Raw genomic sequence first — 72,089 nt, 5'->3', positions numbered from 1 at the left:
TAAGTCCAAAAAATTTTTTTTCAACTTTTTTCAATTTTACCCCCGTGGGATATATATTCTTCCCACACACATTTGGAACTCTCCTGGGGTACCCTCACACATATTATTCCCTCATTTAGTGGATATTTTCACAAAAAAGTGAAATTTTCAAAAATCCAGAAAATTGGCTGAAAACGACTAAATAACAAGGACTCATTGGGCGAATCAGTCTGGAACTGAAATCGGAATGCTCACTGACATTTCCCCTATCTGAAAGTCTGATAAACGCCAGAAAAATGAGTAAGTCCAAAAAAAAATTTTTTTCAACTTTTTTCAATTTTACCCCCGTGGGATATATATTCTACCCACACACATTTGGAACTCTCCTGGGGTACCCTCACACATATTATTCCCTCATTTAGTGGATATTTTGACCAAAAAGTGAAATTTTCAAAAATCCAAAAAATTGGCTGAAAACGACTAAATATCAAGGACTCATTGGGTGAATCACTCTGGTACTGAAATCGGAATGCTCACTGACATTTCCCCTATCAGAAAGTCTGATAAACGCCAGAAAAATGACTAAGTCCAAAAAAAAATTTTTTTCAACTTTTTTCAATTTTACCCCCGTGGGATATGTATTCTACCCACACACATTTGGAACTCTCCTGGGGTACCCTCACACATATTATTCCCTCATTTAGTGGATATTTTCACAAAAAAAGTGAAATTTTCAAAAATACAGAAAATTGGCTGAAAACGACTAAATAACAAGGACTCATTTGGAGAATCACTCTGGAACTGAAATCGGAACGCTCACTGACATTTCCCCTATCTGAAAGTCTGATAAACGCCAGAAAAATGACTAAGTCCAAAAAAAAATTTTTTTCAACTTTTTTCAATTTTACCCCCGTGGGATATGTATTCTACCCACATACATTTGGAACTCTCCTGGTGTACCCTCACACATATTATTCCCTCATTTAGTGGATATTTTCACAAAAAAGTGACATTTTCAAAAATCCAGAAAATTGGCTGAAAACGACTAAATAACATGGACTCATTGGGCGAATCGCTCTGGAACTGAAATTGGAACGCTCACTGACATTTGCCCTATCAGAAAGTCTGATAAACGCCAGAAAAATGACTAAGTCCAAAAAAATTTTTTTTCAACTTTTTTCAATTTTACCCCCGTGGGATATATATTCTACCCACACACATTTGGAACTCTCCTGGGGTACCCTCACACATATTATTCCCTCATTTAGTGTATATTTTCACAAAAAAAGTGAAATTTTCAAAAATCCAGATAATTGGCTGAAAACTACTAAATATCAAGGACTCATTGGGCGAATCGCTCTGGAACTGAAATCGGAACGCTCACTGACATTTCCCCTATCTGAAAGTCTGATAAACGCTGGAAAAACGACTAAGTCCAAAAAAATTTTTTTCAACTTTTTTCAATTTTACCCCCGTGGGATATATATTCTTCCCACACACATTTGGAACTCTCCTGGGGTACCCTCACACATATTATTCCCTCATTTAGTGTATATTTTCACAAAAAAAGTGAAATTTTCAAAAATCCAGATAATTGGCTGAAAACTACTAAATATCAAGGACTCATTGGGCGAATCGCTCTGGAACTGAAATCGGAACGCTCACTGACATTTCCCCTATCTGAAAGTCTGATAAACGCCAGAAAAATCACTAAGTCCAAAAAAAAATTTATTTTTTTATTTTTTTCAATTTTACCCCCGTGGGATATATATTCTACCCACACACATTTGGAACTCTCCTGGTGTACCCTCACACATATTATTCCCTCATTTAGTGGATATTTTCACACAAAAGTGACATTTTCAAAAATCCAGAAAATTGGCTGAAAACGACTAAATAACATGGACTCATTGGGCGAATCGCTCTGGAACTGAAATCGGAACGCTAACTGACATTTCCCCTATCTGAAAGTCTGATAAACGCCAGAAAAATGACTAAGTCCAAAAAAAAATTTTTTTAAACTTTTTTCAATTTTACCCCCATGGGATATATATTCTACCCACACACATTTGGAACTCTCCTGGGGTACCCTCACACATATTATTCCCTCATTTAGTGGATATTTTCACAAAAAAGTGAAATTTTCAAAAATCCAAAAAATTGGCTGAAAACAACTAAATATCAAGGACTCATTGGGTGAATCGCTCTGGAACTGAAATCGGAACGCTCACTGACATTTCCCCTATCTGAAAGTCTGATAAACGCTGGAAAAACGACTAAGTCCAAAAAAAATTTTTTTCAACTTTTTTCAATTTTACCCCCGTGGGATATATATTCTTCCCACACACATTTGGAACTCTCCTGGGGTACCCTCACACATATTATTCCCTCATTTAGTGGATATTTTCACAAAAAAGTGAAATTTTCAAAAATCCAGAAAATTGGCTGAAAACGACTAAATAACAAGGACTCATTGGGCGAATCGCTCTGGAACTGAAATCGGAATGCTCACTGACATTTCCACTATCTGAAAGTCTGATAAACGCCAGAAAAATGACTAAGTCCAAAAAAAAATTTTTTTCAACTTTTTTCAATTTTACCCCCGTGGGATATATATTCTACCCACACACATTTGGAACTCTCCTGGGGTACCCTCACACATATTATTCCCTCATTTAGTGGATATTTTCACAAAAAAGTGACATTTTCAAAAATCCAGAAAATTGGCTGAAAACGACTAAATAACATGGACTCATTGGGCGAATCGCTCTGGAACTGAAATTGGAACGCTCACTGACATTTGCCCTATCAGAAAGTCTGATAAACGCCAGAAAAATGACTAAGTCCAAAAAAATTTTTTTTCAACTTTTTTCAATTTTACCCCCGTGGGATATATATTCTACCCACACACATTTGGAACTCTCCTGGGGTACCCTCACACATATTATTCCCTCATTTAGTGTATATTTTCACAAAAAAAGTGAAATTTTCAAAAATCCAGATAATTGGCTGAAAACTACTAAATATCAAGGACTCATTGGGCGAATCGCTCTGGAACTGAAATCGGAACGCTCACTGACATTTCCCCTATCTGAAAGTCTGATAAACGCTGGAAAAACGACTAAGTCCAAAAAAATTTTTTTCAACTTTTTTCAATTTTACCCCCGTGGGATATATATTCTTCCCACACACATTTGGAACTCTCCTGGGGTACCCTCACACATATTATTCCCTCATTTAGTGTATATTTTCACAAAAAAAGTGAAATTTTCAAAAATCCAGATAATTGGCTGAAAACTACTAAATATCAAGGACTCATTGGGCGAATCGCTCTGGAACTGAAATCGGAACGCTCACTGACATTTCCCCTATCTGAAAGTCTGATAAACGCCAGAAAAATCACTAAGTCCAAAAAAAAATTTATTTTTTTATTTTTTTCAATTTTACCCCCGTGGGATATATATTCTACCCACACACATTTGGAACTCTCCTGGTGTACCCTCACACATATTATTCCCTCATTTAGTGGATATTTTCACACAAAAGTGACATTTTCAAAAATCCAGAAAATTGGCTGAAAACGACTAAATAACATGGACTCATTGGGCGAATCGCTCTGGAACTGAAATCGGAACGCTAACTGACATTTCCCCTATCTGAAAGTCTGATAAACGCCAGAAAAATGACTAAGTCCAAAAAAAAATTTTTTTAAACTTTTTTCAATTTTACCCCCATGGGATATATATTCTACCCACACACATTTGGAACTCTCCTGGGGTACCCTCACACATATTATTCCCTCATTTAGTGGATATTTTCACAAAAAAGTGAAATTTTCAAAAATCCAAAAAATTGGCTGAAAACAACTAAATATCAAGGACTCATTGGGTGAATCGCTCTGGAACTGAAATCGGAACGCTCACTGACATTTCCCCTATCTGAAAGTCTGATAAACGCTGGAAAAACGACTAAGTCCAAAAAAAATTTTTTTCAACTTTTTTCAATTTTACCCCCGTGGGATATATATTCTTCCCACACACATTTGGAACTCTCCTGGGGTACCCTCACACATATTATTCCCTCATTTAGTGGATATTTTCACAAAAAAGTGAAATTTTCAAAAATCCAGAAAATTGGCTGAAAACGACTAAATAACAAGGACTCATTGGGCGAATCGCTCTGGAACTGAAATCGGAATGCTCACTGACATTTCCACTATCTGAAAGTCTGATAAACGCCAGAAAAATGACTAAGTCCAAAAAAAAATTTTTTTCAACTTTTTTCAATTTTACCCCCGTGGGATATATATTCTACCCACACACATTTGGAACTCTCCTGGGGTACCCTCACACATATTATTCCCTCATTTAGTGGATATTTTCAAAAAAAAGTGAAATTTTCAAAAATCCAAAAAATTGGCTGAAAACGACTAAATATCAAGGACTCATTGGGTGAATCAGTCTGGAACTGAAATCGGAATGCTCACTGACATTTCCCCTATCTGAAAGTCTGATAAACGCCAGAAAAATGACTAAGTCCAAAAAAAAATTGTTTTCAACTTTTTTCAATTTTACCCCCGTGGGATATATATTCTACCCACACACATTTGGAACTCTCCTGGGGTACCCTCACACATATTATTCAATCATTTAGTGGATATTTTCACAAAAAAGTGAAATTATCAAAAATCCATAAAATTGGCTGAAAAAGACTAAATATCAAGGACTCATTGGGCGAAACGCTCTGGAACTGAAATTGGAATGCTCACTGACATTTCCCCTATCTGAAAGTCTGATAAACGGCGCAAAAATGACTAAGTCCAAAAAAAAATTTTTTCAACTTTTTTCAATTTTACCCCCTTGGGATATATATTCTACCCACACACATTTGGAACTCTCCTGGGGTACCCTCACACATATTATTCCCTCATTTAGTGGATATTTTCACAAAAAAAGTGAAATTTTCAAAAATCCAGAAAATTGGCTGAAAACGACTAAATATCAAGAACTCATTGGGCGAATCGCTCTGGAACTGAAATCGGAACGCTCACTGACATTTCCCCAATCTGAAAGTCTGATAAACGCCGGAAAAATGACTAAGTCCAAAAAAAAAATTTTTCAACTTTTTTCAATTTTACCCCCGTGGGATATATATTCTACCCACACACATTTGGAACTCTCCTGGGGTACCCTCACACATATTATTCAATCATTTAGTGGATATTTTCACAAAAAAGTGAAATTATCAAAAATCCATAAAATTGGCTGAAAAAGACTAAATATCAAGGACTCATTGGGCGAAACGCTCTGGAACTGAAATCGGAATGCTCACTGACATTTCCCCTATCTGAAAGTCTGATAAACGCCGGAAAAATGACTAAGTCCAAAAAAAAATTTTTCAACTTTTTTCAATTTTACCCCCGTGGGATATATGTTCTGCCCACACACATTTGGAAGTCTCCTGGGGTACCCTCACACATATTATTCCCTCATTTAGTGGATATTTTCACAAAAAAGTGAAATTTTCAAAAATCCAGAAAATTGGATGAAAAAGACTAAATATCAAGGACTCATTGGGCGAAACGCTCTGGAACTGAAATCGGAACGCTCACTGACATTTCCCCTATCTGAAAGTCTGATAAACGGCGCAAAAATGACAGTCCAAAAAAAATTTTTTTCAACTTTTTTCAATTTTACCCCCGTGGGATATAAATTCTGCACACACACACATTTGGAACTCTCCTGGGGTACCCTCACACATATTATTCCCTCATTTAGTGGATATTATCACAAAAAAGTGAAATTTTCAAAAATCCAGAAAATTGGATGAAAAAGACTAAATATCAAGGACTCATTGGGCGAAACGCTCTGGAACTGAAATCGGAACGCTAACTGACATTTCCCCTATCTGAAAGTCTGATAAACGGCGCAAAAATGACAGTCCAAAAAAAAATTTTTTCAACTTTTTTCAATTTTACCCCCGTGGGATATATATTCTGCACACACACATTTGGAACTCTCCTGGGGTACCCTCACACATATTATTCCCTCATTTAGTGGATATTTTCACAAAAAAGTGAAATTTTCAAAAATCCAGAAAATTGGCTGAAAACGACTAAATATCAAGGACTCATTGGGCGAAACGCTCTGGAACTGAAATCGGAATGCTCACTGACATTTCCCCTATCTGAAAGTCTGATAAACGGCGCAAAAATGACTAAGTCCAAAAAAAATTTTTTTCAACTTTTTTCAATTTTACCCCCGTGGGATATATATTCTACCCACACACATTTGGAACTCTCCTGGGGTACCCTCACACATATTATTCCCTCATTTAGTGGATATTTTCACAAAAAAGTGAAATTTTCAAAAATCCAGAAAATTGGCTGAAAACGACTAAATATCAAGAACTCATTGGGCGAATCGCTCTGGAACTGAAATCGGAATGCTCACTGACATTTCCCCAATCTGAAAGTCTGATAAACGCCGGAAAAATGACTAAGTCCAAAAAAAAAATTTTTCAACTTTTTTCAATTTTACCCCCGTGGGATATATATTCTACCCACACACATTTGGAACTCTCCTGGGGTACCCTCACACATATTATTCCCTCATTTAATGGATATTTTCACAAAAAAGTGAAATTATCAAAAATCCATAAAATTGGCTGAAAAAGACTAAATATCAAGGACTCATTGGGCGAAACGCTCTGGAACTGAAATCGGAACGCTCACTGACATTTCCCCTATCTGAAAGTCTGATAAACGCCGGAAAAATGACTAAGTCCAAAAAACATTTTTTCAACTTTTTTCAATTTTACCCCCGTGGGATATATATTCTGCCCACACACATTTGGAACTCTCCTGGGGAACCCTCACACATATTATTCCCTCATTAAGTGGATATTTTCACAAAAAAGTGAAATTTTCAAAAATCCAGAAAATTGGCTGAAAAAGACTAAATATCAAGGACTCATTGGGCGAAACGCTCTGGAACTGAAATCGGAATGCTCACTGACATTTCCCCTATCTGAAAGTCTGATAAACGCCGGAAAAATGACTAAGTCCAAAAAAAAATTTTTCAACTTTTTTCAATTTTACCCCCGTGGGATATATGTTCTGCCCACACACATTTGGAAGTCTCCTGGGGTACCCTCACACATATTATTCCCTCATTTAGTGGATATTTTCACAAAAAAGTGAAATTTTCAAAAATCCAGAAAATTGGATGAAAAAGACTAAATATCAAGGACTCATTGGGCGAAACGCTCTGGAACTGAAATCGGAACGCTCACTGACATTTCCCCTATCTGAAAGTCTGATAAACGGCGCAAAAATGACAGTCCAAAAAAAATTTTTTTCAACTTTTTTCAATTTTACCCCCGTGGGATATAAATTCTGCACACACACACATTTGGAACTCTCCTGGGGTACCCTCACACATATTATTCCCTCATTTAGTGGATATTATCACAAAAAAGTGAAATTTTCAAAAATCCAGAAAATTGGATGAAAAAGACTAAATATCAAGGACTCATTGGGCGAAACGCTCTGGAACTGAAATCGGAACGCTAACTGACATTTCCCCTATCTGAAAGTCTGATAAACGGCGCAAAAATGACAGTCCAAAAAAAAATTTTTTCAACTTTTTTCAATTTTACCCCCGTGGGATATATATTCTGCACACACACATTTGGAACTCTCCTGGGGTACCCTCACACATATTATTCCCTCATTTAGTGGATATTTTCACAAAAAAGTGAAATTTTCAAAAATCCAGAAAATTGGCTGAAAACGACTAAATATCAAGGACTCATTGGGCGAAACGCTCTGGAACTGAAATCGGAATGCTCACTGACATTTCCCCTATCTGAAAGTCTGATAAACGGCGCAAAAATGACTAAGTCCAAAAAAAATTTTTTTCAACTTTTTTCAATTTTACCCCCGTGGGATATATATTCTACCCACACACATTTGGAACTCTCCTGGGGTACCCTCACACATATTATTCCCTCATTTAGTGGATATTTTCACAAAAAAGTGAAATTTTCAAAAATCCAGAAAATTGGCTGAAAACGACTAAATATCAAGAACTCATTGGGCGAATCGCTCTGGAACTGAAATCGGAATGCTCACTGACATTTCCCCAATCTGAAAGTCTGATAAACGCCGGAAAAATGACTAAGTCCAAAAAAAAAATTTTTCAACTTTTTTCAATTTTACCCCCGTGGGATATATATTCTACCCACACACATTTGGAACTCTCCTGGGGTACCCTCACACATATTATTCCCTCATTTAATGGATATTTTCACAAAAAAGTGAAATTATCAAAAATCCATAAAATTGGCTGAAAAAGACTAAATATCAAGGACTCATTGGGCGAAACGCTCTGGAACTGAAATCGGAACGCTCACTGACATTTCCCCTATCTGAAAGTCTGATAAACGCCGGAAAAATGACTAAGTCCAAAAAACATTTTTTCAACTTTTTTCAATTTTACCCCCGTGGGATATATATTCTGCCCACACACATTTGGAACTCTCCTGGGGAACCCTCACACATATTATTCCCTCATTAAGTGGATATTTTCACAAAAAAGTGAAATTTTCAAAAATCCAGAAAATTGGCTGAAAAAGACTAAATATCAAGGACTCATTGGGCGAAACGCTCTGGAACTGAAATCGGAATGCTCACTGACATTTCCCCTATCTGAAAGTCTGATAAACGCCAGAAAAATGACTAAGTCCAAAAAAAAATTGTTTTCAACTTTTTTCAATTTTACCCCCGTGGGATATATATTCTACCCACACACATTTGGAACTCTCCTGGGGTACCCTCACACATATTATTCCCTCATTTAGTGGATATTTTGACAAAAAAGTGAAATTTTCAAAAATCCAAAAAATTGGCTGAAAACTACTAAATATCAAGAACTGATTGGGCGAATCGCTCTGGAACTGAAATCGGAACGCTCACTGACATTTCCCCAATCTGAAAGTCTGATAAACGCCGGAAAAATGACTAAGTCCAAAAAAAAAATTTTTCAACTTTTTTCAATTTTACCCCCGTGGGATATATATTCTACCCACACACATTTGGAACTCTCCTGGGGTACCCTCACACATATTATTCAATCATTTAGTGGATATTTTCACAAAAAAGTGAAATTATCAAAAATCCATAAAATTGGCTGAAAAAGACTAAATATCAAGGACTCATTGGGCGAAACGCTCTGGAACTGAAATCGGAATGCTCACTGACATTTCCCCTATCTGAAAGTCTGATAAACGGCGCAAAAATGACTAAGTCCAAAAAAAAAATTTTTCAACTTTTTTCAATTTTACCCCCGTGGGATATATGTTCTGCCCACACACATTTGGAAGTCTCCTGGGGTACCCTCACACATATTATTCCCTCATTTAGTGGATATTTTCACAAAAAAGTGAAATTTTCAAAAATCCAGAAAATTGGATGAAAAAGACTAAATATCAAGGACTCATTGGGCAAAACGCTCTGGAACTGAAATCGGAACGCTCACTGACATTTCCCCTATCTGAAAGTCTGATAAACGGCGCAAAAATGACAGTCCAAAAAAAAATTTTTTCAACTTTTTTCAATTTTACCCCCGTGGGATATAAATTCTGCACACACACATTTGGAACTCTCCTGGGGTACCCTCACACATATTATTCCCTCATTTAGTGGATATTTTCACAAAAAAGTGAAATTTTCAAAAATCCAGAAAATTGGATGAAAAAGACTAAATATCAAGGACTCATTGGGCGAAACGCTCTGGAACTGAAATCGGAACGCTAACTGACATTTCCCCTATCTGAAAGTCTGATAAACGGCGCAAAAATGACAGTCCAAAAAAAAATTTTTTCAACTTTTTTCAATTTTACCCCCGTGGGATATATATTCTGCACACACACATTTGGAACTCTCCTGGGGTACCCTCACACATATTATTCCCTCATTTAGTGGATAATTTCACAAAAAAGTGAAATTTTCAAAAATCCAGAAAATTGGATGAAAAAGACTAAATATCAAGGACTCATTGGGCGAAACGCTCTGGAACTGAAATCGGAATGCTCACTGACATTTCCCCTATCTGAAAGTCTGATGAACGGCGCAAAAATGACTAAGTCCAAAAAAAAATTTTTTCAACTTTTTTCAATTTTACCCCCGTGGGATATATATTCTACCCACACACATTTGGAACTCTCCTGGGGTACCCTCACACATATTATTCCCTCATTTAGTGGATATTTTCACAAAAAAGTGAAATTTTCAAAAATCCAGAAAATTGGCTGAAAACGACTAAATATCAAGAACTCATTGGGCGAATCGCTCTGGAACTGAAATCGGAACGCTCACTGACATTTCCCCAATCTGAAAGTCTGATAAACGCCGGAAAAATGACTAAGTCCAAAAAAAAAATTTTTCAACTTTTTTTAATTTTACCCCCGTGGGATATATATTCTACCCACACACATTTGGAACTCTCCTGGGGTACCCTCACACATATTATTCCCTCATTTAGTGGATATTTTCACAAAAAAGTGAAATTTTCAAAAATCCAGAAAATTGGCTGAAAACGACTAAATATCAAGAACTCATTGGGCGAATCACTCTGGAACTGAAATCGGAACGCTCACTGACATTTCCCCAATCTGAAAGTCTGATAAACGCCGGAAAAATGACTAAGTCCAAAAAAAAAATTTTTCAACTTTTTTCAATTTTACCCCCGTGGGATATATTTTCTACCCACACACATTTGGAACTCTCCTGGGGTACCCTCACACATATTATTCCCTCATTTAGTGGATATTTTCACAAAAAAGTGAAATTTTCAAAAATCCAGAAAATTGGATGAAAAAGACTAAATATCAAGGACTCATTGGGCGAAACGCTCTGGAACTGAAATCGGAATGCTCACTGACATTTCCCCTATCTGAAAGTCTGATAAACGGCGCAAAAATGACTAAGTCCAAAAAAAAATTTTTTCAACTTTTTTCAATTTTACCCCCGTGGGATATATATTCTACCCACACACATTTGGAACTCTCCTGGGGTACCCTCACACATATTATTCCCTCATTTAGTGGATATTTTCACAAAAAATTGAAATTTTCAAAAATCCAGAAAATTGGCTGAAAACGACTAAATATCAAGAACTCATTGGGCGAATCGCTCTGGAACTGAAATCGGAACGCTCACTGACATTTCCCCAATCTGAAAGTCTGATAAACGCCGGAAAAATGACTAAGTCCAAAAAAAAAATTTTTCAACTTTTTTCAATTTTACCCCCGTGGGATATATATTCTACCCACACACATTTGGAACTCTCCTGGGGTACCCTCACACATATTATTCCCTCATTTAATGGATATTTTCACAAAAAAGTGAAATTATCAAAAATCCATAAAATTGGCTGAAAAAGACTAAATATCAAGGACTCATTGGGCGAAACGCTCTGGAACTGAAATCGGAACGCTAACTGACATTTCCCCTATCTGAAAGTCTGATAAACGGCGCAAAAATGACAGTCCAAAAAAAAATTTTTTCAACTTTTTTCAATTTTACCCCCGTGGGATATATATTCTGCACACACACATTTGGAACTCTCCTGGGGTACCCTCACACATATTATTCCCTCATTTAGTGGATATTTTCACAAAAAAGTGAAATTTTCAAAAATCCAGAAAATTGGATGAAAAAGACTAAATATCAAGGACTCATTGGGCGAAACGCTCTGGAACTGAAATCGGAATGCTCACTGACATTTCCCCTATCTGAAAGTCTGATAAACGGCGCAAAAATGACTAAGTCCAAAAAAAATTTTTTTCAACTTTTTTCAATTTTACCCCCGTGGGATATATATTCTACCCACACACATTTGGAACTCTCCTGGGGTACCCTCACACATATTATTCCCTCATTTAGTGGATATTTTCACAAAAAAGTGAAATTTTCAAAAATCCAGAAAATTGGCTGAAAACGACTAAATATCAAGAACTCATTGGGCGAATCGCTCTGGAACTGAAATCGGAATGCTCACTGACATTTCCCCAATCTGAAAGTCTGATAAACGCCGGAAAAATGACTAAGTCCAAAAAAAAAATTTTTCAACTTTTTTCAATTTTACCCCCGTGGGATATATATTCTACCCACACACATTTGGAACTCTCCTGGGGTACCCTCACACATATTATTCCCTCATTTAATGGATATTTTCACAAAAAAGTGAAATTATCAAAAATCCATAAAATTGGCTGAAAAAGACTAAATATCAAGGACTCATTGGGCGAAACGCTCTGGAACTGAAATCGGAACGCTCACTGACATTTCCCCTATCTGAAAGTCTGATAAACGCCGGAAAAATGACTAAGTCCAAAAAACATTTTTTCAACTTTTTTCAATTTTACCCCCGTGGGATATATATTCTGCCCACACACATTTGGAACTCTCCTGGGGAACCCTCACACATATTATTCCCTCATTAAGTGGATATTTTCACAAAAAAGTGAAATTTTCAAAAATCCAGAAAATTGGCTGAAAAAGACTAAATATCAAGGACTCATTGGGCGAAACGCTCTGGAACTGAAATCGGAATGCTCACTGACATTTCCCCTATCTGAAAGTCTGATAAACGCCAGAAAAATGACTAAGTCCAAAAAAAAATTGTTTTCAACTTTTTTCAATTTTACCCCCGTGGGATATATATTCTACCCACACACATTTGGAACTCTCCTGGGGTACCCTCACACATATTATTCCCTCATTTAGTGGATATTTTGACAAAAAAGTGAAATTTTCAAAAATCCAAAAAATTGGCTGAAAACTACTAAATATCAAGAACTGATTGGGCGAATCGCTCTGGAACTGAAATCGGAACGCTCACTGACATTTCCCCAATCTGAAAGTCTGATAAACGCCGGAAAAATGACTAAGTCCAAAAAAAAAATTTTTTCAACTTTTTTCAATTTTACCCCCGTGGGATATGTATTCTACCCACATACATTTGGAACTCTCCTGGTGTACCCTCACACATATTATTCCCTCATTTAGTGGATATTTTCACAAAAAAGTGACATTTTCAAAAATCCAGAAAATTGGCTGAAAACGACTAAATAACATGGACTCATTGGGCGAATCGCTCTGGAACTGAAATTGGAACGCTCACTGACATTTGCCCTATCAGAAAGTCTGATAAACGCCAGAAAAATGACTAAGTCCAAAAAAATTTTTTTTCAACTTTTTTCAATTTTACCCCCGTGGGATATATATTCTACCCACACACATTTGGAACTCTCCTGGGGTACCCTCACACATATTATTCCCTCATTTAGTGTATATTTTCACAAAAAAAGTGAAATTTTCAAAAATCCAGATAATTGGCTGAAAACTACTAAATATCAAGGACTCATTGGGCGAATCGCTCTGGAACTGAAATCGGAACGCTCACTGACATTTCCCCTATCTGAAAGTCTGATAAACGCTGGAAAAACGACTAAGTCCAAAAAAATTTTTTTCAACTTTTTTCAATTTTACCCCCGTGGGATATATATTCTTCCCACACACATTTGGAACTCTCCTGGGGTACCCTCACACATATTATTCCCTCATTTAGTGGATATTTTCACAAAAAAGTGAAATTTTCAAAAATCCAGAAAATTGGCTGAAAACGACTAAATAACAACGACTCATTGGGCGAATCGCTCTGGAACTGAAATCGGAATGCTCACTGACATTTCCACTATCTGAAAGTCTGATAAACGCCAGAAAAATGACTAAGTCCAAAAAAAATTTTTTTAAACTTTTTTCAATTTTACCCCCGTGGGATATATATTCTACCCACACACATTTGGAACTCTCCTGGGGTACCCTCACACATATTATTCCCTCATTTAGTGTATATTTTCACAAAAAAAGTGAAATTTTCAAAAATCCAGATAATTGGCTGAAAACTACTAAATATCAAGGACTCATTGGGCGAATCGCTCTGGAACTGAAATCGGAACGCTCACTGACATTTCCCCTATCTGAAAGTCTGATAAACGCCAGAAAAATCACTAAGTCCAAAAAAAAATTTATTTTTTTATTTTTTTCAATTTTACCCCCGTGGGATATATATTCTACCCACACACATTTGGAACTCTCCTGGTGTACCCTCACACATATTATTCCCTCATTTAGTGGATATTTTCACACAAAAGTGACATTTTCAAAAATCCAGAAAATTGGCTGAAAACGACTAAATAACATGGACTCATTGGGCGAATCGCTCTGGAACTGAAATCGGAACGCTAACTGACATTTCCCCTATCTGAAAGTCTGATAAACGCCAGAAAAATGACTAAGTCCAAAAAAAAATTTTTTTAAACTTTTTTCAATTTTACCCCCATGGGATATATATTCTACCCACACACATTTGGAACTCTCCTGGGGTACCCTCACACATATTATTCCCTCATTTAGTGGATATTTTCACAAAAAAGTGAAATTTTCAAAAATCCAAAAAATTGGCTGAAAACAACTAAATATCAAGGACTCATTGGGTGAATCGCTCTGGAACTGAAATCGGAACGCTCACTGACATTTCCCCTATCTGAAAGTCTGATAAACGCTGGAAAAACGACTAAGTCCAAAAAAAATTTTTTTCAACTTTTTTCAATTTTACCCCCGTGGGATATATATTCTTCCCACACACATTTGGAACTCTCCTGGGGTACCCTCACACATATTATTCCCTCATTTAGTGGATATTTTCACAAAAAAGTGAAATTTTCAAAAATCCAGAAAATTGGCTGAAAACGACTAAATAACAAGGACTCATTGGGCGAATCGCTCTGGAACTGAAATCGGAATGCTCACTGACATTTCCACTATCTGAAAGTCTGATAAACGCCAGAAAAATGACTAAGTCCAAAAAAAAATTTTTTTCAACTTTTTTCAATTTTACCCCCGTGGGATATATATTCTACCCACACACATTTGGAACTCTCCTGGGGTACCCTCACACATATTATTCCCTCATTTAGTGGATATTTTCAAAAAAAAGTGAAATTTTCAAAAATCCAAAAAATTGGCTGAAAACGACTAAATATCAAGGACTCATTGGGTGAATCAGTCTGGAACTGAAATCGGAATGCTCACTGACATTTCCCCTATCTGAAAGTCTGATAAACGCCAGAAAAATGACTAAGTCCAAAAAAAAATTGTTTTCAACTTTTTTCAATTTTACCCCCGTGGGATATATATTCTACCCACACACATTTGGAACTCTCCTGGGGTACCCTCACACATATTATTCAATCATTTAGTGGATATTTTCACAAAAAAGTGAAATTATCAAAAATCCATAAAATTGGCTGAAAAAGACTAAATATCAAGGACTCATTGGGCGAAACGCTCTGGAACTGAAATCGGAATGCTCACTGACATTTCCCCTATCTGAAAGTCTGATAAACGGCGCAAAAATGACTAAGTCCAAAAAAAAATTTTTTCAACTTTTTTCAATTTTACCCCCTTGGGATATATATTCTACCCACACACATTTGGAACTCTCCTGGGGTACCCTCACACATATTATTCCCTCATTTAGTGGATATTTTCACAAAAAAAGTGAAATTTTCAAAAATCCAGAAAATTGGCTGAAAACGACTAAATATCAAGAACTCATTGGGCGAATCGCTCTGGAACTGAAATCGGAACGCTCACTGACATTTCCCCAATCTGAAAGTCTGATAAACGCCGGAAAAATGACTAAGTCCAAAAAACATTTTTTCAACTTTTTTCAATTTTACCCCCGTGGGATATATATTCTGCCCACACACATTTGGAACTCTCCTGGGGAACCCTCACACATATTATTCCCTCATTAAGTGGATATTTTCACAAAAAAGTGAAATTTTCAAAAATCCAGAAAATTGGCTGAAAAAGACTAAATATCAAGGACTCATTGGGCGAAACGCTCTGGAACTGAAATCGGAATGCTCACTGACATTTCCCCTATCTGAAAGTCTGATAAACGCCGGAAAAATGACTAAGTCCAAAAAAAAATTTTTCAACTTTTTTCAATTTTACCCCCGTGGGATATATGTTCTGCCCACACACATTTGGAAGTCTCCTGGGGTACCCTCACACATATTATTCCCTCATTTAGTGGATATTTTCACAAAAAAGTGAAATTTTCAAAAATCCAGAAAATTGGATGAAAAAGACTAAATATCAAGGACTCATTGGGCGAAACGCTCTGGAACTGAAATCGGAACGCTCACTGACATTTCCCCTATCTGAAAGTCTGATAAACGGCGCAAAAATGACAGTCCAAAAAAAAATTTTTTCAACTTTTTTCAATTTTACCCCCGTGGGATATAAATTCTGCACACACACATTTGGAACTCTCCTGGGGTACCCTCACACATATTATTCCCTCATTTAGTGGATATTTTCACAAAAAAGTGAAATTTTCAAAAATCCAGAAAATTGGATGAAAAAGACTAAATATCAAGGACTCATTGGGCGAAACGCTCTGGAACTGAAATCGGAACGCTAACTGACATTTCCCCTATCTGAAAGTCTGATAAACGGCGCAAAAATGACAGTCCAAAAAAAAATTTTTTCAACTTTTTTCAATTTTACCCCCGTGGGATATATATTCTGCACACACACATTTGGAACTCTCCTGGGGTACCCTCACACATATTATTCCCTCATTTAGTGGATATTTTCACAAAAAAGTGAAATTTTCAAAAATCCAGAAAATTGGATGAAAAAGACTAAATATCAAGGACTCATTGGGCGAAACGCTCTGGAACTGAAATCGGAATGCTCACTGACATTTCCCCTATCTGAAAGTCTGATAAACGGCGCAAAAATGACTAAGTCCAAAAAAAATTTTTTTCAACTTTTTTCAATTTTACCCCCGTGGGATATATATTCTACCCACACACATTTGGAACTCTCCTGGGGTACCCTCACACATATTATTCCCTCATTTAGTGGATATTTTCACAAAAAAGTGAAATTTTCAAAAATCCAGAAAATTGGCTGAAAACGACTAAATATCAAGAACTCATTGGGCGAATCGCTCTGGAACTGAAATCGGAATGCTCACTGACATTTCCCCAATCTGAAAGTCTGATAAACGCCGGAAAAATGACTAAGTCCAAAAAAAAAATTTTTCAACTTTTTTCAATTTTACCCCCGTGGGATATATATTCTACCCACACACATTTGGAACTCTCCTGGGGTACCCTCACACATATTATTCCCTCATTTAATGGATATTTTCACAAAAAAGTGAAATTATCAAAAATCCATAAAATTGGCTGAAAAAGACTAAATATCAAGGACTCATTGGGCGAAACGCTCTGGAACTGAAATCGGAACGCTCACTGACATTTCCCCTATCTGAAAGTCTGATAAACGCCGGAAAAATGACTAAGTCCAAAAAACATTTTTTCAACTTTTTTCAATTTTACCCCCGTGGGATATATATTCTGCCCACACACATTTGGAACTCTCCTGGGGAACCCTCACACATATTATTCCCTCATTAAGTGGATATTTTCACAAAAAAGTGAAATTTTCAAAAATCCAGAAAATTGGCTGAAAAAGACTAAATATCAAGGACTCATTGGGCGAAACGCTCTGGAACTGAAATCGGAATGCTCACTGACATTTCCCCTATCTGAAAGTCTGATAAACGCCAGAAAAATGACTAAGTCCAAAAAAAAATTGTTTTCAACTTTTTTCAATTTTACCCCCGTGGGATATATATTCTACCCACACACATTTGGAACTCTCCTGGGGTACCCTCACACATATTATTCCCTCATTTAGTGGATATTTTGACAAAAAAGTGAAATTTTCAAAAATCCAAAAAATTGGCTGAAAACTACTAAATATCAAGAACTGATTGGGCGAATCGCTCTGGAACTGAAATCGGAACGCTCACTGACATTTCCCCAATCTGAAAGTCTGATAAACGCCGGAAAAATGACTAAGTCCAAAAAAAAAATTTTTTCAACTTTTTTCAATTTTACCCCCGTGGGATATGTATTCTACCCACATACATTTGGAACTCTCCTGGTGTACCCTCACACATATTATTCCCTCATTTAGTGGATATTTTCACAAAAAAGTGACATTTTCAAAAATCCAGAAAATTGGCTGAAAACGACTAAATAACATGGACTCATTGGGCGAATCGCTCTGGAACTGAAATTGGAACGCTCACTGACATTTGCCCTATCAGAAAGTCTGATAAACGCCAGAAAAATGACTAAGTCCAAAAAAATTTTTTTTCAACTTTTTTCAATTTTACCCCCGTGGGATATATATTCTACCCACACACATTTGGAACTCTCCTGGGGTACCCTCACACATATTATTCCCTCATTTAGTGTATATTTTCACAAAAAAAGTGAAATTTTCAAAAATCCAGATAATTGGCTGAAAACTACTAAATATCAAGGACTCATTGGGCGAATCGCTCTGGAACTGAAATCGGAACGCTCACTGACATTTCCCCTATCTGAAAGTCTGATAAACGCTGGAAAAACGACTAAGTCCAAAAAAATTTTTTTCAACTTTTTTCAATTTTACCCCCGTGGGATATATATTCTTCCCACACACATTTGGAACTCTCCTGGGGTACCCTCACACATATTATTCCCTCATTTAGTGGATATTTTCACAAAAAAGTGAAATTTTCAAAAATCCAGAAAATTGGCTGAAAACGACTAAATAACAACGACTCATTGGGCGAATCGCTCTGGAACTGAAATCGGAATGCTCACTGACATTTCCACTATCTGAAAGTCTGATAAACGCCAGAAAAATGACTAAGTCCAAAAAAAATTTTTTTAAACTTTTTTCAATTTTACCCCCGTGGGATATATATTCTACCCACACACATTTGGAACTCTCCTGGGGTACCCTCACACATATTATTCCCTCATTTAGTGTATATTTTCACAAAAAAAGTGAAATTTTCAAAAATCCAGATAATTGGCTGAAAACTACTAAATATCAAGGACTCATTGGGCGAATCGCTCTGGAACTGAAATCGGAACGCTCACTGACATTTCCCCTATCTGAAAGTCTGATAAACGCCAGAAAAATCACTAAGTCCAAAAAAAAATTTATTTTTTTATTTTTTTCAATTTTACCCCCGTGGGATATATATTCTACCCACACACATTTGGAACTCTCCTGGTGTACCCTCACACATATTATTCCCTCATTTAGTGGATATTTTCACACAAAAGTGACATTTTCAAAAATCCAGAAAATTGGCTGAAAACGACTAAATAACATGGACTCATTGGGCGAATCGCTCTGGAACTGAAATCGGAACGCTAACTGACATTTCCCCTATCTGAAAGTCTGATAAACGCCAGAAAAATGACTAAGTCCAAAAAAAAATTTTTTTAAACTTTTTTCAATTTTACCCCCATGGGATATATATTCTACCCACACACATTTGGAACTCTCCTGGGGTACCCTCACACATATTATTCCCTCATTTAGTGGATATTTTCACAAAAAAGTGAAATTTTCAAAAATCCAAAAAATTGGCTGAAAACAACTAAATATCAAGGACTCATTGGGTGAATCGCTCTGGAACTGAAATCGGAACGCTCACTGACATTTCCCCTATCTGAAAGTCTGATAAACGCTGGAAAAACGACTAAGTCCAAAAAAAATTTTTTTCAACTTTTTTCAATTTTACCCCCGTGGGATATATATTCTTCCCACACACATTTGGAACTCTCCTGGGGTACCCTCACACATATTATTCCCTCATTTAGTGGATATTTTCACAAAAAAGTGAAATTTTCAAAAATCCAGAAAATTGGCTGAAAACGACTAAATAACAAGGACTCATTGGGCGAATCGCTCTGGAACTGAAATCGGAATGCTCACTGACATTTCCACTATCTGAAAGTCTGATAAACGCCAGAAAAATGACTAAGTCCAAAAAAAAATTTTTTTCAACTTTTTTCAATTTTACCCCCGTGGGATATATATTCTACCCACACACATTTGGAACTCTCCTGGGGTACCCTCACACATATTATTCCCTCATTTAGTGGATATTTTCAAAAAAAAGTGAAATTTTCAAAAATCCAAAAAATTGGCTGAAAACGACTAAATATCAAGGACTCATTGGGTGAATCAGTCTGGAACTGAAATCGGAATGCTCACTGACATTTCCCCTATCTGAAAGTCTGATAAACGCCAGAAAAATGACTAAGTCCAAAAAAAAATTGTTTTCAACTTTTTTCAATTTTACCCCCGTGGGATATATATTCTACCCACACACATTTGGAACTCTCCTGGGGTACCCTCACACATATTATTCAATCATTTAGTGGATATTTTCACAAAAAAGTGAAATTATCAAAAATCCATAAAATTGGCTGAAAAAGACTAAATATCAAGGACTCATTGGGCGAAACGCTCTGGAACTGAAATCGGAATGCTCACTGACATTTCCCCTATCTGAAAGTCTGATAAACGGCGCAAAAATGACTAAGTCCAAAAAAAAATTTTTTCAACTTTTTTCAATTTTACCCCCTTGGGATATATATTCTACCCACACACATTTGGAACTCTCCTGGGGTACCCTCACACATATTATTCCCTCATTTAGTGGATATTTTCACAAAAAAAGTGAAATTTTCAAAAATCCAGAAAATTGGCTGAAAACGACTAAATATCAAGAACTCATTGGGCGAATCGCTCTGGAACTGAAATCGGAACGCTCACTGACATTTCCCCAATCTGAAAGTCTGATAAACGCCGGAAAAATGACTAAGTCCAAAAAAAAAATTTTTCAACTTTTTTCAATTTTACCCCCGTGGGATATATATTCTACCCACACACATTTGGAACTCTCCTGGGGTACCCTCACACATATTATTCAATCATTTAGTGGATATTTTCACAAAAAAGTGAAATTATCAAAAATCCATAAAATTGGCTGAAAAAGACTAAATATCAAGGACTCATTGGGCGAAACGCTCTGGAACTGAAATCGGAATGCTCACTGACATTTCCCCTATCTGAAAGTCTGATAAACGCCGGAAAAATGACTAAGTCCAAAAAAAAATTTTTCAACTTTTTTCAATTTTACCCCCGTGGGATATATGTTCTGCCCACACACATTTGGAAGTCTCCTGGGGTACCCTCACACATATTATTCCCTCATTTAGTGGATATTTTCACAAAAAAGTGAAATTTTCAAAAATCCAGAAAATTGGATGAAAAAGACTAAATATCAAGGACTCATTGGGCGAAACGCTCTGGAACTGAAATCGGAACGCTCACTGACATTTCCCCTATCTGAAAGTCTGATAAACGGCGCAAAAATGACAGTCCAAAAAAAATTTTTTTCAACTTTTTTCAATTTTACCCCCGTGGGATATAAATTCTGCACACACACACATTTGGAACTCTCCTGGGGTACCCTCACACATATTATTCCCTCATTTAGTGGATATTATCACAAAAAAGTGAAATTTTCAAAAATCCAGAAAATTGGATGAAAAAGACTAAATATCAAGGACTCATTGGGCGAAACGCTCTGGAACTGAAATCGGAACGCTAACTGACATTTCCCCTATCTGAAAGTCTGATAAACGGCGCAAAAATGACAGTCCAAAAAAAAATTTTTTCAACTTTTTTCAATTTTACCCCCGTGGGATATATATTCTGCACACACACATTTGGAACTCTCCTGGGGTACCCTCACACATATTATTCCCTCATTTAGTGGATATTTTCACAAAAAAGTGAAATTTTCAAAAATCCAGAAAATTGGCTGAAAACGACTAAATATCAAGAACTCATTGGGCGAATCGCTCTGGAACTGAAATCGGAACGCTCACTGACATTTCCCCAATCTGAAAGTCTGATAAACGCCGGAAAAATGACTAAGTCCAAAAAAAAAATTTTTCAACTTTTTTTAATTTTACCCCCGTGGGATATATATTCTACCCACACACATTTGGAACTCTCCTGGGGTACCCTCACACATATTATTCCCTCATTTAGTGGATATTTTCACAAAAAAGTGAAATTTTCAAAAATCCAGAAAATTGGCTGAAAACGACTAAATATCAAGAACTCATTGGGCGAATCACTCTGGAACTGAAATCGGAACGCTCACTGACATTTCCCCAATCTGAAAGTCTGATAAACGCCGGAAAAATGACTAAGTCCAAAAAAAAAATTTTTCAACTTTTTTCAATTTTACCCCCGTGGGATATATTTTCTACCCACACACATTTGGAACTCTCCTGGGGTACCCTCACACATATTATTCCCTCATTTAGTGGATATTTTCACAAAAAAGTGAAATTTTCAAAAATCCAGAAAATTGGATGAAAAAGACTAAATATCAAGGACTCATTGGGCGAAACGCTCTGGAACTGAAATCGGAATGCTCACTGACATTTCCCCTATCTGAAAGTCTGATAAACGGCGCAAAAATGACTAAGTCCAAAAAAAAATTTTTTCAACTTTTTTCAATTTTACCCCCGTGGGATATATATTCTACCCACACACATTTGGAACTCTCCTGGGGTACCCTCACACATATTATTCCCTCATTTAGTGGATATTTTCACAAAAAATTGAAATTTTCAAAAATCCAGAAAATTGGCTGAAAACGACTAAATATCAAGAACTCATTGGGCGAATCGCTCTGGAACTGAAATCGGAACGCTCACTGACATTTCCCCAATCTGAAAGTCTGATAAACGCCGGAAAAATGACTAAGTCCAAAAAAAAAATTTTTCAACTTTTTTCAATTTTACCCCCGTGGGATATATATTCTACCCACACACATTTGGAACTCTCCTGGGGTACCCTCACACATATTATTCCCTCATTTAATGGATATTTTCACAAAAAAGTGAAATTATCAAAAATCCATAAAATTGGCTGAAAAAGACTAAATATCAAGGACTCATTGGGCGAAACGCTCTGGAACTGAAATCGGAACGCTCACTGACATTTCCCCTATCTGAAAGTCTGATAAACGCCGGAAAAATGACTAAGTCCAAAAAACATTTTTTCAACTTTTTTCAATTTTACCCCCGTGGGATATATATTCTGCCCACACACATTTGGAACTCTCCTGGGGAACCCTCACACATATTATTCCCTCATTAAGTGGATATTTTCACAAAAAAGTGAAATTTTCAAAAATCCAGAAAATTGGCTGAAAAAGACTAAATATCAAGGACTCATTGGGCGAAACACTCTGGAACTGAAATCGGAACGCTCACTGACATTTCCCCAATCTGAAAGTCTGATAAACGCCGGAAAAATGACTAAGTCCAAAAAAAAAATTTTTCAACTTTTTTCAATTTTACCCCCGTTGGATATATATTCTACCCACACACATTTGGAACTCTCCTGGGGTACCCTCACACATATTATTCCCTCATTTAGTGGATATTTTCACAAAAAAGTGAAATTTTCAAAAATCCAGAAAATTGGATGAAAAAGACTAAATATCAAGGACTCATTGGGCGAAACGCTCTGGAACTGAAATCGGAATGCTCACTGACATTTCCCCTATCTGAAAGTCTGATAAACGGCGCAAAAATGACTAAGTCCAAAAAAAATTTTTTTCAATTTTACCCCCGTGGGATATATATTCTACCCACACACATTTGGAACTCTCCTGGGGTACCCTCACACATATTATTCCCTCATTTAATGGATATTTTCACAAAAAAGTGAAATTATCAAAAATCCATAAAATTGGCTGAAAAAGACTAAATATCAAGGACTCATTGGGCGAAACGCTCTGGAACTGAAATCGGAACGCTCACTGACATTTCCCCTATCTGAAAGTCTGATAAACGCCGGAAAAATGACTAAGTCCAAAAAACATTTTTTCAACTTTTTTCAATTTTACCCCCGTGGGATATATATTCTGCCCACACACATTTGGAACTCTCCTGGGGAACCCTCACACATATTATTCCCTCATTAAGTGGATATTTTCACAAAAAAGTGAAATTTTCAAAAATCCAGAAAATTGGCTGAAAAAGACTAAATATCAAGGACTCATTGGGCGAAACGCTCTGGAACTGAAATCGGAATGCTCACTGACATTTCCCCTATCTGAAAGTCTGATAAACGCCGGAAAAATGACTAAGTCCAAAAAAAAATTTTTCAACTTTTTTCAATTTTACCCCCGTGGGATATATGTTCTGCCCACACACATTTGGAAGTCTCCTGGGGTACCCTCACACATATTATTCCCTCATTTAGTGGATATTTTCACAAAAAAGTGAAATTTTCAAAAATCCAGAAAATTGGATGAAAAAGACTAAATATCAAGGACTCATTGGGCGAAACGCTCTGGAACTGAAATCGGAACGCTCACTGACATTTCCCCTATCTGAAAGTCTGATAAACGGCGCAAAAATGACAGTCCAAAAAAAAATTTTTTCAACTTTTTTCAATTTTACCCCCGTGGGATATAAATTCTGCACACACACATTTGGAACTCTCCTGGGGTACCCTCACACATATTATTCCCTCATTTAGTGGATATTTTCACAAAAAAGTGAAATTTTCAAAAATCCAGAAAATTGGATGAAAAAGACTAAATATCAAGGACTCATTGGGCGAAACGCTCTGGAACTGAAATCGGAACGCTAACTGACATTTCCCCTATCTGAAAGTCTGATAAACGGCGCAAAAATGACAGTCCAAAAAAAAATTTTTTCAACTTTTTTCAATTTTACCCCCGTGGGATATATATTCTGCACACACACATTTGGAACTCTCCTGGGGTACCCTCACACATATTATTCCCTCATTTAGTGGATATTTTCACAAAAAAGTGAAATTTTCAAAAATCCAGAAAATTGGATGAAAAAGACTAAATATCAAGGACTCATTGGGCGAAACGCTCTGGAACTGAAATCGGAATGCTCACTGACATTTCCCCTATCTGAAAGTCTGATAAACGGCGCAAAAATGACTAAGTCCAAAAAAAATTTTTTTCAACTTTTTTCAATTTTACCCCCGTGGGATATATATTCTACCCACACACATTTGGAACTCTCCTGGGGTACCCTCACACATATTATTCCCTCATTTAGTGGATATTTTCACAAAAAAGTGAAATTTTCAAAAATCCAGAAAATTGGCTGAAAACGACTAAATATCAAGAACTCATTGGGCGAATCGCTCTGGAACTGAAATCGGAATGCTCACTGACATTTCCCCAATCTGAAAGTCTGATAAACGCCGGAAAAATGACTAAGTCCAAAAAAAAAATTTTTCAACTTTTTTCAATTTTACCCCCGTGGGATATATATTCTACCCACACACATTTGGAACTCTCCTGGGGTACCCTCACACATATTATTCCCTCATTTAATGGATATTTTCACAAAAAAGTGAAATTATCAAAAATCCATAAAATTGGCTGAAAAAGACTAAATATCAAGGACTCATTGGGCGAAACGCTCTGGAACTGAAATCGGAACGCTCACTGACATTTCCCCTATCTGAAAGTCTGATAAACGCCGGAAAAATGACTAAGTCCAAAAAACATTTTTTCAACTTTTTTCAATTTTACCCCCGTGGGATATATATTCTGCCCACACACATTTGGAACTCTCCTGGGGAACCCTCACACATATTATTCCCTCATTAAGTGGATATTTTCACAAAAAAGTGAAATTTTCAAAAATCCAGAAAATTGGCTGAAAAAGACTAAATATCAAGGACTCATTGGGCGAAACGCTCTGGAACTGAAATCGGAATGCTCACTGACATTTCCCCTATCTGAAAGTCTGATAAACGCCAGAAAAATGACTAAGTCCAAAAAAAAATTGTTTTCAACTTTTTTCAATTTTACCCCCGTGGGATATATATTCTACCCACACACATTTGGAACTCTCCTGGGGTACCCTCACACATATTATTCCCTCATTTAGTGGATATTTTGACAAAAAAGTGAAATTTTCAAAAATCCAAAAAATTGGCTGAAAACTACTAAATATCAAGAACTGATTGGGCGAATCGCTCTGGAACTGAAATCGGAACGCTCACTGACATTTCCCCAATCTGAAAGTCTGATAAACGCCGGAAAAATGACTAAGTCCAAAAAAAAAATTTTTCAACTTTTTTCAATTTTACCCCCGTGGGATATATATTCTACCCACACACATTTGGAACTCTCCTGGGGTACCCTCACACATATTATTCAATCATTTAGTGGATATTTTCACAAAAAAGTGAAATTATCAAAAATCCATAAAATTGGCTGAAAAAGACTAAATATCAAGGACTCATTGGGCGAAACGCTCTGGAACTGAAATCGGAATGCTCACTGACATTTCCCCTATCTGAAAGTCTGATAAACGGCGCAAAAATGACTAAGTCCAAAAAAAAAATTTTTCAACTTTTTTCAATTTTACCCCCGTGGGATATATGTTCTGCCCACACACATTTGGAAGTCTCCTGGGGTACCCTCACACATATTATTCCCTCATTTAGTGGATATTTTCACAAAAAAGTGAAATTTTCAAAAATCCAGAAAATTGGATGAAAAAGACTAAATATCAAGGACTCATTGGGCAAAACGCTCTGGAACTGAAATCGGAACGCTCACTGACATTTCCCCTATCTGAAAGTCTGATAAACGGCGCAAAAATGACAGTCCAAAAAAAAATTTTTTCAACTTTTTTCAATTTTACCCCCGTGGGATATAAATTCTGCACACACACATTTGGAACTCTCCTGGGGTACCCTCACACATATTATTCCCTCATTTAGTGGATATTTTCACAAAAAAGTGAAATTTTCAAAAATCCAGAAAATTGGATGAAAAAGACTAAATATCAAGGACTCATTGGGCGAAACGCTCTGGAACTGAAATCGGAACGCTAACTGACATTTCCCCTATCTGAAAGTCTGATAAACGGCGCAAAAATGACAGTCCAAAAAAAAATTTTTTCAACTTTTTTCAATTTTACCCCCGTGGGATATATATTCTGCACACACACATTTGGAACTCTCCTGGGGTACCCTCACACATATTATTCCCTCATTTGGTGGATAATTTCACAAAAAAGTGAAATTTTCAAAAATCCAGAAAATTGGATGAAAAAGACTAAATATCAAGGACTCATTGGGCGAAACGCTCTGGAACTGAAATCGGAATGCTCACTGACATTTCCCCTATCTGAAAGTCTGATAAACGGCGCAAAAATGACTAAGTCCAAAAAAAAATTTTTTCAACTTTTTTCAATTTTACCCCCGTGGGATATATATTCTACCCACACACATTTGGAACTCTCCTGGGGTACCCTCACACATATTATTCCCTCATTTAGTGGATATTTTCACAAAAAAGTGAAATTTTCAAAAATCCAGAAAATTGGCTGAAAACGACTAAATATCAAGAACTCATTGGGCGAATCGCTCTGGAACTGAAATCGGAACGCTCACTGACATTTCCCCAATCTGAAAGTCTGATAAACGCCGGAAAAATGACTAAGTCCAAAAAAAAAATTTTTCAACTTTTTTTAATTTTACCCCCGTGGGATATATATTCTACCCACACACATTTGGAACTCTCCTGGGGTACCCTCACACATATTATTCCCTCATTTAGTGGATATTTTCACAAAAAAGTGAAATTTTCAAAAATCCAGAAAATTGGCTGAAAACGACTAAATATCAAGAACTCATTGGGCGAATCACTCTGGAACTGAAATCGGAACGCTCACTGACATTTCCCCAATCTGAAAGTCTGATAAACGCCGGAAAAATGACTAAGTCCAAAAAAAAAATTTTTCAACTTTTTTCAATTTTACCCCCGTGGGATATATTTTCTACCCACACACATTTGGAACTCTCCTGGGGTACCCTCACACATATTATTCCCTCATTTAGTGGATATTTTCACAAAAAAGTGAAATTTTCAAAAATCCAGAAAATTGGATGAAAAAGACTAAATATCAAGGACTCATTGGGCGAAACGCTCTGGAACTGAAATCGGAATGCTCACTGACATTTCCCCTATCTGAAAGTCTGATAAACGGCGCAAAAATGACTAAGTCCAAAAAAAAATTTTTTCAACTTTTTTCAATTTTACCCCCGTGGGATATATATTCTACCCACACACATTTGGAACTCTCCTGGGGTACCCTCACACATATTATTCCCTCATTTAGTGGATATTTTCACAAAAAATTGAAATTTTCAAAAATCCAGAAAATTGGCTGAAAACGACTAAATATCAAGAACTCATTGGGCGAATCGCTCTGGAACTGAAATCGGAATGCTCACTGACATTTCCCCAATCTGAAAGTCTGATAAACGCCAGAAAAATGACTAAGTCCAAAAAAAAAATTTTTCAACTTTTTTCAATTTTACCCCCGTGGGATATATATTCTACCCACACACATTTGGAACTCTCCTGGGGTACCCTCACACATATTATTCCCTCATTTAATGGATATTTTCACAAAAAAGTGAAATTATCAAAAATCCATAAAATTGGCTGAAAAAGACTAAATATCAAGGACTCATTGGGCGAAACGCTCTGGAACTGAAATCGGAATGCTCACTGACATTTCCCCTATCTGAAAGTCTGATAAACGCCAGAAAAATGACTAAGTCCAAAAAAAAATTGTTTTCAACTTTTTTCAATTTTACCCCCGTGGGATATATATTCTACCCACACACATTTGGAACTCTCCTGGGGTACCCTCACACATATTATTCCCTCATTTAGTGGATATTTTGACAAAAAAGTGAAATTTTCAAAAATCCAAAAAATTGGCTGAAAACTACTAAATATCAAGAACTGATTGGGCGAATCGCTCTGGAACTGAAATCGGAACGCTCACTGACATTTCCCCAATCTGAAAGTCTGATAAACGCCGGAAAAATGACTAAGTCCAAAAAAAAAATTTTTCAACTTTTTTCAATTTTACCCCCGTGGGATATATGTTCTGCCCACACACATTTGGAAGTCTCCTGGGGTACCCTCACACATATTATTCCCTCATTTAGTGGATATTTTCTCAAAAAAGTGAAATTTTCAAAAATCCAGAAAATTGGATGAAAAAGACTAAATATCAAGGACTCATTGGGCAAAACGCTCTGGAACTGAAATCGGAACGCTAACTGACATTTCCCCTATCTGAAAGTCTGATAAACGGCGCAAAAATGACAGTCCAAAAAAAAATTTTTTCAACTTTTTTCAATTTTACCCCCGTGGGATATATATTCTGCACACACACATTTGGAACTCTCCTGGGGTACCCTCACACATATTATTCCCTCATTTAGTGGATAATTTCACAAAAAAGTGAAATTTTCAAAAATCCAGAAAATTGGATGAAAAAGACTAAATATCAAGGACTCATTGGGCGAAACGCTCTGGAACTGAAATCGGAATGCTCACTGACATTTCCCCTATCTGAAAGTCTGATAAACGGCGCAAAAATGACTAAGTCCAAAAAAAAATTTTTTCAACTTTTTTCAATTTTACCCCCGTGGGATATATATTCTACCCACACACATTTGGAACTCTCCTGGGGTACCCTCACACATATTATTCCCTCATTTAGTGGATATTTTCACAAAAAAGTGAAATTTTCAAAAATCCAGAAAATTGGCTGAAAACGACTAAATATCAAGAACTCATTGGGCGAATCGCTCTGGAACTGAAATCGGAACGCTCACTGACATTTCCCCAATCTGAAAGTCTGATAAACGCCGGAAAAATGACTAAGTCCAAAAAAAAAATTTTTCAACTTTTTTTAATTTTACCCCCGTGGGATATATATTCTACCCACACACATTTGGAACTCTCCTGGGGTACCCTCACACATATTATTCCCTCATTTAGTGGATATTTTCACAAAAAAGTGAAATTTTCAAAAATCCAGAAAATTGGCTGAAAACGACTAAATATCAAGAACTCATTGGGCGAATCGCTCTGGAACTGAAATCGGAACGCTCACTGACATTTCCCCAATCTGAAAGTCTGATAAACGGCGCAAAAATGACTAAGTCCAAAAAAAAATTTTTTCAACTTTTTTCAATTTTACCCCCGTGGGATATATATTCTACCCACACACATTTGGAACTCTCCTGGGGTACCCTCACACATATTATTCCCTCATTTAGTGGATATTTTCACAAAAAATTGAAATTTTCAAAAATCCAGAAAATTGGCTGAAAACGACTAAATATCAAGAACTCATTGGGCGAATCGCTCTGGAACTGAAATCGGAACGCTCACTGACATTTCCCCAATCTGAAAGTCTGATAAACGCCGGAAAAATGACTAAGTCCAAAAAAAAAATTTTTCAACTTTTTTCAATTTTACCCCCGTGGGATATATATTCTACCCACACACATTTGGAACTCTCCTGGGGTACCCTCACACATATTATTCCCTCATTTAATGGATATTTTCACAAAAAAGTGAAATTATCAAAAATCCATAAAATTGGCTGAAAAAGACTAAATATCAAGGACTCATTGGGCGAAACGCTCTGGAACTGAAATCGGAACGCTCACTGACATTTCCCCTATCTGAAAGTCTGATAAACGCCGGAAAAATGACTAAGTCCAAAAAACATTTTTTCAACTTTTTTCAATTTTACCCCCGTGGGATATATATTCTGCCCACACACATTTGGAACTCTCCTGGGGAACCCTCACACATATTATTCCCTCATTAAGTGGATATTTTCACAAAAAAGTGAAATTTTCAAAAATCCAGAAAATTGGCTGAAAAAGACTAAATATCAAGGACTCATTGGGCGAAACACTCTGGAACTGAAATCGGAACGCTCACTGACATTTCCCCAATCTGAAAGTCTGATAAACGCCGGAAAAATGACTAAGTCCAAAAAAAAAATTTTTCAACTTTTTTCAATTTTACCCCCGTTGGATATATATTCTACCCACACACATTTGGAACTCTCCTGGGGTACCCTCACACATATTATTCCCTCATTTAGTGGATATTTTCACAAAAAAGTGAAATTTTCAAAAATCCAGAAAATTGGATGAAAAAGACTAAATATCAAGGACTCATTGGGCGAAACGCTCTGGAACTGAAATCGGAATGCTCACTGACATTTCCCCTATCTGAAAGTCTGATAAACGGCGCAAAAATGACTAAGTCCAAAAAAAATTTTTTTCAATTTTACCCCCGTGGGATATATATTCTACCCACACACATTTGGAACTCTCCTGGGGTACCCTCACACATATTATTCCCTCATTTAATGGATATTTTCACAAAAAAGTGAAATTATCAAAAATCCATAAAATTGGCTGAAAAAGACTAAATATCAAGGACTCATTGGGCGAAACGCTCTGGAACTGAAATCGGAACGCTCACTGACATTTCCCCTATCTGAAAGTCTGATAAACGCCGGAAAAATGACTAAGTCCAAAAAACATTTTTTCAACTTTTTTCAATTTTACCCCCGTGGGATATATATTCTGCCCACACACATTTGGAACTCTCCTGGGGAACCCTCACACATATTATTCCCTCATTAAGTGGATATTTTCACAAAAAAGTGAAATTTTCAAAAATCCAGAAAATTGGCTGAAAAAGACTAAATATCAAGGACTCATTGGGCGAAACGCTCTGGAACTGAAATTGGAACGCTCACTGACATTTCCCCTATCTGGAAGTCTGATAAACGCCGGAAAAATGACTAAGTCCAAAAAAAAAATTTTTGAACTTTTTTCAATTTTACCCCCGTGGGATATATATACTACCCACACACATTTGGAACTCTCCTGGGGTACCCTCACACATATTATTCCCTCATTTAGTGGATATTTTCACAAAAAAGTGAAATTTTCAAAAATCCAGAAAATTGGATGAAAAAGACTAAATATCAAGGACTCATTGGGCGAAACGCTCTGGAACTGAAATCGGAACGCTCACTGACATTTCCTCTATCTGAAAGTCTGATAAACGGCGCAAAAATGACTAAGTCCAAAAAAAAATTTTTTAAACTTTTTTCAATTTTACCCCCGTGGGATATATATTCTACCCACACACATTTGGAACTCTCCTGGGGTACCCTCACACATATTATTCCCTCATTTAGTGGATATTTTCACAAAAAAGTGAAATTTTCAAAAATCCAGAAAATTGGATGAAAAAGACTAAATATCAAGGACTCATTGGGCGAAACGCTCTGGAACTGAAATCGGAACGCTCACTGACATTTCCCCTATCTGAAAGTCTGATAAACGGCGCAAAAATGACAGTCGAAAAAAAAATTTTTTCAACTTTTTTCAATTTTACCCCCGTGGGATATATATTCTGCACACACACATTTGGAACTCTCCTGGGGTACCCTCACACATATTATTCCCTCATTTAGTGGATATTTTCACAAAAAAGTGAAATTTTCAAAAATCCAGAAAATTGGCTGAAAACGACTAAATATCAAGAACTCATTGGGCGAATCACTCTGGAACTGAAATCGGAACGCTCACTGACATTTCCCCAATCTGAAAGTCTGATAAACGCCGGAAAAATGACTAAGTCCAAAAAAAAAATTTTTCAACTTTTTTCAATTTTACCCCCGTGGGATATATTTTCTACCCACACACATTTGGAACTCTCCTGGGGTACCCTCACACATATTATTCCCTCATTTAGTGGATATTTTCACAAAAAAGTGAAATTTTCAAAAATCCAGAAAATTGGATGAAAAAGACTAAATATCAAGGACTCATTGGGCGAAACGCTCTGGAACTGAAATCGGAATGCTCACTGACATTTCCCCTATCTGAAAGTCTGATAAACGGCGCAAAAATGACTAAGTCCAAAAAAAAATTTTTTCAACTTTTTTCAATTTTACCCCCGTGGGATATATATTCTACCCACACACATTTGGAACTCTCCTGGGGTACCCTCACACATATTATTCCCTCATTTAGTGGATATTTTCACAAAAAATTGAAATTTTCAAAAATCCAGAAAATTGGCTGAAAACGACTAAATATCAAGAACTCATTGGGCGAATCGCTCTGGAACTGAAATCGGAACGCTCACTGACATTTCCCCAATCTGAAAGTCTGATAAACGCCGGAAAAATGACTAAGTCCAAAAAAAAAATTTTTCAACTTTTTTCAATTTTACCCCCGTGGGATATATATTCTACCCACACACATTTGGAACTCTCCTGGGGTACCCTCACACATATTATTCCCTCATTTAATGGATATTTTCACAAAAAAGTGAAATTATCAAAAATCCATAAAATTGGCTGAAAAAGACTAAATATCAAGGACTCATTGGGCGAAACGCTCTGGAACTGAAATCGGAACGCTCACTGACATTTCCCCTATCTGAAAGTCTGATAAACGCCGGAAAAATGACTAAGTCCAAAAAACATTTTTTCAACTTTTTTCAATTTTACCCCCGTGGGATATATATTCTGCCCACACACATTTGGAACTCTCCTGGGGAACCCTCACACATATTATTCCCTCATTAAGTGGATATTTTCACAAAAAAGTGAAATTTTCAAAAATCCAGAAAATTGGCTGAAAAAGACTAAATATCAAGGACTCATTGGGCGAAACACTCTGGAACTGAAATCGGAACGCTCACTGACATTTCCCCAATCTGAAAGTCTGATAAACGCCGGAAAAATGACTAAGTCCAAAAAAAAAATTTTTCAACTTTTTTCAATTTTACCCCCGTTGGATATATATTCTACCCACACACATTTGGAACTCTCCTGGGGTACCCTCACACATATTATTCCCTCATTTAGTGGATATTTTCACAAAAAAGTGAAATTTTCAAAAATCCAGAAAATTGGATGAAAAAGACTAAATATCAAGGACTCATTGGGCGAAACGCTCTGGAACTGAAATCGGAATGCTCACTGACATTTCCCCTATCTGAAAGTCTGATAAACGGCGCAAAAATGACTAAGTCCAAAAAAAATTTTTTTCAATTTTACCCCCGTGGGATATATATTCTACCCACACACATTTGGAACTCTCCTGGGGTACCCTCACACATATTATTCCCTCATTTAATGGATATTTTCACAAAAAAGTGAAATTATCAAAAATCCATAAAATTGGCTGAAAAAGACTAAATATCAAGGACTCATTGGGCGAAACGCTCTGGAACTGAAATCGGAACGCTCACTGACATTTCCCCTATCTGAAAGTCTGATAAACGCCGGAAAAATGACTAAGTCCAAAAAACATTTTTTCAACTTTTTTCAATTTTACCCCCGTGGGATATATATTCTGCCCACACACATTTGGAACTCTCCTGGGGAACCCTCACACATATTATTCCCTCATTAAGTGGATATTTTCACAAAAAAGTGAAATTTTCAAAAATCCAGAAAATTGGCTGAAAAAGACTAAATATCAAGGACTCATTGGGCGAAACGCTCTGGAACTGAAATTGGAACGCTCACTGACATTTCCCCTATCTGGAAGTCTGATAAACGCCGGAAAAATGACTAAGTCCAAAAAAAAAATTTTTGAACTTTTTTCAATTTTACCCCCGTGGGATATATATACTACCCACACACATTTGGAACTCTCCTGGGGTACCCTCACACATATTATTCCCTCATTTAGTGGATATTTTCACAAAAAAGTGAAATTTTCAAAAATCCAGAAAATTGGATGAAAAAGACTAAATATCAAGGACTCATTGGGCGAAACGCTCTGGAACTGAAATCGGAACGCTCACTGACATTTCCTCTATCTGAAAGTCTGATAAACGGCGCAAAAATGACTAAGTCCAAAAAAAAATTTTTTAAACTTTTTTCAATTTTACCCCCGTGGGATATATATTCTACCCACACACATTTGGAACTCTCCTGGGGTACCCTCACACATATTATTCCCTCATTTAGTGGATATTTTCACAAAAAAGTGAAATTTTCAAAAATCCAGAAAATTGGATGAAAAAGACTAAATATCAAGGACTCATTGGGCGAAACGCTCTGGAACTGAAATCGGAACGCTCACTGACATTTCCCCTATCTGAAAGTCTGATAAACGGCGCAAAAATGACAGTCCAAAAAAAATTTTTTTCAACTTTTTTCAATTTTACCCCCGTGGGATATATATTCTGCACACACACATTTGGAACTCTCCTGGGGTACCCTCACACATATTATTCCCTCATTTAGTGGATATTTTCACAAAAAAGTGAAATTTTCAAAAATCCAGAAAATTGGCTGAAAACGACTAAATATCAAGAACTCATTGGGCGAATCACTCTGGAACTGAAATCGGAACGCTCACTGACATTTCCCCAATCTGAAAGTCTGATAAACGCCGGAAAAATGACTAAGTCCAAAAAAAAAATTTTTCAACTTTTTTCAATTTTACCCCCGTGGGATATATTTTCTACCCACACACATTTGGAACTCTCCTGGGGTACCCTCACACATATTATTCCCTCATTTAGTGGATATTTTCACAAAAAAGTGAAATTTTCAAAAATCCAGAAAATTGGCTGAAAAAGACTAAATATCAAGGACTCATTGGGCGAAACACTCTGGAACTGAAATCGGAACGCTCACTGACATTTCCCCAATCTGAAAGTCTGATAAACGCCGGAAAAATGACTAAGTCCAAAAAAAAAATTTTTCAACTTTTTTCAATTTTACCCCCGTTGGATATATATTCTACCCACACACATTTGGAACTCTCCTGGGGTACCCTCACACATATTATTCCCTCATTTAGTGGATATTTTCACAAAAAAGTGAAATTTTCAAAAATCCAGAAAATTGGATGAAAAAGACTAAATATCAAGGACTCATTGGGCGAAACGCTCTGGAACTGAAATCGGAATGCTCACTGACATTTCCCCTATCTGAAAGTCTGATAAACGGCGCAAAAATGACTAAGTCCAAAAAAAATTTTTTTCAATTTTACCCCCGTGGGATATATATTCTACCCACACACATTTGGAACTCTCCTGGGGTACCCTCACACATATTATTCCCTCATTTAATGGATATTTTCACAAAAAAGTGAAATTATCAAAAATCCATAAAATTGGCTGAAAAAGACTAAATATCAAGGACTCATTGGGCGAAACGCTCTGGAACTGAAATCGGAACGCTCACTGACATTTCCCCTATCTGAAAGTCTGATAAACGCCGGAAAAATGACTAAGTCCAAAAAACATTTTTTCAACTTTTTTCAATTTTACCCCCGTGGGATATATATTCTGCCCACACACATTTGGAACTCTCCTGGGGAACCCTCACACATATTATTCCCTCATTAAGTGGATATTTTCACAAAAAAGTGAAATTTTCAAAAATCCAGAAAATTGGCTGAAAAAGACTAAATATCAAGGACTCATTGGGCGAAACGCTCTGGAACTGAAATTGGAACGCTCACTGACATTTCCCCTATCTGGAAGTCTGATAAACGCCGGAAAAATGACTAAGTCCAAAAAAAAAATTTTTGAACTTTTTTCAATTTTACCCCCGTGGGATATATATACTACCCACACACATTTGGAACTCTCCTGGGGTACCCTCACACATATTATTCCCTCATTTAGTGGATATTTTCACAAAAAAGTGAAATTTTCAAAAATCCAGAAAATTGGATGAAAAAGACTAAATATCAAGGACTCATTGGGCGAAACGCTCTGGAACTGAAATCGGAACGCTCACTGACATTTCCTCTATCTGAAAGTCTGATAAACGGCGCAAAAATGACTAAGTCCAAAAAAAAATTTTTTAAACTTTTTTCAATTTTACCCCCGTGGGATATATATTCTACCCACACACATTTGGAACTCTCCTGGGGTACCCTCACACATATTATTCCCTCATTTAGTGGATATTTTCACAAAAAAGTGAAATTTTCAAAAATCCAGAAAATTGGATGAAAAAGACTAAATATCAAGGACTCATTGGGCGAAACGCTCTGGAACTGAAATCGGAACGCTCACTGACATTTCCCCTATCTGAAAGTCTGATAAACGGCGCAAAAATGACAGTCCAAAAAAAATTTTTTTCAACTTTTTTCAATTTTACCCCCGTGGGATATATATTCTGCACACACACATTTGGAACTCTCCTGGGGTACCCTCACACATATTATTCCCTCATTTAGTGGATATTTTCACAAAAAAGTGAAATTTTCAAAAATCCAGAAAATTGGCTGAAAACGACTAAATATCAAGAACTCATTGGGCGAATCACTCTGGAACTGAAATCGGAACGCTCACTGACATTTCCCCAATCTGAAAGTCTGATAAACGCCGGAAAAATGACTAAGTCCAAAAAAAAAATTTTTCAACTTTTTTCAATTTTACCCCCGTGGGATATATTTTCTACCCACACACATTTGGAACTCTCCTGGGGTACCCTCACACATATTATTCCCTCATTTAGTGGATATTTTCACAAAAAAGTGAAATTTTCAAAAATCCAGAAAATTGGATGAAAAAGACTAAATATCAAGGACTCATTGGGCGAAACGCTCTGGAACTGAAATCGGAATGCTCACTGACATTTCCCCTATCTGAAAGTCTGATAAACGGCGCAAAAATGACTAAGTCCAAAAAAAAATTTTTTCAACTTTTTTCAATTTTACCCCCGTGGGATATATATTCTACCCACACACATTTGGAACTCTCCTGGGGTACCCTCACACATATTATTCCCTCATTTAGTGGATATTTTCACAAAAAAGTGAAATTTTCAAAAATCCAGAAAATTGGCTGAAAACGACTAAATATCAAGAACTCATTGGGCGAATCGCTCTGGAACTGAAATCGGAACGCTCACTGACATTTCCCCTATCTGAAAGTCTGATAAACGCCGGAAAAATGACTAAGTCCAAAAAACATTTTTTCAACTTTTTTCAATTTTACCCCCGTGGGATATATATTCTGCCCACACACATTTGGAACTCTCCTGGGGAACCCTCACACATATTATTCCCTCATTAAGTGGATATTTTCACAAAAAAGTGAAATTTTCAAAAATCCAGAAAATTGGCTGAAAAAGACTAAATATCAAGGACTCATTGGGCGAAACGCTCTGGAACTGAAATCGGAACGCTCACTGACATTTCCCCTATCTGAAAGTCTGATAAACGGCGCAAAAATGACAGTCCAAAAAAAATTTTTTACAACTTTTTTCAATTTTACCCCCGTGGGATATAAATTCTGCACACACACATTTGGAACTCTCCTGGGGTACCCTCACACGTATTATTCCCTCATTTAGTGGATATTTTCACAAAAAAGTGAAATTTTCAAAAATCCAGAAAATTGGATGAAAAAGACTAAATATCAAGGAGTCATTGGGTGAAACGCTCTGGTACTGAAATCGGAACGCTCACTGACATTTCCCCAATCTGAAAGTCTGATAAACGCCGGAAAAATGACTAAGTCCAAAAAAAAAATTTTTCAACTTTTTTCAATTTTACCCCCGTTGGATATATATTCTACCCACACACATTTGGAACTCTCCTGGGGTACCCTCACACATATTATTCCCTCATTTAGTGGATATTTTCACAAAAAAGTGAAATTTTCAAAAATCCAGAAAATTGGATGAAAAAGACTAAATATCAAGGACTCATTGGGCGAAACGCTCTGGAACTGAAATCGGAATGCTCACTGACATTTCCCCTATCTGAAAGTCTGATAAACGGCGCAAAAATGACTAAGTCCAAAAAAAATTTTTTTCAATTTTACCCCCGTGGGATATATATTCTACCCACACACATTTGGAACTCTCCTGGGGTACCCTCACACATATTATTCCCTCATTTAATGGATATTTTCACAAAAAAGTGAAATTATCAAAAATCCATAAAATTGGCTGAAAAAGACTAAATATCAAGGACTCATTGGGCGAAACGCTCTGGAACTGAAATCGGAACGCTCACTGACATTTCCCCTATCTGAAAGTCTGATAAACGCCGGAAAAATGACTAAGTCCAAAAAACATTTTTTCAACTTTTTTCAATTTTACCCCCGTGGGATATATATTCTGCCCACACACATTTGGAACTCTCCTGGGGAACCCTCACACATATTATTCCCTCATTAAGTGGATATTTTCACAAAAAAGTGAAATTTTCAAAAATCCAGAAAATTGGCTGAAAAAGACTAAATATCAAGGACTCATTGGGCGAAACGCTCTGGAACTGAAATTGGAACGCTCACTGACATTTCCCCTATCTGGAAGTCTGATAAACGCCGGAAAAATGACTAAGTCCAAAAAAAAAATTTTTGAACTTTTTTCAATTTTACCCCCGTGGGATATATATACTACCCACACACATTTGGAACTCTCCTGGGGTACCCTCACACATATTATTCCCTCATTTAGTGGATATTTTCACAAAAAAGTGAAATTTTCAAAAATCCAGAAAATTGGATGAAAAAGACTAAATATCAAGGACTCATTGGGCGAAACGCTCTGGAACTGAAATCGGAACGCTCACTGACATTTCCTCTATCTGAAAGTCTGATAAACGGCGCAAAAATGACTAAGTCCAAAAAAAAATTTTTTAAACTTTTTTCAATTTTACCCCCGTGGGATATATATTCTACCCACACACATTTGGAACTCTCCTGGGGTACCCTCACACATATTATTCCCTCATTTAGTGGATATTTTCACAAAAAAGTGAAATTTTCAAAAATCCAGAAAATTGGATGAAAAAGACTAAATATCAAGGACTCATTGGGCGAAACGCTCTGGAACTGAAATCGGAACGCTCACTGACATTTCCCCTATCTGAAAGTCTGATAAACGGCGCAAAAATGACAGTCCAAAAAAAAATTTTTTCAACTTTTTTCAATTTTACCCCCGTGCGATATATATTCTACCCACACACATTTGGAACACTCCTGGTGTACCCTCACATATATTATTCCCTCATTTAGTGGATATTTTCACAAAAAAGTGAAATTTTCAAAAATCCAGAAAATTGGCTGAAAACGACTAAATATCAAGAACTCATTGGGCGAATCGCTCTGGAAATGAAATCGGAACGCTCACTGACATTTCCCCTATCTGAAAGTCTGATAAACGCACGTAAAATGATTAAGTCCAAAAAAAAAATTTTTCAACTTTTTTCAATTATACTCCGTGGGAAATATATTCTACCCACACACATTTGGAACTCTCCTGGGGTACCCTCACACATATTATTCCCTCATTTAGTGGATATTTTCACAAAAAAGTGAAATTTTCAAAAATCCAAAAAATTGGCTGAAAACGACTAAATATCAAGGACTCATTGGGTGAATCAGTCTGGAACTGAAATCGGAATGCTCACTGACATTTCCCCTATCTGAAAGTCTGATAAACGCCAGAAAAATGACTAAGTCCAAAAAAAAATTGTTTTCAACTTTTTTCAATTTTACCCCCGTGGGATATATATTCTACCCACACACATTTGGAACTCTCCTGGGGTACCCTCACACATATTATTCCCTCATTTAGTGGATATTTTGACAAAAAAGTGAAATTTTCAAAAATCCAAAAAATTGGCTGAAAACTACTAAATATCAAGAACTGATTGGGCGAATCGCTCTGGAACTGAAATCGGAACGCTCACTGACATTTCCCCAATCTGAAAGTCTGATAAACGCCGGAAAAATGACTAAGTCCAAAAAAAAAATTTTTCAACTTTTTTCAATTTTACCCCCGTGGGATATATATTCTACCCACACACATTTGGAACTCTCCTGGGGTACCCTCACACATATTATTCAATCATTTAGTGGATATTTTCACAAAAAAGTGAAATTATCAAAAATCCATAAAATTGGCTGAAAAAGACTAAATATCAAGGACTCATTGGGCGAAACGCTCTGGAACTGAAATCGGAATGCTCACTGACATTTCCCCTATCTGAAAGTCTGATAAACGGCGCAAAAATGACTAAGTCCAAAAAAAAATTTTTTCAACTTTTTTCAATTTTACCCCCTTGGGATATATATTCTACCCACACACATTTGGAACTCTCCTGGGGTACCCTCACACATATTATTCCCTCATTTAGTGGATATTTTCACAAAAAAAGTGAAATTTTCAAAAATCCAGAAAATTGGCTGAAAACGACTAAATATCAAGAACTCATTGGGCGAATCGCTCTGGAACTGAAATCGGAACGCTCACTGACATTTCCCCAATCTGAAAGTCTGATAAACGCTGGAAAAATGACTAAGTCCAAAAAAAAAATTTTTCAACTTTTTTCAATTTTACCCCCGTGGGATATATATTCTACCCACACACATTTGGAACTCTCCTGGGGTACCCTCACACATATTATTCAATCATTTAGTGGATATTTTCACAAAAAAGTGAAATTATCAAAAATCCATAAAATTGGCTGAAAAAGACTAAATATCAAGGACTCATTGGGCGAAACGCTCTGGAACTGAAATCGGAATGCTCACTGACATTTCCCCTATCTGAAAGTCTGATAAACGCCGGAAAAATGACTAAGTCCAAAAAAAAAATTTTTCAACTTTTTTCAATTTTACCCCCGTGGGATATATGTTCTGCCCACACACATTTGGAAGTCTCCTGGGGTACCCTCACACATATTATTCCCTCATTTAGTGGATATTTTCACAAAAAAGTGAAATTTTCAAAAATCCAGAAAATTGGATGAAAAAGACTAAATATCAAGGACTCATTGGGCGAAACGCTCTGGAACTGAAATCGGAACGCTCACTGACATTTCCCCTATCTGAAAGTCTGATAAACGGCGCAAAAATGACAGTCCAAAAAAAAATTTTTTCAACTTTTTTCAATTTTACCCCCGTGGGATATAAATTCTGCACACACACATTTGGAACTCTCCTGGGGTACCCTCACACATATTATTCCCTCATTTAGTGGATATTTTCACAAAAAAGTGAAATTTTCAAAAATCCAGAAAATTGGATGAAAAAGACTAAATATCAAGGACTCATTGGGCGAAACGCTCTGGAACTGAAATCGGAATGCTCACTGACATTTCCCCTATCTGAAAGTCTGATAAACGGCGCAAAAATGACTAAGTCCAAAAAAAAATTTTTTCAACTTTTTTCAATTTTACCCCTGTGGGATATATATTCTACCCACACACATTTGGAACTCTCCTGGGGTACCCTCACACATATTATTCCCTCATTTAGTGGATATTTTCACAAAAAAGTGAAATTTTCAAAAATCCAGAAAATTGGCTGAAAACGACTAAATATCAAGAACTCATTGGGCGAATCGCTCTGGAACTGAAATCGGAACGCTCACTGACATTTCCCCAATCTGAAAGTCTGATAAACGCCGGAAAAATGACTAAGTCCAAAAAAAAAATTTTTCAACTTTTTTCAATTTTACCCCCGTGGGATATATATTCTACCCACACACATTTGGAACTCTCCTGGGGTACCCTCACACATATTATTCCCTCATTTAATGGATATTTTCACAAAAAAGTGAAATTATCAAAAATCCATAAAATTGGCTGAAAAAGACTAAATATCAAGGACTCATTGGGCGAAACGCTCTGGAACTGAAATCGGAACGCTCACTGACATTTCCCCTATCTGAAAGTCTGATAAACGCCGGAAAAATGACTAAGTCCAAAAAACATTTTTTCAACTTTTTTCAATTTTACCCCCGTGGGATATATATTCTGCCCACACACATTTGGAACTCTCCTGGGGAACCCTCACACATATTATTCCCTCATTAAGTGGATATTTTCACAAAAAAGTGAAATTTTCAAAAATCCAGAAAATTGGCTGAAAAAGACTAAATATCAAGGACTCATTGGGCGAAACGCTCTGGAACTGAAATCGGAACGCTCACTGACATTTCCCCTATCTGAAAGTCTGATAAACGGCGCAAAAATGACAGTCCAAAAAAAATTTTTTTCAACTTTTTTCAATTTTACCCCCGTGGGATATAAATTCTGCACACACACATTTGGAACTCTCCTGGGGTACCCTCACACATATTATTCCCTCATTTAGTGGATATTTTCACAAAAAAGTGAAATTTTCAAAAATCCAGAAAATTGGATGAAAAAGACTAAATATCAAGGAGTCATTGGGCGAAACGCTCTGGAACTGAAATCGGAACGCTCACTGACATTTCCCCAATCTGAAAGTCTGATAAACGCCGGAAAAATGACGAAGTCCAAAAAAAAAATTTTTCAACTTTTTTCAATTTTACCCCCGTTGGATATATATTCTACCCACACACATTTGGAACTCTCCTGGGGTACCCTCACACATATTATTCCCTCATTTAGTGGATATTTTCACAAAAAAGTGAAATTTTCAAAAATCCAGAAAATTGGATGAAAAAGACTAAATATCAAGGACTCATTGGGCGAAACGCTCTGGAACTGAAATCGGAATGCTCACTGACATTTCCCCTATCTGAAAGTCTGATAAACGGCGCAAAAATGACTAAGTCCAAAAAAAATTTTTTTCAATTTTACCCCCGTGGGATATATATTCTACCCACACACATTTGGAACTCTCCTGGGGTACCCTCACACATATTATTCCCTCATTTAATGGATATTTTCACAAAAAAGTGAAATTATCAAAAATCCATAAAATTGGCTGAAAAAGACTAAATGTCAAGGACTCATTGGTCGAAACGCTCTGGAACTGAAATCGGAACGCTCACTGACATTTCCCCTATCTGAAAGTCTGATAAACGCCGGAAAAATGACTAAGTCCAAAAAACATTTTTTCAACTTTTTTCAATTTTACCCCCGTGGGATATATATTCTGCCCACACACATTTGGAACTCTCCTGGGGAACCCTCACACATATTATTCCCTCATTAAGTGGATATTTTCACAAAAAAGTGAAATTTTCAAAAATCCAGAAAATTGGCTGAAAAAGACTAAATATCAAGGACTCATTGGGCGAAACGCTCTGGAACTGAAATTGGAACGCTCACTGACATTTCCCCTATCTGGAAGTCTGATAAACGCCGGAAAAATGACTAAGTCCAAAAAAAAAATTTTTGAACTTTTTTCAATTTTACCCCCGTGGGATATATATACTACCCACACACATTTGGAACTCTCCTGGGGTACCCTCACACATATTATTCCCTCATTTAGTGGATATTTTCACAAAAAAGTGAAATTTTCAAAAATCCAGAAAATTGGATGAAAAATACTAAATATCAAGGACTCATTGGGCGAAACGCTCTGGAACTGAAATCGGAACGCTCACTGACATTTCCTCTATCTGAAAGTCTGATAAACGGCGCAAAAATGACTAAGTCCAAAAAAAAATTTTTTAAACTTTTTTCAATTTTACCCCCGTGGGATATATATTCTGCACACACACATTTGGAACTCTCCTGGGGTACCCTCACACATATTATTCCCTCATTTAGTGGATATTTTCACAAAAAAGTGAAATTTTCAAAAATCCAGAAAATTGGATGAAAAAGACTAAATATCAAGGACTCATTGGGCGAAACGCTCTGGAACTGAAATCGGAACGCTCACTGACATTTCCCCTATCTGAAAGTCTGATAAACGTCGGAAAAATGACTAAGTCCAAAAAAAAAAATTTTTCAACTTTTTTCAATTTTACCCCCGTGCGATATATATTCTACCCACACACATTTGGAACACTCCTGGTGTACCCTCACATATATTATTCCCTCATTTAGTGGATATTTTCACAAAAAAGTGAAATTTTCAAAAATCCAGAAAATTGGCTGAAAACGACTAAATATCAAGAACTCATTGGGCGAATCGCTCTGGAAATGAAATCGGAACGCTCACTGACATTTCCCCTATCTGAAAGCCTGATAAACGCCGGAAAAATGACTCAGTCCAAAAAAAAATTTTTTTCAACTTTTTTCAATTTTACCCCCGCGGGTTATATATTCTACGCACACACATTTTGAACTCTCCTGGGGTACCCTCACACATATTATTCCCTCATTTAGTGGATATTTTCACAAAAAAGTGAAATTTTCAAAAATCCAGAAAATTGGCTGAAAAAGACTAAATATCAAGAACTCATTGGGCGAATCGCTCTGGAACTGAAATCGGAATGCTCACTAACATTTCCCCTATCTGAAAGTCTGATAAACGCACGTAAAATGATTAAGTCCAAAAAAAAAATTTTTCAACTTTTTTCAATTATACTCCGTGGGAAATATATTCTACCCACACACATTTGGAACTCTCCTGGGGTACCCTCACACATATTATTCCCTCATTTAGTGGATATTTTCACAAAAAAGTGAAATTTTCAAAAATCCATAAAATTGGCTGAAAAAGACTAAATATCAAGGACTCATTGGGCGAAACGCTCTGGAACTGAAATCGGAACGCTCACTGACATTTCCCCTATCTGAAAGTCTGATAAACGCCGGAAAAATGACTAAGTCCAAAAAACTTTTTTTCAACTTTTTTCAATTTTACCCCCGTGGGATATATATTCTGCCCACACACATTTGGAACTCTCCTGGGGAACCCTCACACATATTATTCCCTCATTAAGTGGATATTTTCACAAAAAAGTGAAATTTTCAAAAATCCAGAAAATTGGCTGAAAAAGACTAAATATCAAGGACTCATTGGGCGAAACGCTCTGGAACTGAAATCGGAACGCTCACTGACATTTGCCCTATCTAAAAGTCTGATAAACGGCGGAAAAATGACTAAGTCCAAAAAAAATTTTTTTTCAACTTTTTTCAATTTTACCCTCGTGGGATATATATTCTACCCACACACATTAGGAACTCTCCTGGGGTACCCTCACACATATTATTCCCTCATTTAGTGGATATTCTCACAAAAAAAGTGAAATTTTCAAAAATCCAGAAAATTGGCTGAAAAAGACAAAATATCAAGGACTCATTGGGCGAATCGCTCTGGAACTGAAATCGGAACGCTCACTGACATTTCCCCTATCTGAAAGTCTGATAAACGCCGGAAAAATGACTAAGTCCAAAAAACATTTTTTCAACTTTTTTCAATTTTACCCCCGTGGGATATATATTCTGCCCACACACATTTGGAACTGTCCTGGGGTACCCTCATACATATTATTCCCTCATTTAGTGGATATTTTCACAAAAAAGTGAAATTTTCAAAAATCCAGAAAAATGGCTGAAAAAGACTAAATATCAAGAACTCATTGGGCGAATCGCTCTGGAACTGAAATCGGAACGCTCACTGACATTTCCCCTATCTGAAAGTCTGATAAACGCCGGAAAAATGACTAAGTCCAAAAAAAAAATTTTTGAACTTTTTTCAATTTTACCCCCGTGGGATATATGTTCTGCCCACACACATTTGGAACTCTCCTGGGGTACCCTCACACATATTATTCCCTCATTTAGTGGATATTTTCACAAAAAAGTGAAATTTTCAAAAATCCAGAAAATTGGATGAAAAAGACTAAATATCAAGGACTCATTGGGCGAAACGCTCTGGAACTGAAATCGGAACGCTCACTGACATTTCCCCTATCTGAAAGTCTGATAAACGTCGGAAAAATGACTAAGTCCAAAAAAAAAAAATTTTTCAACTTTTTTCAATTTTACCCCCGTGCGATATATATTCTACCCACACACATTTGGAACACTCCTGGTGTACCCTCACACATATTATTCCCTCATTTAGTGGATATTTTCACAAAAAAGTGAAATTTTCAAAAATCCAGAAAATTGGCTGAAAACGACTAAATATCAAGAACTCATTGGGCGAAACGCTCTGGAACTGAAATCGGAACGCTCACTGACATTTCCCCTATCTGAAAGTCTGATAAACGCCGGAAAAATGACTAAGTCCAAAAAACATTTTTTCAACTTTTTTCAATTTTACCCCCGTGGGATATATATTCTGCCCACACACATTTGGAACTCTCCTGGGGAACCCTCACACATATTATTCCCTCATTAAGTGGATATTTTCACAAAAAAGTGAAATTTTCAAAAATCCAGAAAATTGGCTGAAAAAGACTAAATATCAAGGACTCATTGGGCGAAACGCTCTGGAACTGAAATTGGAACGCTCACTGACATTTCCCCTATCTGGAAGTCTGATAAACGCCGGAAAAATGACTAAGTCCAAAAAAAAAATTTTTGAACTTTTTTCAATTTTACCCCCGTGGGATATATATACTACCCACACACATTTGGAACTCTCCTGGGGTACCCTCACACATATTATTCCCTCATTTAGTGGATATTTTCACAAAAAAGTGAAATTTTCAAAAATCCAGAAAATTGGCTGAAAATGACTAAATATGAAGAACTCATTGGGCGAATCGCTCTGGAACTGAAATCGGAACGCTCACGGACATTTCCCCAATCTGAAAGTCTGATAAACGCCGGAAAAATGACTAAGTCCAAAAAACATTTTTTCAACTTTTTTCAATTTTACCCCCGTGGGATATATATTCTGCCCACACACATTTGGAACTGTCCTGGGGTACCCTCATACATATTATTCCCTCTTTTAGTGGATATTTTCACAAAAAAGTGAAATTTTCAAAAATCCAGAAAATTGGCTGAAAACGACTAAATAACAAGGACTCATTGGGCGAATCGCTCTGGAACTGAAATCGGAATGCTCACTGACATTTCCACTATCTGAAAGTCTGATAAACGCCAGAAAAATGACTAAGTCCAAAAAAAATTGTTTTAAACTTTTTTCAATTTTACCCCCGTGGGATATATATTCTACCCACACACATTTGGAACTCTCCTGGGGTACCCTCACACATATTATTCCCTCATTTAGTGGATATTTTGACAAAAAAGTGAAATTTTCAAAAATCCAAAAAATTGGCTGAAAACTACTAAATATCAAGGACTCATTGGGTGAATCACTCTGGTACTGAAATCGGAATGCTCACTGACATTTCCCCTATCAGAAAGTCTGATAAACGCCAGAAAAATGACTAAGTCCAAAAAAATTTTTTTTCAACTTTTTTCAATTTTACCCCCGTGGGATATATATTCTACCCACACACATTTGGAACTCTCCTGGGGTACCCTCACACATATTATTCCCTCATTTAGTGTATATTTTCACAAAAAAAGTGAAATTTTCAAAAATCCAGATAATTGGCTGAAAACTACTAAATATCAAGGACTCATTGGGCGAATCGCTCTGGAACTGAAATCGGAACGCTCACTGACATTTCCCCTATCTGAAAGTCTGATAAACGCTGGAAAAACGACTAAGTCCAAAAAATTTTTTTTCAACTTTTTTCAATTTTACCCCCGTGGGATATATATTCTTCCCACACACATTTGGAACTCTCCTGGGGTACCCTCACACATATTATTCCCTCATTTAGTGGATATTTTCACAAAAAAGTGAAATTTTCAAAAATCCAGAAAATTGGCTGAAAACGACTAAATAACAAGGACTCATTGGGCGAATCGCTCTGGAACTGAAATCGGAATGCTCACTGACATTTCCACTATCTGAAAGTCTGATAAACGCCAGAAAAATGACTAAGTCCAAAAAAAATTTTTTTAAACTTTTTTCAATTTTACCCCCGTGGGATATATATTCTACCCACACACATTTGGAACTCTCCTGGGGTACCCTCACACATATTATTCCCTCGTTTAGTGGATATTTTCACAAAAAAGTGAAATTTTCAAAAATCCAAAAAATTGGCTGAAAACGACTAAATATCAAGGACTCATTGGGTGAATCAGTCTGGAACTGAAATCGGAATGCTCACTGACATTTCCCCTATCTGAAAGTCTGATAAACGCCAGAAAAATGACTAAGTCCAAAAAAAAATTTTTTTCAACTTTTTTCAATTTTACCCCCGTGGGATATATATTCTACCCACACACATTTGGAACTCTCCTGGGGTACCCTCACACATATTATTCCCTCATTTAGTGGATATTTTGACAAAAAAGTGAAATTTTCAAAAATCCAAAAAATTGGCTGAAAACGACTAAATATCAAGGACTCATTGGGTGAATCACTCTGGTACTGAAATCGGAATGCTCACTGACATTTCCCCTATCAGAAAGTCTGATAAACGCCAGAAAAATGACTAAGTCCAAAAAAAAATTTTTTTCAACTTTTTTCAATTTTACTCCCGTGGGATATGTATTCTACCCACACACATTTGGAACTCTCCTGGGGTACCCTCACACATATTATTCCCTCATTTAGTGGATATTTTCACAAATAAGTGAAATTTTCAAAAATCCAGAAAATTGGCTGAAAACGACTAAATAACAAGGACTCATTGGGAGAATCACTCTGGAACCGAAATCGGAATGCTCACTGACATTTCCCCCCTCTGAAAGTGTGATAAACGCCGGAAAAATGACTAAGTCCAAAAAAAAATTTTTTTCAATTTTTTTCAATTTTACCCCCGTGGGATATATATTCTACCCACACACATTTGGAACTCTCCTGGGGTACCCTCACACATATTATTCCCTCATTTAGTGTATATTTTCACAAAAAAAGTGAAATTTTCAAAAATCCAGATAATTGGCTGAAAACTACTAAATATCAAGGACTCATTGGGCGAATCGCTCTGGAACTGAAATCGGAACGCTCACTGACATTTCCCCTATCTGAAAGTCTGATAAACGCTGGAAAAACGACTAAGTCCAAAAAATTTTTTTTCAACTTTTTTCAATTTTACCCCCGTGGGATATATATTCTTCCCACACACATTTGGAACTCTCCTGGGGTACCCTCACACATATTATTCCCTCATTTAGTGGATATTTTCACAAAAAAGTGAAATTTTCAAAAATCCAGAAAATTGGCTGAAAACGACTAAATAACAAGGACTCATTGGGCGAATCAGTCTGGAACTGAAATCGGAATGCTCACTGACATTTCCCCTATCTGAAAGTCTGATAAACGCCAGAAAAATGAGTAAGTCCAAAAAAAAATTTTTTTCAACTTTTTTCAATTTTACCCCCGTGGGATATATATTCTACCCACACACATTTGGAACTCTCCTGGGGTACCCTCGCACATATTATTCCCTCATTTAGTGGATATTTTGACAAAAAAGTGAAATTTTCAAAAATCCAAAAAATTGGCTGAAAACGACTAAATATCAAGGACTCATTGGGTGAATCACTCTGGTACTGAAATCGGAATGCTCACTGACATTTCCCCTATCAGAAAGTCTGATAAACGCCAGAAAAATGACTAAGTCCAAAAAAAAATTTTTTTCAACTTTTTTCAATTTTACCCCCGTGGGATATGTATTCTACCCACACACATTTGGAACTCTCCTGGGGTACCCTCACACATATTATTCCCTCATTTAGTGGATATTTTCACAAAAAAAGTGAAATTTTCAAAAATACAGAAAATTGGCTGAAAACGACTAAATAACAAGGACTCATTTGGAGAATCACTCTGGAACTGAAATCGGAACGCTCACTGACATTTCCCCTATCTGAAAGTCTGATAAACGCCAGAAAAATGACTAAGTCCAAAAAAAAATTTTTTTCAACTTTTTTCAATTTTACCCCCGTGGGATATGTATTCTACCCACATACATTTGGAACTCTCCTGGTGTACCCTCACACATATTATTCCCTCATTTAGTGGATATTTTCACAAAAAAGTGACATTTTCAAAAATCCAGAAAATTGGCTGAAAACGACTAAATAACATGGACTCATTGGGCGAATCGCTCTGGAACTGAAATTGGAACGCTCACTGACATTTGCCCTATCTGAAAGTCTGATAAACACCAGAAAAATGACTAAGTCCAAAAAAAAATTGTTTTCAACTTTTTTCAATTTTACCCCCGTGGGATATATATTCTACCCACACACATTTGGAACTCTCCTGGGGTACCCTCACACATATTATTCCCTCATTTAGTGGATATTTTGACAAAAAAGTGAAATTTTCAAAAATCCAAAAAATTGGCTGAAAACTACTAAATATCAAGGACTCATTGGGTGAATCACTCTGGTACTGAAATCGTAATGCTCACTGACATTTCCCCTATCAGAAAGTCTGATAAACGCCAGAAAAATGACTAAGTCCAAAAAAATTTTTTTTCAACTTTTTTCAATTTTACCCCCGTGGGATATATATTCTACCCACACACATTTGGAACTCTCCTGGGGTACCCTCACACATATTATTCCCTCATTTAGTGTATATTTTCACAAAAAAAGTGAAATTTTCAAAAATCCAGATAATTGGCTGAAAACTACTAAATATCAAGGACTCATTGGGCGAATCGCTCTGGAACTGAAATCGGAACGCTCACTGACATTTCCCCTATCTGAAAGTGTGATAAACGCTGGAAAAACGACTAAGTCCAAAAAATTTTTTTTCAACTTTTTTCAATTTTACCCCCGTGGGATATATATTCTTCCCACACACATTTGGAACTCTCCTGGGGTACCCTCACACATATTATTCCCTCATTTAGTGGATATTTTCACAAAAAAGTGAAATTTTCAAAAATCCAGAAAATTGGCTGAAAACGACTAAATAACAAGGACTCATTGGGCGAATCGCTCTGGAACTGAAATCGGAATGCTCACTGACATTTCCACTATCTGAAAGTCTGATAAACGCCAGAAAAATGACTAAGTCCAAAAAAAATTTTTTTAAACTTTTTTCAATTTTACCCCCGTGGGATATATATTCTACCCACACACATTTGGAACTCTCCTGGGGTACCCTCACACATATTATTCCCTCATTTAGTGGATATTTTCACAAAAAAGTGAAATTTTCAAAAATCCAAAAAATTGGCTGAAAACGACTAAATATCAAGGACTCATTGGGTGAATCAGTCTGGAACTGAAATCGGAATGCTCACTGACATTTCCCCTATCTGAAAGTCTGATAAACGCCAGAAAAATGACTAAGTCCAAAAAAAAATTTTTTTCAACTTTTTTCAATTTTACCCCCGTGGGATATATATTCTACCCACACACATTTGGAACTCTCCTGGGGTACCCTCACACATATTATTCCCTCATTTAGTGGATATTTTGACAAAAAAGTGAAATTTTCAAAAATCCAAAAAATTGGCTGAAAACGACTAAATATCAAGGACTCATTGGGTGAATCACTCTGGTACTGAAATCGGAATGCTCACTGACATTTCCCCTATCAGAAAGTCTGATAAACGCCAGAAAAATGACTAAGTCCAAAAAAAAATTTTTTTCAACTTTTTTCAATTTTACTCCCGTGGGATATGTATTCTACCCACACACATTTGGAACTCTCCTGGGGTACCCTCACACATATTATTCCCTCATTTAGTGGATATTTTCACAAATAAGTGAAATTTTCAAAAATCCAGAAAATTGGCTGAAAACGACTAAATAACAAGGACTCATTGGGAGAATCACTCTGGAACCGAAATCGGAATGCTCACTGACATTTCCCCCCTCTGAAAGTGTGATAAACGCCGGAAAAATGACTAAGTCCAAAAAAAAATTTTTTTCAATTTTTTTCAATTTTACCCCCGTGGGATATATATTCTACCCACACACATTTGGAACTCTCCTGGGGTACCCTCACACATATTATTCCCTCATTTAGTGTATATTTTCACAAAAAAAGTGAAATTTTCAAAAATCCAGATAATTGGCTGAAAACTACTAAATATCAAGGACTCATTGGGCGAATCGCTCTGGAACTGAAATCGGAACGCTCACTGACATTTCCCCTATCTGAAAGTCTGATAAACGCTGGAAAAACGACTAAGTCCAAAAAATTTTTTTTCAACTTTTTTCAATTTTACCCCCGTGGGATATATATTCTTCCCACACACATTTGGAACTCTCCTGGGGTACCCTCACACATATTATTCCCTCATTTAGTGGATATTTTCACAAAAAAGTGAAATTTTCAAAAATCCAGAAAATTGGCTGAAAACGACTAAATAACAAGGACTCATTGGGCGAATCAGTCTGGAACTGAAATCGGAATGCTCACTGACATTTCCCCTATCTGAAAGTCTGATAAACGCCAGAAAAATGAGTAAGTCCAAAAAAAAATTTTTTTCAACTTTTTTCAATTTTACCCCCGTGGGATATATATTCTACCCACACACATTTGGAACTCTCCTGGGGTACCCTCGCACATATTATTCCCTCATTTAGTGGATATTTTGACAAAAAAGTGAAATTTTCAAAAATCCAAAAAATTGGCTGAAAACGACTAAATATCAAGGACTCATTGGGTGAATCACTCTGGTACTGAAATCGGAATGCTCACTGACATTTCCCCTATCAGAAAGTCTGATAAACGCCAGAAAAATGACTAAGTCCAAAAAAAAATTTTTTTCAACTTTTTTCAATTTTACCCCCGTGGGATATGTATTCTACCCACACACATTTGGAACTCTCCTGGGGTACCCTCACACATATTATTCCCTCATTTAGTGGATATTTTCACAAAAAAAGTGAAATTTTCAAAAATACAGAAAATTGGCTGAAAACGACTAAATAACAAGGACTCATTTGGAGAATCACTCTGGAACTGAAATCGGAACGCTCACTGACATTTCCCCTATCTGAAAGTCTGATAAACGCCAGAAAAATGACTAAGTCCAAAAAAAAATTTTTTTCAACTTTTTTCAATTTTACCCCCGTGGGATATGTATTCTACCCACATACATTTGGAACTCTCCTGGTGTACCCTCACACATATTATTCCCTCATTTAGTGGATATTTTCACAAAAAAGTGACATTTTCAAAAATCCAGAAAATTGGCTGAAAACGACTAAATAACATGGACTCATTGGGCGAATCACTCTGGAACTGAAATTGGAACGCTCACTGACATTTGCCCTATCTGAAAGTCTGATAAACACCAGAAAAATGACTAAGTCCAAAAAAAAATTGTTTTCAACTTTTTTCAATTTTACCCCCGTGGGATATATATTCTACCCACACACATTTGGAACTCTCCTGGGGTACCCTCACACATATTATTCCCTCATTTAGTGGATATTTTGACAAAAAAGTGAAATTTTCAAAAATCCAAAAAATTGGCTGAAAACTACTAAATATCAAGGACTCATTGGGTGAATCACTCTGGTACTGAAATCGGAATGCTCACTGACATTTCCCCTATCAGAAAGTCTGATAAACGCCAGAAAAATGACTAAGTCCAAAAAAATTTTTTTTCAACTTTTTTCAATTTTACCCCCGTGGGATATATATTCTACCCACACACATTTGGAACTCTCCTGGGGTACCCTCACACATATTATTCCCTCATTTAGTGTATATTTTCACAAAAAAAGTGAAATTTTCAAAAATCCAGATAATTGGCTGAAAACTACTAAATATCAAGGACTCATTGGGCGAATCGCTCTGGAACTGAAATCGGAACGCTCACTGACATTTCCCCTATCTGAAAGTCTGATAAACGCTGGAAAAACGACTAAGTCCAAAAAAATTTTTTTCAACTTTTTTCAATTTTACCCCCGTGGGATATATATTCTTCCCACACACATTTGGAACTCTCCTGGGGTACCCTCACACATATTATTCCCTCATTTAGTGGATATTTTCACAAAAAAGTGAAATTTTCAAAAATCCAGAAAATTGGCTGAAAACGACTAAATAACAACGACTCATTGGGCGAATCGCTCTGGAACTGAAATCGGAATGCTCACTGACATTTCCACTATCTGAAAGTCTGATAAACGCCAGAAAAATGACTAAGTCCAAAAAAAATTTTTTTCAACTTTTTTCAATTTTACCCCCGTGGGATATATATTCTACCCACACACATTTGGAACTCTCCTGGGGTACCCTCACACATATTATTCCCTCATTTAGTGTATATTTTCACAAAAAAAGTGAAATTTTCAAAAATCCAGATAATTGGCTGAAAACTACTAAATATCAAGGACTCATTGGGCGAATCGCTCTGGAACTGAAATCGGAACGCTCACTGACATTTCCCCTATCTGAAAGTCTGATAAACGCCAGAAAAATCACTAAGTCCAAAAAAAAATTTATTTTTTTATTTTTTTCAATTTTACCCCCGTGGGATATATTTTCTACCCACACACATTTGGAACTCTCCTGGTGTACCCTCACACATATTATTCCCTCATTTAGTGGATATTTTCACACAAAAGTGACATTTTCAAAAATCCAGAAAATTGGCTGAAAACGACTAAATAACATGGACTCATTGGGCGAATCGCTCTGGAACTGAAATCGGAACGCTAACTGACATTTCCCCTATCTGAAAGTCTGATAAACGCCAGAAAAATGACTAAGTCCAAAAAAAAATTTTTTTAAACTTTTTTCAATTTTACCCCCATGGGATATATATTCTACCCACACACATTGGGAACTCTCCTGGGGTACCCTCACACATATTATTCCCTCATTTAGTGGATATTTTCACAAAAAAGTGAAATTTTCAAAAATCCAAAAAATTGGCTGAAAACAACTAAATATCAAGGACTCATTGGGTGAATCGCTCTGGAACTGAAATCGGAACGCTCACTGACATTTCCCCTATCTGAAAGTCTGATAAACGCTGGAAAAACGACTAAGTCCAAAAAAAATTTTTTTCAACTTTTTTCAATTTTACCCCCGTGGGATATATATTCTTCCCACACACATTTGGAACTCTCCTGGGGTACCCTCACACATATTATTCCCTCATTTAGTGGATATTTTCACAAAAAAGTGAAATTTTCAAAAATCCAGAAAATTGGCTGAAAACGACTAAATAACAAGGACTCATTGGGCGAATCGCTCTGGAACTGAAATCGGAATGCTCACTGACATTTCCACTATCTGAAAGTCTGATAAACGCCAGAAAAATGACTAAGTCCAAAAAAAAATTTTTTTCAACTTTTTTCAATTTTACCCCCGTGGGATATATATTCTACCCACACACATTTGGAACTCTCCTGGGGTACCCTCACACATATTATTCCCTCATTTAGTGGATATTTTCAAAAAAAAGTGAAATTTTCAAAAATCCAAAAAATTGGCTGAAAACGACTAAATATCAAGGACTCATTGGGTGAATCAGTCTGGAACTGAAATCGGAATGCTCACTGACATTTCCCCTATCTGAAAGTCTGATAAACGCCAGAAAAATGACTAAGTCCAAAAAAAAATTGTTTTCAACTTTTTTCAATTTTACCCCCGTGGGATATATATTCTACCCACACACATTTGGAACTCTCCTGGGGTACCCTCACACATATTATTCAATCATTTAGTGGATATTTTCACAAAAAAGTGAAATTATCAAAAATCCATAAAATTGGCTGAAAAAGACTAAATATCAAGGACTCATTGGGCGAAACGCTCTGGAACTGAAATCGGAATGCTCACTGACATTTCCCCTATCTGAAAGTCTGATAAACGGCGCAAAAATGACTAAGTCCAAAAAAAAATTTTTCAACTTTTTTCAATTTTACCCCCGTGGGATATATGTTCTGCCCACACACATTTGGAAGTCTCCTGGGGTACCCTCACACATATTATTCCCTCATTTAGTGGATATTTTCACAAAAAAGTGAAATTTTCAAAAATCCAGAAAATTGGATGAAAAAGACTAAATATCAAGGACTCATTGGGCGAAACGCTCTGGAACTGAAATCGGAACGCTCACTGACATTTCCCCTATCTGAAAGTCTGATAAACGGCGCAAAAATGACAGTCCAAAAAAAAATTTTTTCAACTTTTTTCAATTTTACCCCCGTGGGATATAAATTCTGCACACACACATTTGGAACTCTCCTGGGGTACCCTCACACATATTATTCCCTCATTTAGTGGATATTTTCACAAAAAAGTGAAATTTTCAAAAATCCAGAAAATTGGATGAAAAAGACTAAATATCAAGGACTCATTGGGCGAAACGCTCTGGAACTGAAATCGGAACGCTAACTGACATTTCCCCTATCTGAAAGTCTGATAAACGGCGCAAAAATGACAGTCCAAAAAAAAATTTTTTCAACTTTTTTCAATTTTACCCCCGTGGGATATATATTCTGCACACACACATTTGGAACTCTCCTGGGGTACCCTCACACATATTATTCCCTCATTTAGTGGATATTTTCACAAAAAAGTGAAATTTTCAAAAATCCAGAAAATTGGATGAAAAAGACTAAATATCAAGGACTCATTGGGCGAAACGCTCTGGAACTGAAATCGGAATGCTCACTGACATTTCCCCTATCTGAAAGTCTGATAAACGGCGCAAAAATGACTAAGTCCAAAAAAAAATTTTTTCAACTTTTTTCAATTTTACCCCCGTGGGATATATATTCTACCCACACACATTTGGAACTCTCCTGGGGTACCCTCACACATATTATTCCCTCATTTAGTGGATATTTTCACAAAAAAGTGAAATTTTCAAAAATCCAGAAAATTGGCTGAAAACGACTAAATATCAAGAACTCATTGGGCGAATCGCTCTGGAACTGAAATCGGAACGCTCACTGACATTTCCCCAATCTGAAAGTCTGATAAACGCCGGAAAAATGACTAAGTCCAAAAAAAAAATTTTTCAACTTTTTTTAATTTTACCCCCGTGGGATATATATTCTACCCACACACATTTGGAACTCTCCTGGGGTACCCTCACACATATTATTCAATCATTTAGTGGATATTTTCACAAAAAAGTGAAATTATCAAAAATCCATAAAATTGGCTGAAAAAGACTAAATATCAAGGACTCATTGGGCGAAACGCTCTGGAACTGAAATCGGAATGCTCACTGACATTTCCCCTATCTGAAAGTCTGATAAACGCCGGAAAAATGACTAAGTCCAAAAAACATTTTTTCAACTTTTTTCAATTTTACCCCCGTGGGATATATATTCTGCCCACACACATTTGGAACTCTCCTGGGGTACTCTCACACATATTATTCCCTCATTTAGTGGATATTTTCACAAAAAAGTGAAATTTTCAAAAATCCAGAAAATTGGCTGAAAAAGACTAAATATCAAGAACTTATTGGGCGAATCGCTCTGGAACTGAAATCGGAACGCTCACTGACATTTCCCCTATCTGAAAGTCTGATAAACGCCGGAAAAATGACTAAGTCCAAAAAAAAAATTTTTTAACTTTTTTCAATTTTACCCCCGTGGGATATATATACTACCCACACACATTTGGAACTCTCCTGGGGTACCCTCACACATATTATTCCCTCATTTAGTGGATATTTTCACAAAAAAGTGAAATTTTCAAAAATCCAGAAAATTGGATGAAAAAGACTAAATATCAAGGACTCATTGGGTGAATCAGTCTGGAACTGAAATCGGAATGCTCACTGACATTTCCCCTATCTGAAAGTCTGATAAACGCCAGAAAAATGACTAAGTCCAAAAAAAAATTGTTTTCAACTTTTTTCAATTTTACCCCCGTGGGATATATATTCTACCCACACACATTTGGAACTCTCCTGGGGTACCCTCACACATATTATTCAATCATTTAGTGGATATTTTCACAAAAAAGTGAAATTATCAAAAATCCATAAAATTGGCTGAAAAAGACTAAATATCAAGGACTCATTGGGCGAAACGCTCTGGAACTGAAATTGGAATGCTCACTGACATTTCCCCTATCTGAAAGTCTGATAAACGGCGCAAAAATGACTAAGTCCAAAAAAAAATTTTTCAACTTTTTTCAATTTTACCCCCGTGGGATATATGTTCTGCCCACACACATTTGGAAGTCTCCTGGGGTACCCTCACACATATTATTCCCTCATTTAGTGGATATTTTCACAAAAAAGTGAAATTTTCAAAAATCCAGAAAATTGGATGAAAAAGACTAAATATCAAGGACTCATTGGGCGAAACGCTCTGGAACTGAAATCGGAACGCTCACTGACATTTCCCCTATCTGAAAGTCTGATAAACGGCGCAAAAATGACAGTCCAAAAAAAAATTTTTTCAACTTTTTTCAATTTTACCCCCGTGGGATATAAATTCTGCACACACACATTTGGAACTCTCCTGGAGTACCCTCACACATATTATTCCCTCATTTAGTGGATATTTTCACAAAAAAGTGAAATTTTCAAAAATCCAGAAAATTGGATGAAAAAGACTAAATATCAAGGACTCATTGGGCGAAACGCTCTGGAACTGAAATCGGAACGCTAACTGACATTTCCCCTATCTGAAAGTCTGATAAACGGCGCAAAAATGACAGTCCAAAAAAAAATTTTTTCAACTTTTTTCAATTTTACCCCCGTGGGATATATATTCTGCACACACACATTTGGAACTCTCCTGGGGTACCCTCACACATATTATTCCCTCATTTAGTGGATATTTTCACAAAAAAGTGAAATTTTCAAAAATCCAGAAAATTGGATGAAAAAGACTAAATATCAAGGACTCATTGGGCGAAACGCTCTGGAACTGAAATCGGAATGCTCACTGACATTTCCCCTATCTGAAAGTCTGATAAACGGCGCAAAAATGACTAAGTCCAAAAAAAAATTTTTTCAACTTTTTTCAATTTTACCCCCGTGGGATATATATTCTACCCACACACATTTGGAACTCTCCTGGGGTACCCTCACACATATTATTCCCTCATTTAGTGGATATTTTCACAAAAAAGTGAAATTTTCAAAAATCCAGAAAATTGGCTGAAAACGACTAAATATCAAGAACTCATTGGGCGAATCGCTCTGGAACTGAAATCGGAACGCTCACTGACATTTCCCCAATCTGAAAGTCTGATAAACGCCGGAAAAATGACTAAGTCCAAAAAAAAAATTTTTCAACTTTTTTTAATTTTACCCCCGTGGGATATATATTCTACCCACACACATTTGGAACTCTCCTGGGGTACCCTCACACATATTATTCAATCATTTAGTGGATATTTTCACAAAAAAGTGAAATTATCAAAAATCCATAAAATTGGCTGAAAAAGACTAAATATCAAGGACTCATTGGGCGAAACGCTCTGGAACTGAAATCGGAATGCTCACTGACATTTCCCCTATCTGAAAGTCTGATAAACGCCGGAAAAATGACTAAGTCCAAAAAACATTTTTTCAACTTTTTTCAATTTTACCCCCGTGGGATATATATTCTGCCCACACACATTTGGAACTCTCCTGGGGTACTCTCACACATATTATTCCCTCATTTAGTGGATATTTTCACAAAAAAGTGAAATTTTCAAAAATCCAGAAAATTGGCTGAAAAAGACTAAATATCAAGAACTCATTGGGCGAATCGCTCTGGAACTGAAATCGGAACGCTCACTGACATTTCCCCTATCTGAAAGTCTGATAAACGCCGGAAAAATGACTAAGTCCAAAAAAAAAATTTTTTAACTTTTTTCAATTTTACCCCCGTGGGATATATATACTACCCACACACATTTGGAACTCTCCTGGGGTACCCTCACACATATTATTCCCTCATTTAGTGGATATTTTCACAAAAAAGTGAAATTTTCAAAAATCCAGAAAATTGGATGAAAAAGACTAAATATCAAGAACTCATTTGGCGAAACGCTCTGGAACTGAAATCGGAACGCTCACTGACATTTCCCCTATCTGAAAGTCTGATAAACGGCGCAAAAATGACTAAGTCCAAAAAAAAATTTTTTCAACTTTTTTCAATTTTACCCCCGTGGGATATATATTCTACCCACACACATTTGGAACTCTCCTGGGGTACCCTCACACATATTATTCCCTCATTTAGTGGATATTTTCACAAAAAAGTGAAATTTTCAAAAATCCAGAAAATTGGCTGAAAACGACTAAATATCAAGAACTCATTGGGCGAATCACTCTGGAACTGAAATCGGAACGCTCACTGACATTTCCCCAATCTGAAAGTCTGATAAACGCCGGAAAAATGACTAAGTCCAAAAAAAAAATTTTTCAACTTTTTTCAATTTTACCCCCGTGGGATATATTTTCTACCCACACACATTTGGAACTCTCCTGGGGTACCCTCACACATATTATTCCCTCATTTAGTGGATATTTTCACAAAAAAGTGAAATTTTCAAAAATCCAGAAAATTGGATGAAAAAGACTAAATATCAAGGACTCATTGGGCGAAACGCTCTGGAACTGAAATCGGAATGCTCACTGACATTTCCCCTATCTGAAAGTCTGATAAACGGCGCAAAAATGACTAAGTCCAAAAAAAAATTTTTTCAACTTTTTTCAATTTTACCCCCGTGGGATATATATTCTACCCACACACATTTGGAACTCTCCTGGGGTACCCTCACACATATTATTCCCTCATTTAGTGGATATTTTCACAAAAAAGTGAAATTTTCAAAAATCCAGAAAATTGGCTGAAAACGACTAAATATCAAGAACTCATTGGGCGAATCGCTCTGGAACTGAAATCGGAACGCTCACTGACATTTCCCCAATCTGAAAGTCTGATAAACGCCGGAAAAATGACTAAGTCCAAAAAAAAAATTTTTCAACTTTTTTTAATTTTACCCCCGTGGGATATATATTCTACCCACACACATTTGGAACTCTCCTGGGGTACCCTCACACATATTATTCAATCATTTAGTGGATATTTTCACAAAAAAGTGAAATTATCAAAAATCCATAAAATTGGCTGAAAAAGACTAAATATCAAGGACTCATTGGGCGAAACGCTCTGGAACTGAAATCGGAATGCTCACTGACATTTCCCCTATCTGAAAGTCTGATAAACGCCGGAAAAATGACTAAGTCCAAAAAACATTTTTTCAACTTTTTTCAATTTTACCCCGTGGGATATATATTCTGCCCACACACATTTGGAACTCTCCTGGGGTACTCTCACACATATTATTCCCTCATTTAGTGGATATTTTCACAAAAAAGTGAAATTTTCAAAAATCCAGAAAATTGGCTGAAAAAGACTAAATATCAAGAACTCATTGGGCGAATCGCTCTGGAACTGAAATCGGAACGCTCACTGACATTTCCCCTATCTGAAAGTCTGATAAACGCCGGAAAAATGACTAAGTCCAAAAAAAAAATTTTTTAACTTTTTTCAATTTTACCCCCGTGGGATATATATACTACCCACACACATTTGGAACTCTCCTGGGGTACCCTCACACATATTATTCCCTCATTTAGTGGATATTTTCACAAAAAAGTGAAATTTTCAAAAATCCAGAAAATTGGATGAAAAAGACTAAATATCAAGAACTCATTTGGCGAAACGCTCTGGAACTGAAATCGGAACGCTCACTGACATTTCCCCTATCTGAAAGTCTGATAAACGGCGCAAAAATGACTAAGTCCAAAAAAAAATTTTTTCAACTTTTTTCAATTTTACCCCCGTGGGATATATATTCTACCCACACACATTTGGAACTCTCCTGGGGTACCCTCACACATATTATTCCCTCATTTAGTGGATATTTTCACAAAAAAGTGAAATTTTCAAAAATCCAGAAAATTGGCTGAAAACGACTAAATATCAAGAACTCATTGGGCGAATCACTCTGGAACTGAAATCGGAACGCTCACTGACATTTCCCCAATCTGAAAGTCTGATAAACGCCGGAAAAATGACTAAGTCCAAAAAAAAAATTTTTCAACTTTTTTCAATTTTACCCCCGTGGGATATATTTTCTACCCACACACATTTGGAACTCTCCTGGGGTACCCTCACACATATTATTCCCTCATTTAGTGGATATTTTCACAAAAAAGTGAAATTTTCAAAAATCCAGAAAATTGGATGAAAAAGACTAAATATCAAGGACTCATTGGGCGAAACGCTCTGGAACTGAAATCGGAATGCTCACTGACATTTCCCCTATCTGAAAGTCTGATAAACGGCGCAAAAATGACTAAGTCCAAAAAAAAATTTTTTCAACTTTTTTCAATTTTACCCCCGTGGGATATATATTCTACCCACACACATTTGGAACTCTCCTGGGGTACCCTCACACATATTATTCCCTCATTTAGTGGATATTTTCACAAAAAAGTGAAATTTTCAAAAATCCAGAAAATTGGCTGAAAACGACTAAATATCAAGAACTCATTGGGCGAATCGCTCTGGAACTGAAATCGGAACGCTCACTGACATTTCCCCAATCTGAAAGTCTGATAAACGCCGGAAAAATGACTAAGTCCAAAAAAAAAATTTTTCAACTTTTTTTAATTTTACCCCCGTGGGATATATATTCTACCCACACACATTTGGAACTCTCCTGGGGTACCCTCACACATATTATTCAATCATTTAGTGGATATTTTCACAAAAAAGTGAAATTATCAAAAATCCATAAAATTGGCTGAAAAAGACTAAATATCAAGGACTCATTGGGCGAAACGCTCTGGAACTGAAATCGGAATGCTCACTGACATTTCCCCTATCTGAAAGTCTGATAAACGCCGGAAAAATGACTAAGTCCAAAAAACATTTTTTCAACTTTTTTCAATTTTACCCCGTGGGATATATATTCTGCCCACACACATTTGGAACTCTCCTGGGGTACTCTCACACATATTATTCCCTCATTTAGTGGATATTTTCACAAAAAAGTGAAATTTTCAAAAATCCAGAAAATTGGCTGAAAAAGACTAAATATCAAGAACTCATTGGGCGAATCGCTCTGGAACTGAAATCGGAACGCTCACTGACATTTCCCCTATCTGAAAGTCTGATAAACGCCGGAAAAATGACTAAGTCCAAAAAAAAAATTTTTTAACTTTTTTCAATTTTACCCCCGTGGGATATATATACTACCCACACACATTTGGAACTCTCCTGGGGTACCCTCACACATATTATTCCCTCATTTAGTGGATATTTTCACAAAAAAGTGAAATTTTCAAAAATCCAGAAAATTGGATGAAAAAGACTAAATATCAAGAACTCATTTGGCGAAACGCTCTGGAACTGAAATCGGAACGCTCACTGACATTTCCCCTATCTGAAAGTCTGATAAACGGCGCAAAAATGACTAAGTCCAAAAAAAAATTTTTTCAACTTTTTTCAATTTTACCCCCGTGGGATATATATTCTACCCACACACATTTGGAACTCTCCTGGGGTACCCTCACACATATTATTCCCTCATTTAGTGGATATTTTCACAAAAAAGTGAAATTTTCAAAAATCCAGAAAATTGGCTGAAAACGACTAAATATCAAGAACTCATTGGGCGAATCACTCTGGAACTGAAATCGGAACGCTCACTGACATTTCCCCAATCTGAAAGTCTGATAAACGCCGGAAAAATGACTAAGTCCAAAAAAAAAATTTTTCAACTTTTTTCAATTTTACCCCCGTGGGATATATTTTCTACCCACACACATTTGGAACTCTCCTGGGGTACCCTCACACATATTATTCCCTCATTTAGTGGATATTTTCACAAAAAAGTGAAATTTTCAAAAATCCAGAAAATTGGATGAAAAAGACTAAATATCAAGGACTCATTGGGCGAAACGCTCTGGAACTGAAATCGGAATGCTCACTGACATTTCCCCTATCTGAAAGTCTGATAAACGGCGGAAAAATGACTAAGTCCAAAAAAAAAATTTTTTAACTTTTTTCAATTTTACCCCCGTGGGATATATATACTACCCACACACATTTGGAACTCTCCTGGGGTACCCTCACACATATTATTCCCTCATTTAGTGGATATTTTCACAAAAAAGTGAAATTTTCAAAAATCCAGAAAATTGGATGAAAAAGACTAAATATCAAGAACTCATTTGGCGAAACGCTCTGGAACTGAAATCGGAATGCTCACTGACATTTCCCCTATCTGAAAGTCTGATAAACGGCGCAAAAATGACTAAGTCCAAAAAAAAATTTTTTCAACTTTTTTCAATTTTACCCCCGTGGGATATATATTCTACCCACACACATTTGGAACTCTCCTGGGGTACCCTCACACATATTATTCCCTCATTTAGTGGATATTTTCACAAAAAAGTGAAATTTTCAAAAATCCAGAAAATTGGCTGAAAACGACTAAATATCAAGAACTCATTGGGCGAATCACTCTGGAACTGAAATCGGAACGCTCACTGACATTTCCCCAATCTGAAAGTCTGATAAACGCCGGAAAAATGACTAAGTCCAAAAAAAAAATTTTTCAACTTTTTTCAATTTTACCCCCGTGGGATATATTTTCTACCCACACACATTTGGAACTCTCCTGGGGTACCCTCACACATATTATTCCCTCATTTAGTGGATATTTTCACAAAAAAGTGAAATTTTCAAAAATCCAGAAAATTGGATGAAAAAGACTAAATATCAAGAACTCATTGGGCGAATCGCTCTGGAACTGAAATCGGAACGCTCACTGACATTTCCCCAATCTGAAAGTCTGATAAACGCCGGAAAAATGACTAAGTCCAAAAAAAAAATTTTTCAACTTTTTTCAATTTTACCCCCCGTGGGATATATATTCTACCCACACACATTTGGAACTCTCCTGGGGTACCCTCACACATATTATTCCCTCATTTAATGGATATTTTCACAAAAAAGTGAAATTATCAAAAATCCATAAAATTGGCTGAAAAAGACTAAATATCAAGGACTCATTGGGCGAAACGCTCTGGAACTGAAATCGGAACGCTAACTGACATTTCCCCTATCTGAAAGTCTGATAAACGGCGCAAAAATGACAGTCCAAAAAAAAATTTTTTCAACTTTTTTCAATTTTACCCCCGTGGGATATATATTCTGCACACACACATTTGGAACTCTCCTGGGGTACCCTCACACATATTATTCCCTCATTTAGTGGATATTTTCACAAAAAAGTGAAATTTTCAAAAATCCAGAAAATTGGATGAAAAAGACTAAATATCAAGGACTCATTGGGCGAAACGCTCTGGAACTGAAATCGGAATGCTCACTGACATTTCCCCTATCTGAAAGTCTGATAAACGGCGCAAAAATGACTAAGTCCAAAAAAAAATTTTTTCAACTTTTTTCAATTTTACCCCCGTGGGATATATATTCTACCCACACACATTTGGAACTCTCCTGGGGTACCCTCACACATATTATTCCCTCATTTAGTGGATATTTTCACAAAAAAGTGAAATTTTCAAAAATCCAGAAAATTGGCTGAAAACGACTAAATATCAAGAACTCATTGGGCGAATCGCTCTGGAACTGAAATCGGAACGCTCACTGACATTTCCCCAATCTGAAAGTCTGATAAACGCCGGAAAAATGACTAAGTCCAAAAAAAAAATTTTTCAACTTTTTTTAATTTTACCCCCGTGGGATATATATTCTACCCACACACATTTGGAACTCTCCTGGGGTACCCTCACACATATTATTCAATCATTTAGTGGATATTTTCACAAAAAAGTGAAATTATCAAAAATCCATAAAATTGGCTGAAAAAGACTAAATATCAAGGACTCATTGGGCGAAACGCTCTGGAACTGAAATCGGAATGCTCACTGACATTTCCCCTATCTGAAAGTCTGATAAACGCCGGAAAAATGACTAAGTCCAAAAAACATTTTTTCAACTTTTTTCAATTTTACCCCCGTGGGATATATATTCTGCCCACACACATTTGGAACTCTCCTGGGGTACTCTCACACATATTATTCCCTCATTTAGTGGATATTTTCACAAAAAAGTGAAATTTTCAAAAATCCAGAAAATTGGCTGAAAAAGACTAAATATCAAGAACTCATTGGGCGAATCGCTCTGGAACTGAAATCGGAACGCTCACTGACATTTCCCCTATCTGAAAGTCTGATAAACGCCGGAAAAATGACTAAGTCCAAAAAAAAAATTTTTTAACTTTTTTCAATTTTACCCCCGTGGGATATATATACTACCCACACACATTTGGAACTCTCCTGGGGTACCCTCACACATATTATTCCCTCATTTAGTGGATATTTTCACAAAAAAGTGAAATTTTCAAAAATCCAGAAAATTGGATGAAAAAGACTAAATATCAAGAACTCATTGGGCGAAACGCTCTGGAACTGAAATCGGAACGCTCACTGACATTTCCCCTATCTGAAAGTCTGATAAACGGCGCAAAAATGACTAAGTCCAAAAAAAAATTTTTTCAACTTTTTTCAATTTTACCCCCGTGGGATATATATTCTACCCACACACATTTGGAACTCTCCTGGGGTACCCTCACACATATTATTCCCTCATTTAGTGGATATTTTCACAAAAAAGTGAAATTTTCAAAAATCCAGAAAATTGGCTGAAAACGACTAAATATCAAGAACTCATTGGGCGAATCGCTCTGGAACTGAAATCGGAACGCTCACTGACATTTCCCCAATCTGAAAGTCTGATAAACGCCGGAAAAATGACTAAGTCCAAAAAAAAAATTTTTCAACTTTTTTCAATTTTACCCCCCGTGGGATATATATTCTACCCACACACATTTGGAACTCTCCTGGGGTACCCTCACACATATTATTCCCTCATTTAATGGATATTTTCACAAAAAAGTGAAATTATCAAAAATCCATAAAATTGGCTGAAAAAGACTAAATATCAAGGACTCATTGGGCGAAACGCTCTGGAACTGAAATCGGAACGCTCACTGACATTTCCCCTATCTGAAAGTCTGATAAACGCCGAAAAAATGACTAAGTCCAAAAAACATTTTTTCAACTTTTTTCAATTTTACCCCCGTGGGATATATATTCTGCCCACACACATTTGGAACTCTCCTGGGGAACCCTCACACATATTATTCCCTCATTAAGTGGATATTTTCACAAAAAAGTGAAATTTTCAAAAATCCAGAAAATTGGCTGAAAAAGACTAAATATCAAGGACTCATTGGGCGAAACGCTCTGGAACTGAAATCGGAACGCTCACTGACATTTCCCCTATCTGAAAGTCTGATAAACGGCGCAAAAATGACAGTCCAAAAAAAATTTTTTTCAACTTTTTTCAATTTTACCCCCGTGGGATATATATTCTACCCACACACATTTGGAACTCTCCTGGGGTACCCTCACACATATTATTCCCTCATTTAGTGGATATTTTCAGAAAAAAGTGAAATTTTCAAAAATCCAGAAAATTGGCTGAAAACGACTAAATATCAAGAACTCATTGGGCGAATCGCTCTGGAACTGAAATCGGAACGCTCACTGACATTTCCCCAATCTGAAAGTCTGATAAACGCCGGAAAAATGACTGAGTCCAAAAAAAAAATTTTTCAACTTTTTTCAATTTTACCCCCGTGGGATATATATTCTACCCACACACATTTGGAACTCTCCTGGGGTACCCTCACACATATTATTCCCTCATTTAATGGATATTTTCACAAAAAAGTGAAATTATCAAAAATCCATAAAATTGGCTGAAAAAGACTAAATATCAAGGACTCATTGGGCGAAACGCTCTGGAACTGAAATCGGAACGCTCACTGACATTTCCCCTATCTGAAAGTCTGATAAACGCCGGAAAAATGACTAAGTCCAAAAAACATTTTTTCAACTTTTTTCAATTTTACCCCCGTGGGATATATATTCTGCCCACACACATTTGGAACTCTCCTGGGGAACCCTCACACATATTATTCCCTCATTAAGTGGATATTTTCACAAAAAAGTGAAATTTTCAAAAATCCAGAAAATTGGCTGAAAAAGACTAAATATCAAGGACTCATTGGGCGAAACGCTCTGGAACTGAAATCGGAACGCTCACTGACATTTCCCCTATCTGAAAGTCTGATAAACGGCGCAAAAATGACAGTCCAAAAAAAATTTTTTTCAACTTTTTTCAATTTTACCCCCGTGGGATATAAATTCTGCACACACACATTTGGAACTCTCCTGGGGTACCCTCACACATATTATTCCCTCATTTAGTGGATATTTTCACAAAAAAGTGAAATTTTCAAAAATCCAGAAAATTGGCTGAAAACGACTAAATATCAAGAACTCATTGGGCGAATCACTCTGGAACTGAAATCGGAACGCTCACTGACATTTCCCCAATCTGAAAGTCTGATAAACGCCGGAAAAATGACTAAGTCCAAAAAAAAAATTTTTCAACTTTTTTCAATTTTACCCCCGTGGGATATATTTTCTACCCACACACATTTGGAACTCTCCTGGGGTACCCTCACACATATTATTCCCTCATTTAGTGGATATTTTCACAAAAAAGTGAAATTTTCAAAAATCCAGAAAATTGGATGAAAAAGACTAAATATCAAGGACTCATTGGGCGAAACGCTCTGGAACTGAAATCGGAATGCTCACTGACATTTCCCCTATCTGAAAGTCTGATAAACGGCGCAAAAATGACTAAGTCCAAAAAAAAATTTTTTCAACTTTTTTCAATTTTACCCCCGTGGGATATATATTCTACCCACACACATTTGGAACTCTCCTGGGGTACCCTCACACATATTATTCCCTCATTTAGTGGATATTTTCACAAAAAAGTGAAATTTTCAAAAATCCAGAAAATTGGCTGAAAACGACTAAATATCAAGAACTCATTGGGCGAATCGCTCTGGAACTGAAATCGGAACGCTCACTGACATTTCCCCAATCTGAAAGTCTGATAAACGCCGGAAAAATGACTAAGTCCAAAAAAAAAATTTTTCAACTTTTTTCAATTTTACCCCCCGTGGGATATATATTCTACCCACACACATTTGGAACTCTCCTGGGGTACCCTCACACATATTATTCCCTCATTTAATGGATATTTTCACAAAAAAGTGAAATTATCAAAAATCCATAAAATTGGCTGAAAAAGACTAAATATCAAGGACTCATTGGGCGAAACGCTCTGGAACTGAAATCGGAACGCTCACTGACATTTCCCCTATCTGAAAGTCTGATAAACGCCGGAAAAATGACTAAGTCCAAAAAACATTTTTTCAACTTTTTTCAATTTTACCCCCGTGGGATATATATTCTGCCCACACACATTTGGAACTCTCCTGGGGAACCCTCACACATATTATTCCCTCATTAAGTGGATATTTTCACAAAAAAGTGAAATTTTCAAAAATCCAGAAAATTGGCTGAAAAAGACTAAATATCAAGGACTCATTGGGCGAAACGCTCTGGAACTGAAATCGGAACGCTCACTGACATTTCCCCTATCTGAAAGTCTGATAAACGGCGCAAAAATGACAGTCCAAAAAAAATTTTTTTCAACTTTTTTCAATTTTACCCCCGTGGGATATATATTCTACCCACACACATTTGGAACTCTCCTGGGGTACCCTCACACATATTATTCCCTCATTTAGTGGATATTTTCACAAAAAAGTGAAATTTTCAAAAATCCAGAAAATTGGCTGAAAACGACTAAATATCAAGAACTCATTGGGCGAATCACTCTGGAACTGAAATCGGAACGCTCACTGACATTTCCCCAATCTGAAAGTCTGATAAACGCCGGAAAAATGACTAAGTCCAAAAAAAAAATTTTTCAACTTTTTTCAATTTTACCCCCGTGGGATATATTTTCTACCCACACACATTTGGAACTCTCCTGGGGTACCCTCACACATATTATTCCCTCATTTAGTGGATATTTTCACAAAAAAGTGAAATTTTCAAAAATCCAGAAAATTGGATGAAAAAGACTAAATATCAAGGACTCATTGGGCGAAACGCTCTGGAACTGAAATCGGAATGCTCACTGACATTTCCCCTATCTGAAAGTCTGATAAACGGCGCAAAAATGACTAAGTCCAAAAAAAAATTTTTTCAACTTTTTTCAATTTTACCCCCGTGGGATATATATTCTACCCACACACATTTGGAACTCTCCTGGGGTACCCTCACACATATTATTCCCTCATTTAGTGGATATTTTCAGAAAAAAGTGAAATTTTCAAAAATCCAGAAAATTGGCTGAAAACGACTAAATATCAAGAACTCATTGGGCGAATCGCTCTGGAACTGAAATCGGAACGCTCACTGACATTTCCCCAATCTGAAAGTCTGATAAACGCCGGAAAAATGACTGAGTCCAAAAAAAAAATTTTTCAACTTTTTTCAATTTTACCCCCGTGGGATATATATTCTACCCACACACATTTGGAACTCTCCTGGGGTACCCTCACACATATTATTCCCTCATTTAATGGATATTTTCACAAAAAAGTGAAATTATCAAAAATCCATAAAATTGGCTGAAAAAGACTAAATATCAAGGACTCATTGGGCGAAACGCTCTGGAACTGAAATCGGAACGCTCACTGACATTTCCCCTATCTGAAAGTCTGATAAACGCCGGAAAAATGACTAAGTCCAAAAAACATTTTTTCAACTTTTTTCAATTTTACCCCCGTGGGATATATATTCTGCCCACACACATTTGGAACTCTCCTGGGGAACCCTCACACATATTATTCCCTCATTAAGTGGATATTTTCACAAAAAAGTGAAATTTTCAAAAATCCAGAAAATTGGCTGAAAAAGACTAAATATCAAGGACTCATTGGGCGAAACGCTCTGGAACTGAAATCGGAACGCTCACTGACATTTCCCCTATCTGAAAGTCTGATAAACGGCGCAAAAATGACAGTCCAAAAAAAATTTTTTTCAACTTTTTTCAATTTTACCCCCGTGGGATATAAATTCTGCACACACACATTTGGAACTCTCCTGGGGTACCCTCACACATATTATTCCCTCATTTAGTGGATATTTTCACAAAAAAGTGAAATTTTCAAAAATCCAGAAAATTGGATGAAAAAGACTAAATATCAAGGAGTCATTGGGCGAAACGCTCTGGAACTGAAATCGGAACGCTCACTGACATTTCCCCAATCTGAAAGTCTGATAAACGCCGGAAAAATGACTAAGTCCAAAAAAAAAATTTTTCAACTTTTTTCAATTTTACCCCCGTTGGATATATATTCTACCCACACACATTTGGAACTCTCCTGGGGTACCCTCACACATATTATTCCCTCATTTAGTGGATATTTTCACAAAAAAGTGAAATTTTCAAAAATCCAGAAAATTGGATGAAAAAGACTAAATATCAAGGACTCATTGGGCGAAACGCTCTGGAACTGAAATCGGAATGCTCACTG

Source organism: Phyllobates terribilis, unplaced genomic scaffold (genome assembly GCF_046119375.1).
Source record: "Phyllobates terribilis strain yellow unplaced genomic scaffold, ASM4611937v1 Scaffold_2__4_contigs__length_985480577, whole genome shotgun sequence".
Classification (NCBI taxonomy): domain Eukaryota; kingdom Metazoa; phylum Chordata; class Amphibia; order Anura; family Dendrobatidae; genus Phyllobates; species Phyllobates terribilis.
This window is presented reverse-complemented; position numbering follows the sequence as displayed.